This window comes from Brienomyrus brachyistius, chromosome 19, assembly GCF_023856365.1.
Source record: "Brienomyrus brachyistius isolate T26 chromosome 19, BBRACH_0.4, whole genome shotgun sequence".
NCBI lineage: Eukaryota > Metazoa > Chordata > Actinopteri > Osteoglossiformes > Mormyridae > Brienomyrus > Brienomyrus brachyistius.
Genome location: NC_064551.1, coordinates 11127096 through 11188043, shown reverse-complemented (window position 1 = coordinate 11188043; position 60948 = coordinate 11127096). Strand labels below are relative to the sequence as shown.

At 45.4% G+C, this 60948-nt stretch overlaps 5 protein-coding genes and 1 long non-coding RNA gene across 11 annotated transcripts; 3 read left to right on the top strand and 3 right to left on the bottom strand.

The window, feature by feature from the left end:
• Positions 1-2529: 2529 nt before the first annotated feature.
• Positions 2530-13986, top strand: pnocb (prepronociceptin b). The gene is made up of 3 exons (XM_048985626.1): positions 2530-2658; positions 11020-11173; positions 13193-13986. Exons 2-3 carry the CDS (start codon positions 11048-11050, stop codon positions 13760-13762), a joined length of 696 nt encoding a protein of 231 aa, XP_048841583.1. The 5' UTR covers positions 2530-2658; positions 11020-11047; the 3' UTR covers positions 13763-13986.
• A 1264-nt stretch (positions 13987-15250) lies between these two features.
• Positions 15251-24946, bottom strand: znf395b (zinc finger protein 395b). 3 transcript variants are annotated; one of them, XM_048985243.1, is made up of 10 exons: positions 24605-24946; positions 19729-19944; positions 19475-19587; positions 19250-19356; positions 18932-19167; positions 18612-18712; positions 18001-18250; positions 17743-17832; positions 17079-17197; positions 15251-16854 (listed from the first exon to the last, which is right to left on the bottom strand). In XM_048985243.1, the coding sequence occupies exons 2-10, from the start codon at positions 19885-19887 to the stop codon at positions 16743-16745; spliced, it is 1287 nt and encodes a 428-aa protein (XP_048841200.1). In that variant the 5' UTR covers positions 19888-19944; positions 24605-24946; the 3' UTR covers positions 15251-16742. The 3 variants fall into 3 exon arrangements, with proteins under 3 accessions (XP_048841200.1, XP_048841202.1, XP_048841201.1); XM_048985245.1 differs by having other exon boundaries at positions 18001-18247; XM_048985244.1 differs by having other exon boundaries at positions 19729-19941.
• Positions 24947-25030: 84 nt separating this feature from the next.
• On the top strand, positions 25031-35621 carry LOC125714546 (uncharacterized). Its single transcript, XR_007383773.1, has 3 exons — positions 25031-25122; positions 30719-30983; positions 34717-35621. It is a non-coding gene; the product is annotated as an uncharacterized LOC125714546 (long non-coding RNA).
• Positions 25694-30963, bottom strand: LOC125714545 (uncharacterized). The gene is made up of 5 exons (XM_048985250.1): positions 30833-30963; positions 29731-29782; positions 28666-28735; positions 28100-28189; positions 25694-27320 (listed from the first exon to the last, which is right to left on the bottom strand). The coding sequence occupies exons 1-5, from the start codon at positions 30940-30942 to the stop codon at positions 26635-26637; spliced, it is 1008 nt and encodes a 335-aa protein (XP_048841207.1). The 5' UTR covers positions 30943-30963; the 3' UTR covers positions 25694-26634.
• A 2371-nt stretch (positions 35622-37992) lies between the features above and the next one.
• Positions 37993-41593, bottom strand: paqr8 (progestin and adipoQ receptor family member VIII). Of its 4 annotated transcripts, none has more exons than XM_048985246.1 (3): positions 40983-41592; positions 40628-40760; positions 37993-39270 (listed from the first exon to the last, which is right to left on the bottom strand). In XM_048985246.1, exons 2-3 carry the CDS (start codon positions 40747-40749, stop codon positions 38184-38186), a joined length of 1209 nt encoding a protein of 402 aa, XP_048841203.1. In that variant the 5' UTR covers positions 40750-40760; positions 40983-41592; the 3' UTR covers positions 37993-38183. The 4 variants fall into 4 exon arrangements, with proteins under 4 accessions (XP_048841203.1, XP_048841204.1, XP_048841206.1 ...); XM_048985247.1 differs by having other exon boundaries at positions 41379-41592; XM_048985249.1 differs by lacking the exon at positions 40628-40760 and having other exon boundaries at positions 41379-41593.
• Positions 41594-41647: 54 nt separating this feature from the next.
• Positions 41648-51837, top strand: mcm3 (minichromosome maintenance complex component 3). The gene is made up of 17 exons (XM_048985242.1): positions 41648-41959; positions 42315-42427; positions 42749-42957; positions 43301-43431; positions 43853-44091; positions 44220-44328; positions 45883-46036; positions 46117-46248; positions 46799-47007; positions 47091-47265; positions 47384-47510; positions 47638-47788; positions 49934-50074; positions 50293-50396; positions 50538-50623; positions 50710-50782; positions 51105-51837. Exons 1-17 carry the CDS (start codon positions 41885-41887, stop codon positions 51301-51303), a joined length of 2427 nt encoding a protein of 808 aa, XP_048841199.1. The 5' UTR covers positions 41648-41884; the 3' UTR covers positions 51304-51837.
• The last annotated feature ends 9111 nt before the right edge of the window (positions 51838-60948 follow it).

Genomic DNA, 60948 nt, shown 5'->3' with positions numbered 1-60948 from the left:
ACACCTGGCTGCGGCAGGTGATAAGAACCTCTTAAACATAGCTGATCTATCACCATCTTTGTCAGTTACCTACGGAAAGATGCCCATGTAAAACTGGTGAGCGTCTCAGCCGCTGGTCCCGTTTTTATTTTCTGAGGGTATATCTAAAAAAGCAGTTTGAGTTTATGCTCGGCAACTTTCTGTAATACAAAAAGGGAAGTTTGCACTTTATTATAGTTTAAGAAAGCGTTATTGTGCCTCACTGCACGTGTATTTAGACTTTATGGTCCCTAACCCTCACTGTGGTGGTAGGCTATTTCCTTCAAAAGTTATGAAGAACTGGCTCGCCCCCTTTTGCTTGAACAATTCTTTTTATGGTAGTGAGCACTTGCTATACATTTTGTTTATATGAATCTTTCTTTAACACTGAAAGAAACATCAAACTTTCTGCAACTGAGCAACGTTCAACACCTTTCCCTCGTCAAATAGCTGCTACGCAGAAACTGTAACATAATACGCATGTAGTTTAATACAGCCCATTGTAGGTTTGGGGTCCATTTACTATCATGTTTACTATAATGTTTACTATAATGTTTATAGTACGCGTAATGAGCAATATATGATCTGGTTTGAAGCTACACATTGGGTGGGGTCCATTTGTAGAGATAGGTCGACTAAAAATTTAACTCCTTTTGCTCTTTAATGCTGGCAATCTAGTGTAAGTAATTCCTAGAGGACATTAAGGTTAAATGCATTTGCCCTCCCTAACAGAAAAACTGGCCCCAGTCTGGCCTCCCAGTTGAAATGTGCTTCACCAGCGCAGCTTGTCACGCAGCTTGGTGTTTGTAATCTTGAATTTGGAGACTGTTCCCATTGACGTATTATATGGGTGTGACGGTCCATGGCTCAGTACATTAGCACACTGCACTCAAGTTTTAAGTTTTAATCGTCACATACACAATCAGACACTGTACTTCTGTGCAGTGAAATGCTTTCCCAGTTAGGCGGGTGTAAGAGGGCTGCCTGAATTGTGCTTGTCAGGAAATATGCACCAGAAAGAAAACAAAATGGTATACAAAGAAAAAAAAAATAATAAAATGACTGCAAAATAGGGGGTGGCATGGTGGTGCAGTGGTTAGCGCTGTCGCCTCACACCTCTGGAACCTGGGTTCGAGTCTCCACCTGGGTCACATGTGTGCAGAGTTTGCATGTTCTCCCCATGTCATCGTGGGGTTTCCTCCAGGTACTCCGGTTTCCCCCCACAGTCCAAAAACATGCTGAGGCCAATTGGAGTTGCTAAAATTGCCCATAGGAGTGTATGTGTGAGTGAATGGTGTGTGTGAGTGTGCCCTGTGATGGGCTGGCCCCCCATCCTGGGTTGTTCCCTGCCTCGTGCCCATTGCGTCCGGGATAGGCTCCGGACCCCCCGCGACCCAGTAGGATAGGCGGTTTGGAAAATGGATGGATGGATGGATGACTGCAAAAAAGACAGTGAATGGTTGTTGGTTCAAATCCTATACTTGGCAGAGTGATGTCACCATTGGGCCCTTGAGTGAGGCCCATTAACCCCAGTTACTCCAGATATTGGCTGACTCTGCCTTCTCAATTGTTTGTTGTTTTGCGTAAAAGCATATGTTAAACAAATAAATTTCCAGTTCATTGCTCACTCACATATCACAGCAATGATTGCTGACCTGTTTCATATCTGACTAACACTGTTAACTGTAACCAAATACCACTCAGCTGTGGCTATAATTGTGATTTACTTCAATGTCAAATTCCTTCGTCATGTGGGGTTTCTATGATCTTTCCATAATCTCGTACATAATAACATGTCCTATCATCCACCTTGCACCTGTTCAAAATGTCCAAAGTCGCGATGTTCATTGCAGCTTTTCATTTATCCTCACATGAACACAGACCATATACTGTACATCCATGTATACTTTAGCTTATAAATTATATAAATATATTCTTAATTTCAAAGCAGACAATTTGATAGTTTGTTCATACTCTGCCTTGATTTGTCACTCCCACCTCTGCCTGATCTCTCTACCCCCCCTCCCCCCAAAGGATTAAATGGGGAGTCCTTTCTTTTAAGGGTCTAACTGGTTTCAATGATATGATGTCAGACTTGATTGAGTCCTTGTGATTTAAATATAACACTAAGATATGAAGCTCCAAACAGCTAATGCATGTTGCGTCCCTGTCTCTGCCGATGCCCCCACCTGTGTTGGGGTGACGGATGTGCGCGCGTGTTGGAGCTGTAGGGACCTTATTCTTATGTACAGTGGCACATAAATATCCGCATGATGTAGATGTTCAGCCTCATTAGCTCCTTCCAGGAAGGTGCATAGGCTCACACGTCACCGACGGTCACATCCGTGGCTGTGCGTAAGACGCCTGCCCTCCCCTTTTTTCCCACTTACTCTCCCTCCTTGTTCACTCTCTCCCTCTGAGAGTTGTAGTAACGTGGCTAGGCGAGGGGGGAGTTGGCTGGGGGTAAGGGGGCTGGGCTAAGTCAGTGGGGGGGGGGGGGGTGTCACTATAAGAAGACACTGCCGTATGACTGCAAGCACTTAGTTTTTGTTTCCAAGGCGGAGGACAGGACCGTGCTGTCACCAAGCCAGCTGAATCCTCAGAAGCTTTGGAGAACACGCCTCCCATCTCTGCTCACAGGTAGGGCTACATGGCACCTCCTCTCTCCTCATCTGGAGGAGAGCAGCCTTCACTCTTTATGATGTCTGCTCGTCTCTGGGTGCATTTGACGTATCAAGGTTTGGTGCGAGCCCCAGTGAGGCAGCGGTGTGTTTGGCTTGTGTTCATTCTGGTTGATTCAACGTAATTCATTTTACAGCTTTCCTTCCAACCTGTGGCCATTTTTAAGAGGTTTAAATTTCATGTAAACATTTGCTTTGCCTGTCATTTTGTTTTATTATGCTTTGTTGATGAGCTTTTCCTTTTTTTGTGCACATTTATTTTGAAGGGTTAGTTAATTATATTATGGGTCAGTTTATTGTTTTAATTATTGTGAACTTAAAAAGAGAAATCTGGTCTGAAGACGGCATTGGGAGAGTTAGCAAATTCGTCATATTTAGAGGTATTAGTGTGAAGAGCAGATTAAAGGTGCCTTTAACCTTTCTAACTAAAACGTCACAGGAAAAGCTTGTTTTCCTTATTTCACTATCTGTTGCTGCAAAGTCCCCACTGAACACCTGCTTGGTGTCACCTGAGGGAGTTACCACACCGACAGTCTCTGTGGGCGCCTTTAAGCTGCGAGGATGCACCAGACCGCGAGGCGCTGACGTGGTCCCCACATCTCCCACGGAGCTGCCTCGTGGCGAAGCGCGGCGGGCTGGCGCACGCTGGGTCTGGCGTTTCACATAGCCCATTAGCATCAGGTGGCTGCCAGTCCCTTTTGTGGCATGGCTTAACGGGGGAGTGGAGGAAGACGCCACTTCGATTATGCTAAAGCTAATTAAGGCCACGACCCCCCGGGTCTGTTTAATGACAGGCACTTCTTCAGCCCCCTGTCAGCTGCTCTCATTCATTATGAACCTTTATTTCAGATCTTTTTTTAGTTTTTTAGTTTTATCTGGTGGTTAGGGGAAATCTCTGGGGCAAATTTTCATATTGACTTAAAAGTAAGGAACACAAAAGACAATGAAAGGAATGTTTGAAGAAGACAGAGAAAGAGTAAATGTGGGTATCACACATGAGACACGGTATGCATTCTGGATGAAAAACCTCAAAGCAAGATTCAGGGCTGTGCTTCTGATTCCTTACTCCACATCAAGTGAGCATGCTCTCGCTCCCTCCACGCTCTGATGCTCCCTCCACGCTCTGATGCTCCCTCCATGCTCTCATGCTCCCTCCATGATCTCATGCTTCCTCCACGCTCTCATGCTCCCTCCACGCTCTCATGCTCCCTCCACGCTCTCATGCTCCCTCCATGATCTCATGCTTCCTCCACGCTCTCATGCTCCCTCCACGCTCTCATGCTCCCTCCACGCTCTCATGCTCCCTCCATGATCTCATGCTTCCTCCACGCTCTCATGCTCCCTCCACGATCTCATGCTTCCTCCACGCTCTCATGCTCCCTCCACGCTCTCATGCTCCCTCCATGATCTCATGCTTCCTCCACGCTGTCATGTTCCCTCCACGCTCTCATGCTCCCTCCACGCTCTCATGCTCCCTCCACGCTCTCATGCTCCCTCCACGCTCTCATGCTCCCTCCATGATCTCATGCTTCCTCCACGCTCTCATGCTCCCTCCATGCTCCCTCCATGATCTCATGCTCCCTCCACGCTCTCATGCTCCCTCCATGATCTCATGCTTCCTCCACGCTGTCATGTTCCCTCCATGCTCTCATGCTCCCTCCACGCTCTCATGCTCCCTCCATGATCTCATGCTTCCTCCACGCTGTCATGTTCCCTCCATGCTCTCATGCTCCCTCCATGCTCTCATGTTCCCTCCACGCTCTCATGCTCCCTCCACGCTCTCATGCTCCCTCCACGCTCTCATGTTTCCTCCACGCTCTCATGCTCCCTCCACACTCTCATGTTTCCTCCACGCTCTCATGCTCCCTCCACGCTCTCATGCTCCCTCCACGCTCTCATGCTCCCTCCATGCTTTCATGTTCCCTCCAAATGTTCTCTCCACGCTCTCATGCTCCCTCCACGCTCTCATGCTCCCTCCACGCTCTCATGTTCCCTCCAAATGTTCTCTCCACGCTCTCATGCTCCCTCCATGCTTTCATGTTCCCTCCACTCTTTCCTGTACCCTCCCTGTCTCAACTGGTTTCCTCCAGCTGCTCTCCTTTTCTGCTGCAGTTCCAAATATGGAGTGGAATATGAATTTATGTCCCAGCAGCCTGTGATTGTGAGTGCTCTACGATACACTGTCATCCTGTCCAGGTGCTGCCCTGCCTGGCTTTCCCCTCTCTTGTATCTTGGATTATGCTCCAGGTTCACTGGGAATCAGTACTTGATAAGTGGTCAAGGAAGGTGGTTAGATGTTATTTATATATTGCTTTTTCCATTCACTCATTACATCAGAAGCTGAGGTGATGCTCTGATTTCCATCTGCTGGTTCATTTATGGTGTAGAATGTAATTTGTCATTTAATTGAAGTCATTACTGCAATTGGAAGCCTTGGTAGGAGTTTGATAACCTGAAGAACGTAAAACACAGGGGGTGGGGGAGAGGAACTGGTGTTTGAATGCAAAAGGACTAAAACAGCAGACTGGCACCTGATCTTCAGTAAGCCCAGCAAACATCCAGAGGGACCACACACCTGTAAATCAGCACAGGTGACCTACTGGTCAGGAGAAATCAGAACCAGGCTGTGGTGACACGATGGACAGCCTTAGACTCTGCTGGCGAATCTTTGGTGAAGCGCGTCTATACTGAGCAGACCTGATAGCTACCTGGGTCACTGGAAAAGCATGTATGTGCTGAGTGTGAGCTTGGTATTTTTATTGATTATGCAGTCTCATTAACCATAATTTTATCTAGCTACAAAGTGGCTTTTCATTTAATTAAATTTAATTCAAATGAGGTGTATCAAAAGCATCGTTGACCAATGGTGAATGTTATGCAGAAACTCGTGATCTAGAGCTAAGATGTTACAGGCTCAATGGATGATGTCATGTGACTGAATAATTACCTCTGTAATGGCAACTCGTGTGGCTCCAGTTTGCTGCACTGCTGGTATGAAATAATCACCACTGTCTACACAGTAACGGTAAAGGAAGGAGCCCAGGATACAGCTCTTATGCTGAAATCGGGTAGGAATAACCTTTGATACAGAGGTGATTGATGCAAAGCATGTCAGCTGTGTACCAGCTTACCTCATGTGGAGAAGATTCAGTGCCGCAGAGCACAGAGTACAGCTGTCAAGTCTCAAGCTGTAGCCCTGAAGCCCATGTGTTTTAACGCCTGTAGGCATCTCTCAGATGCACGGTTGATGACATGCTGTATAGTAAATATGACAGGAGAATCATCGGCAAGTTTCACCGTCACCCATTGACAAGGCGAGCCCCCCCCACCGTTTTTTGGTAACTCACCATTTCAACCAACCAGGTTTTTAATCACCCATCTCACCGTTTTCACTCCAGGTTGGCATGTATAGGAGAGGTTCAAACGGTCAAGCCGTGTAACGCTCTCCTCTCTCTATTTTTCCACCCATCTTCAGTAATTGCTTATTCAGTACTGGATTACGCCTGGAAACACGCAGCGCACAAGGCAAGGGACATCCAAGAAGGGTCAATTTAGACAAACTGATTTCATCATTTTATCATTATCAGTGGACCTACCTGCAGTCCACAAACAGTAATATTTAATATATCAATATTCTAGGCATAGACTGATCACTTCATTTTTATGCATCAAACCCAAGGTGCTCACATTGGTGACAGGCTCCATGCCAAGCTGGCCAACTTCCCACCCCATCCAGGAGATCTGCAGCTCGAATAGGTCTCCCCAGAGGGGGGAGGGGGCTCTTTAGCGGCTGTCTGCACGGCGCAACTTCACGGCTCCTGCTCACGGTCTGCAGATTACAGAGCGCTGATGAGCCTGTCATCTCCTTTAAAAAGCCCAGCTTCAGCAGAACAACCTCCCAGACCTTGTTAACTCCTACATTTTTATCTAATTGCCTCAATACATGAAAACACCTGAGCCTAGGATTTTTTTTAAATTACCCATTAAAGCAGAAGTAGGAGCCAAGCCAAATCCACTGAACTGAGCCCCTGGTATAATTACACCTTCATAATTTGGTTATTTAAGGCTCTTAATTACTTAACCAAACTTCTAATTACTTTATCACTGCTGTGTAATTTAGTGTTTTTTCCACCACACTGGATGATACATGCAGTGTCTGAAATAATCCCCTGATCTTGACCCAGCTGCACCGAGGAACCTGGCACTGAACTGAGCCCCAACATTTGTAACTTAATAACCTCTATAGCTAAAACCTTAAAGCATAATTAAGGCGCTGAACCATGGCCTATGATACTAGATAAAGCAGATATTCTTCTTAACGAGCACAATCATGTTCTTTTAGGTCAACATTCAGAAGGATCTCAATAAATCAAGAAGATTCAAGTCAAAGCAAAATAAAAAATAAATTGATGCAGCTACTTCCAGGTAATTTTGAGGTCAGAGACAAGGACTTTGATGCCTCTGCACTGTTGTATATAGCCATCTTTACCACGTCCAGTGAGAGTAAAACATTTAGATCACATTCTCACATTACATGCAGCCATCTTCCCCAATCTAGTGAGTGTGAAGCATGGAAACACAGGAGAGAGCTGGGAAATCACAGGGCGAGCACATGGCACATGTGACACATACTGTGGGCAATTCACATACATCAGTTTGCCTAAATGCATGTCTTTGGGGTGCAAAATTAAACCACAGTACCTGCAGGAGAACATTCGAACTCCACACACACACACACACACACAGCCAGGAGCAGGCTCTCTCTGGAGATGCCAGGCTACAGGACTACTGAGTCAAAATCAGGGAAGTCATCTGGCGTGACGCTTTCAGACACTCACGTCATGCGTGAAATCTTACATCAAATCTGTATTATTCCATCCATCCATCCATCCATCCAGTTTTCCAAACCGCTTGTTCTACTGGGTCGCGAGGGGTCCAGAGCCTATCCCGGAAGTAATGGGCATGAGGCAGGGAACAACCCAGGATGGGGCCCCAGCCCATCGCAGGGCACACTCACACACGCACACCTATGGGCAATTTAGCAACTCTAATTAGCCTCGGCATGTTTTTGGACTGTGGGGGGAAACCAGAGTACCCGGAGGAAACCCCACGACGACATGGGGAGAACATGCAACCTCCGCACACATGTGACCCAGGCGGAGACTCGAACCCGGGTCCCAGTGGTGTGAGGCAACAGTGCTAACCACTGTACCACCATGCCGCCCGCATTATTCCATAAAAAACCTAAATTAGCTACATCAAAAGCACTAGGCAGTTTGCAAACCCTACAGATTACTTACAAGGTAATTAAACTGTTACATACATGTACGTGCGCGTGCAGACTTGCCTTGAATTGAAAATCTCGCTCCAGCCAGCTGACCGAAGTTAACCCTGAAATACTCATGTCAGTCAAAAATTGCAGAGTTAACAGGCTCACTTTGCCACAGCACGTATTTGAGAGACTTTTAAAGTTCTGCTTTGAAAGCCAGAGCCCTGATATATCACAGGTTCACACAGCAAACTGAGGAGTCACCTGCGACTAGTTCTGACTTGTCCTGCCTCCCTTTGAGAATATCATTTGGAGAGACCATCGTGACGTAATGGAGGTAGAGTAGGTGCACGTCCGCTGCTGCCTCTTTGGGGGCTGGTTAAGCTGCCAATGCCCCCCACACCCCACCCACCAAGATATGAGAAAACAAAATGGCAAGAATACGTGAACAGACAGCTCAATAGTGGTATTGCTGCCGTTAGATCTCCTCGGGGCTGAATGTTTCTCCCTGACTACTGTACATTTTAATTTCCTATTTTGGAACGCCGAGAATTTTTCACACTCCACTGGGTTATTCTCTGACGTCTGCTTCTTCATATTCTATGTACTAATTACAATTTTGTAGGAACAGCAGTAGCCCTAGTATTTTCAATCAATACTTTTTTTGTCATTACAAGTTAATTGCTTTGATTGCCGCATTTTATGGTTGCAATTGTGAAGTTAAAATTAAGAAACTTTCATTGAGCTGATTGATTAATTAATGTTAATATATCACTTCATATCTGACTCAAGCATTCGTGTCATTTCTGTGAACAAGGGTAATGTTTAAAGCATTAAATAGAGGGCTAATTTTAATCTGGGGACTCAATCACGCAGTGGGCAGCTGAGTCATGGTTTAGTGATGATCGCTAATCGTTGATACTGCACTGGAGGGATGGAGAATGGGAGGCTCCTGCCCAAAGTTCATACATGATCAACTTAAACGACTGGTCCTGAAAGACAAAGATTACCGGAATTTAAATCAAGACATACCCATGGATATGGGAATGGTTGGCAAATAGGACATAATTTTTTAATTTATGAAGTGCAACTTCTATTTCTCCTGGGCCAAGGGGTGCAACGTTACGGCCGTTACGTTTTATAGTATGTCAAGCTGATGTGTACCTGGATGCAATGCGTACATTTCTCAGATGCAATGAAATTGGACGGTAAAGCAGATATCTTAACAGGCAATCGATTTCGAAAATGGCAGAATATAAGATGGTGATGTGAAGGTAATTAGTGAAAGCAGAAATTACCATGAGGAGACTCATTGTCTCAGCAGAAGAATTTAATATGTCCCCCATTCCTCTTATAGCACCACAAAATAATGCTCTGCTATGTCTGTAAATACATATAACTGAATTCATATTTGTACTAGGTGTTTGTATTAATCCTTGGGCCGATGCTCCGTCTGAAAAAGATGTTGCGGCGGACAGCATCTAAAGGCTTTTCTTGCCTGAGAGATTTCCTCTGCAATCATGCGATGGAAAAGCTCAATTATTGGGGGAAATGACCTAGTGTATGATAACTTTTTAATATTGTCTTTAAATATTAGTACCAGTAAGGAACAATCTTATAGAATACCAGAGCAATGAAAACAATAAAATAAAGATTGTGACTGCTTTAGAATGAGCTGTCTAGTTAGTGCGAAGTCTGCTATTCCCTCAATGTGGCACTTGGACAAAACAAAACCCCTATATTAATTAAATACACTCAGGACTGGGACTGACTGAACAGCATTGCTCTGCTTCTTCCACTTGTCACATCCTTATGTGTTTTAGCCAAATGGGCACGATTAGACACATGCCGTCGAGCAGCAGAGCAGGAGCACAGACACCCACTGCGGCGGAAAATGAGCAGCTCGTCAGTGGAAAATTTCATATCGGCGTATGACCCCCCCCCCCCTCAATAAGGCGAATGATTATATTTGCAGATCAAGAAATCACATTATCATCCTTAACCAGGGTGCTTTCTAAGCTCTCGTGTCAGGTTATGTTTCGTAAAAATGCCACGAGTACTGCTATCAGCTCCTGCCCGTTTATAACCTGCTAGAAATGTACATTCATCAAGCAGTCGTGAGTAATGTGACCTCATGTACTTCTGCTTGTCTTATGTGGGATTTTTTATTAGCCAAAATAAGCAAATGACAGAGTCAATAATGATTCTTTAGCTCATTAAAAACAAAAAAAAAGAACTCAACAGCAGCAGCAAATGAACACCGCGGGACTCAGACTATATTAGAGGAATCCTTGGGTACTTTTCAAAAGATGATGGATTCCATCCTGGCTGAATGAAGGCAGATCAGCAGATTAGCTATCCGCTGCCTTTTGCCCCCCCCATTCCCATCCCCTTTCTTGTTTCTCTGGCTCTTATCTGCTCCGTGATGAACTCGCTTTCGATGTGACTCAGCGCTCGACGAGCTCCGAACCCTGCCCCCCCCGTTTTCAATTCCTCCCCATTATACCACAGGCCCTAATTCTCACATCAATTTGGCAGACGATGAGCCTCGCTAATGAAGTTTGAAATCAGGCTCCTTTATACAAAACAGATGTCACGCTGCAAATTGTGTAAGTCATGATCTGGGGGGGGGGGGACGGGACGTTGGGGGTGTAGAAGACACCCCAGCGTTACTTAATGGATGGCTAATACGTGGTGAACATGAACTTTTATGAGAGATATGTTGAGCTTGTGACAGGCAGTGACAAGGGCATCCTTTAGTGTGACTGTTTTCCAGGTAGGACCCCATGGTGTGCTGACGCCCATGGGGCAGACCACTGAAACTCCACGAAAGCCTTTAATGTTGCTATACACTTACAACCAAAATACGGTTCGTTTGAAGATTGAACTATCCAATGTTTATTTGTCACCTGCCTTGTCACAGGTATTAAGTAGCCTGAGTAACATCATTCTTTACACCATGAAAAACATGAAAAGTGAAAGTGACTGTACATGCAAACCAGTTGCTGTGCTTTTTGCTTTCCATTCACCGTCTCCATCCCTCAAACACAGATCCCAAGGAGGTACCCCTCTCTGCACCATGGAGACCCCCCTGTTGACTCTGCTGCAGCTTCTCTGCCTCACTGTGCCGGGACACTGCGACTGCCAGAGGGACTGCCTCTCTTGCAGGGTGCCCCTCCCTGAAAAGCAAGTCTTCAGCACCCTGGTGAGGCTCCCGGTCACTCTGCAGTTTCCTCACGAAGGACCCTTCCTCCCAGCCATCCGCACATCAGCCTTTCACCACGTCGCCAGCATCTCTCAGCCACCACACCTTCAGCGTGTGCTACACACCCTCTCTGCTAGTTTTTTCTTTGTCGAGGACCGGCGTGTCAGAGGGTTGTCGTAGAAAAATGACAAGAATACAAGCCCGACACGTTTAAGTTTTTCGTTCCTTTATTCTTGGCCAAAGGTGCTCAGACACTTGAGACAGCCATGCTGAAAGCACACTGTCAGCATAGAAACTCCCGTATCTTACACACTGGTTGCTTGTTTCATCTGTGTCCTTTCCACTTTCTAGACTTCAAGGATTTGATTCGTTATCTTACAGGAGTGTCTTGACTTAAACTATTTAATACATAAAGTATTCACTCTGTAACAAGAATACATGCATGCGTAATACATTCTTAAGTTTCTAGCCTAGCCATTGTACACCCATTTTCTTCCTCATAAGGCGTTCCCTTCCAATAGACCAGGGGTCTCCAACTCCGGTCCTCGAGATCTAGTATCCAGAAGGTTTTCTGTCCCACTTGGCTTCCCATGAGCCACACCTGTTCCTGGTATTGACCTGAGAGCAGCTGTGGCTCATCAGAAGTCAGGTATGATAGAAAACCTACTGGACGGTAGCTCTCCAGGACAGGAGTTGGAGACCACTACTATAGGCTAACTACTTGCATAATTTATATATTATTTTCTGCCTAGCCACCATAGTTTCATCCTTTGCTCATTAAGCAAAGAAGGTAATGGTAACACAGTTCCAGTGATGCTCTCTTTGACACCATTCCATACTTTCCCAGGCTTGGGCGTCCAGTTCTGCTACCCTGCCAGGGTTAATCAGTTGACCATAGGATGAACCTGCCGCCCACACTCCTTACCCCATCAAGCATTGACATATACTCATAGTGCAAGGATTGATTACTTCTGCCAAGCTGAAGAGGATATGATTTTCCTTTCCACAGAGTACACCAAACTGCCATCAACTGCCAGATTTACAGATTGTTACCCAATGCTTGCATTCTTTGTTCAAGATCTGAGCACAAAAAGACTTGTGCTGTAAAAGCCTTTCATATGCATAAGTGTTCCCCTTCCCTTAAAGCACTTTTACACAACATCCCCTTCCTCCATTCCTGAGAGCAGGCCTTACTCCCATAGATTCAGATTCTGACACGAATAGGGATTTCCCACAGCCAACCATAATAACCTCTGAGAGATCCTGTTAAAATTCCAATCAGTGACACATCAGTAACAATCACCTCTGGCAAAATCTCTTAAAACTAGAGATGCAGGATTCGGATGCAGGAACGTGGCGAGCACATCATCTTCCTGATTGAGTGGCGTCGTTCCTGTTTAATAATATAATAATTTAAGAATATAAGCTGGTCTCTTCTGTCTGCTTAGGTATCTGTGGATGCTGACATAGCATGACCTCAGTGCTCGACGCGGCTGTATAGCGATACAGTTGCTGTTGCCAGCACCGGTAATCGACATGATAAAGCTGCACACGATTGAGTCTAAATGCCCCCCCCAAAATGTGGTCAGCCGTGTCAAGATAGGACCTGCAGGCAGGAGCTCGGTCCCCCTTTCCCCAGAACTTGACAGCCGCACTCTCATCTGGCCCTTAGTCATTTCCAGAAATAAATGCCTCTTACCTCCTTTCATTTGTTAATTTGGGAAACGAGCTGAAGACACGCTGTATACTGAGGAGCGGGCTGCTGTCCTTTATGTACTTTTTGAACAGATTCACAGTTACACAAAGACAGATGCTGCTCACCAAGGCTCCACACACATGTTACCCAGGCGGAGACTTGAACCCGGGTCCCAGAGGTGTGAGGCAACAGTGCTAACCACTGCACCATAGAGAGATAATAACAACTGTAATGAAATAAAAGTTGAAATGCTTTTCCCAGGCTGTTCCTCAGGGTCTGGCTCACCTTCCTAACATCGTTCCACCATGTTGTGATCCCTGCAGGCTTGTCTGGTTGAGTGCAAGGAGAGGGCCTCCCTGGGACTTACCTGGGACTTGTGTCATAGGTACAGGGAGTTCTTGCAGCTCCGCTCCTTGCCTGTAGAGGTCACTGTGTTAAAGAAGGGGATGAACGAGGCACCCACCCTGACACCGACGGACCGGGAGAGTGAAGGCCAGGAGTTCTCTGAAGCCCTGGAGCGGTTCCACCACGCAGCACGGGCCCTGGGCCTTGACGAAACTTCCTGGGAGGCCGCTCAGATCTTGGACCCCCGCTTTCCCCGGCAGCTCAGGACCGAGGAGGAAGAGGGGGAGGGCGGGGCGGCAGATGACGATGAAGGGGACCGTGAGGATGATGGGAAGTCACAAGAGGTGGCCATCAGCCTGTCGAAGCGATTTGGCGGCTTCCTGAAGGGGAAGTACGGATACAGGAAGTTGATGGGCCCTGGCAGGAGCCTGCAGAAGCGATACGGTGGCTTCATAGGCATCCGCAAGTCGGCCCGCAAGTGGCACAACCAGAAACGCTTCAGCGAGCTCCTCAAGCAGTACCTGGGCATGAGGACCCGGCCAGAGTGAGACTTAGCTCCTGTCCCATAATACCTTTCCTCACACCCCTCACCTGCCTCAATGGTCACAACCGTAGCCCCCCTAACTACACCTACAGTATGTGAGGATTAAGCTAACAATGTGGAGGGAAAAAAAGCGTACATGTTGTAATTGTTTGTTTATTTTTTGTAAATGTACTTTTTCCCCACTGTGTGATCACTGGCAATATACAAATAAACGCAGATAAATTAAAATATGATACGAGAAAAGAGCCCTTAGTGAAATAGCATTTAAGTCATAGAGAACTGGGAAAACCATCACTTTATACGTTTACAGTTAACGAGTCTGGAACAAACCATTGTAACTAAATTGATTGAATTTATAAATTGAATGTACGTTTAACATTTGTAGATTGGTTTGAAAAATCCTGCACGTAGAAATGCCTCGCATGATTTAACTCCATTTTTATACTGAAGTCAGAATACATGTAACTTTATTTTATTATTAAGGAGGTAAAACAACAATCTTAGCAAATAGGAAACCTTTTCTGTTGACAATGCTGCCCTCTAGTGTTCATGCTGAAGACTTTTTCAGCTAACAACTGAGGGAGCTCGTTAATGCATCAATTGTAGATGCACTCGTTTCAATGTGGCAGTTACAAGCTGAGCAAATGATAAAATGCTTGGATTATGTATATTAGAAATTATAGTGTTTACGTGTATATATATGCTAACTCATGTGAGGAGGATTGTTTAAACCATACAACCAAGTTTGGGGAAAAAATAAGGGCTTTAGAAGTCACACAAATATATTGGATATCTGACTATAAATATCAAGCAATGGTCTGTCAACTATTTGTCCTGGTCCATTTTTTGCTAATCATCAGTGTTAATATATTTTTATAAGAGCATGCTGCCAGTTACATGGGGAGTACATGGGTAGAGTATTGGTGAATCCCATTTCTATTCTTTGTTTTTAAACACAAACGCTTTAAAATTTATTTATTGTTAAACATGTATATTTAAAAAAAAAAAAAAAACGTTGAACATAAAGTATCAATAAATTAGTTTAAGATTTCTTTTGTGGCTTGTCATGTAGAAATTGCATCTGTGTCCTTAAGTGATTTGTTTGCTGCAAGGTATCAGCCAATGTGATGAGCTCAATGCTTTAGATGTGCATAACATCCTCTGCCATCCATGCAAATAGAAGCCGGTTCACCATCCTTAGGCATCTTGAAATGGGTGTTTTTAGGGTCTCTCTTGTTTATGCCGTAGGGTAGATGCGGTGGGACAACTAATACAGAAACTATAGATTCATCATGTCATTTTCCAGCAGAAAAATCCTTAACTCTGTCAGATGTGCTCATGTGTTGCATTCTGACCTGCATGAAGTCCACAAGTGGCAAAAGCCTAACGTCAATCTGTAAATTACGTTTCCGGCAAATTGAAAACACATCAAGCGTGTCTCCTATGGCCCGGGGCTCCGTGATGCACTTTGTAAGCTGTAGCTACAAAGATGTTTATTTCTGTATTTTTATTTTGGCAGGTATGTGGGACAGATCCACCAAGGAGACAAAGACTGACAGAATAATGTAGTTGTGATGTCACCATGGACACAAACAATGTTACAAGGTCTGATTTCACCCAGGTTGCAACACCTCAGTCAATGATGATAAAGAAACACATGTAATTCACTAAAAAGCAAAACTATATTTCTCAGTCATTACAACCAAGTGAAACGAGTCCCAGGTGCCTTTAAGAAATAAAGAGTATTACTGAAACTGTACTTCTGGGGCACTTGTTAGAACAGGACAAAAATGAACGAAAAAAAAGACATACATCAAACATAAAGGACAGCAAGAGACACACTGTGGACTTGCGACAGGATAGAAGTTACACTGGATTTAACATCACAAAACAGGCATTGGATTACATTGCAACATGTACAAAACTAAATCAATTTACCATGTGCAGTGCCAGGCATTAAATGATAAACTGCTGTTTATCTGTTGCCTTAGGGCAAGGGTAGGATTTAATCTTGGTCTGTATGTCACACTGTAGTTTTTCTGTAATGCCACTGCACTGCGTTGGGTAGGAGACAGAAACGCGGGACATCTGACCGTGTGGCTGCAACAGAAGCCACAAAATTGCATGGGCACACCGAAATAAAAGTGTGAAGTGTGGCCACTGGCTTGGCTGCCAGCAGTGCAGCCTGCACAGAAAGGAGGGAGTTCGACGTAAAAATTAAGTCATTTTCAAAAATTAAGTCATTTCTTTTTTTTTTTTTTTTTTTTTAAATAAAAAACCCAGACTGGTCATCTTGTGTTTTCTCTGACCAAGTTCTGCAGACCTTTTGTGCAATGCAAAGCAATTATGAGGACCCATTGTCCTCAAACTGCACGTTCCTTGGCTGAAAACCACCACGCCAGGGGTTTGAAGATTATAAATGGCTTACCATGGCGTAAACAACTGTAGTGTAAACTCAAAATGACTTCTGGGAAAAGAAGAGAGTTCCAGCAGCGAGAAAGCAAAACAAGGCCGGGAAGTGTGGCTGTGTTGTGTATGTGCTGATTTTCTCCAAGTGGAATCTAGATCAAAATCAACAAAAACCAACTAAAAGGGGAATTTTCTCATGGCGAGTGAGTGAGATGATGTCCAAAATGCTCTTGGCTGCTCCTTCACACACTCAAAAAGCTTCTGTTCATTCATTCACATATGGGCATGCAGGAAAAGGGGTTGCCAGGGTGACAGGTGCCAAAAAAAAGCCCATTCCGATTGGCTGGTGCAGCCTGGTAGGCGGAGTAGAGCTGAATATAAAAAAGGAAACGTCCTTGGCCTGTTGGGAGGTGTGTGTTCAGGTGAGACTGCTTGGCGACAGCACCGATGGAGAAGTCTGGCGGGACGACACTGACCTCAGAGCACCTCATTAAGACAGAAGGAAAAACCAAGTAAGGTAGGAAAGGAGCCACCCAGAGCCTTAAAGGGGCGGCGTCTCTGCGCCTCCGTGAGAGTCAGTCCAGGAAGCGCTGACAGGCTTTTTTCCAGCGACAGGCCGTACACCACTGATCCCGCCGCTCTATGCCGTACATCTTCCGGCACTTCTTGGCCTCTCCCCGCACCCTTCTGCAAGTCAAAGGACAGTTAGTCGACCGAGGGAGTAGCGGAAGAGAATTAAAACAATAGCGAGAGAGAGCCCTGGATCAGCAGAGCAAGAAATGCTGGTACAGGGGTTGTGTGTGTGAGACCAGGCCTCACACCAAGACACATGCACAGGAATCCTAAACATGTAGCCTTGCAGGTGCCCTGAGCCCACAGCGTGACATCAGCAACATGCACACGGCACAAACCTAGAGGTTCCATGTCCACGAAGGGGGAATGCGCTGGTGTGATGCGGCCCAGAGGGGGCGCTGTGCTGCGGCACCCACAGCTCCCCGACACTAACGGAGCGGCAGCGGAACGGGGCGGCCTGTGTTGGGGGGGCACAGTGGTTCAGTAGGTAAAGGACATTTGGGTTATGGCTTACTGTCATAACAGATTTTAATATGCACTTACACACCAAAAACATATAATAAAAGTTCTCTAAAACAAAGTATTTGTATTTTAAAAGCACAAAATAATAAAAAGTCCCTTGTCTTTCACTCCAAGTGCAGATTGAGACCATGCAAAATAAACTGACCCACAGTCTAAAAGCAAAACACAAAAAATAACAAGCAGAACTTATGAAACCAACCATTTCACCCTTTACTCAACACTAGATGGCAGTACTGCGCACTAGACGACATATGGTCTGCCAAATGGCAACACATAATACTTCCTCTCTGAAGCAGTATAAAGAAGTTAAGAGCTGCTTGTTAATCCTGTGACTAACCACAGGGCAAGATCATCCTTCCAAACATGTGTTCGTGTAAATACATGAGACACTGCTTTAACATTGCAGGCTGGTCTTAACAAATATCTGTCAGCGGAGGCATCCATACAATACAGTGTGGTGCTGAGGTTTAAAGAGTTCACCTTTCTGCTCTGGGTGGTGGAGAGGGAGGGGACCCAGGAGCAGGGAGAGGTGCTGCTTGGACTGGCAGTCTCCTGCACGGGAGCACACGCCTGGTGGGGAGGATCATGGGATAGCGGGCTCAGCCACGTTAACCACAGAGCTGCTAGCCAGGAACATGCAGAAATATAAGGAAACTGAGCCTCTGAAAGCTCTGAGCTTCTCCTGCATCTCTCAAGCAGAAGGCGGGAGGTTAAGCACCGCAACATGCAAACATCTACCTGGTACCGCTGTTGGGAGTGGATCTGCCAGAAGCAGCCTGGAGCTGACTGGCTGAGTGGACCGGGCAGCGCCGCAGGAAGCTCTGGGACGACCGGAAGTGTGGGGCTGGCTGGTGATGAGCAGGACGGCCAGGACGCACAGGCGGCGCTCACACCGGCCGGCGGGGCCAGCGGGGCCGACGGGTCGGGCTGGGCCCGGATCTCCGTGTAGTAGAAGTCCTCCTCTCTCCTGGAGCGTTCAGAATCGCTGCTGCGAGAGGGCATGATGAACACAGCACAGTAAGAATGAGAGACGCGTGTGCTCTCTCTCACTGGCTGGCTTAGATCACTTCTCATGTGCTTATTTTGTTGCTTCCTATGGGATTAAACATGAAGGAAACCCCACTCGCTGTGTGTTATTTCTCCTCCCACTAAAACAAACAGCAATGAACACAAAAAACGGTTCAACCCCTTGCTGCCACACATAGAGATCAGTTATCGCAGTCCTTACGTCACTAAAGTTTGGTGTGGTATGTGAGAAATCGTGGTATGTGATAAGCTATATATACCCAGCCATTACTGATCTCTCATTCCCCCCAAAGACACAACGGATTCCCCAGAAGGCCGCTCACCCCAGGTGCACCACGCGAACATGCCGCTTCGCCCCGACCACAGAGGACAGGACTTTGCAGCAGCTTGGCCACAGACATCGGTAGGCTGCCTTCAAGGAGTTCTGACAGTGGCCAGGAGAGGGCACCATAGAGCATTATTTTATATAAGGAAGCTTAAATTCCACAATTCAACCACATATCCCAGTCAGTGGTGTTGGCCTGGCAGACAAGTGGTTAATTCATATTATTGTTATTATTGCCATTGTTCACACGGTCTATCACCAATCACCACACCCCTCTTTCATCACCCCCACTTCCTGTGAACCTCAGTTCCCCCTCACCTTGCGTTTCCTGGGTGCTGGCTCGCCAAACAGCTCCTGCTCCAGGTCCAGCTCGTCCTCGGGGGGAGGGGCAGCGCCGGTGGCCATGTCGGCCGGACACGGCGACGGAGCAGGGCTGCCGTGGCCGCGGCCCAGGCTCCAGTAGCCACTGCTGCCACTGTCAGACAGCTCACCTCCAGCACTCTCAGGCTCGCAGAGCGCCCCCTGGTGGACAGAGGAGCTGTGGCAGCATTCTCCTGATGGGGAGACATGGAGCGTGTGACATAGGCCGCCCCGATGACTTTGCACGGCTGGGTCACATCAGCACCACATTCTCACCAGGTTCCGGGTTCCTCTGGGGGGGGCTCTGGACTATGGGGCCACAGGACAGGCTGGTGAGGACCATGGCCGCCATCATTTTGTCCATGTCCACAGAGATTGGGCTCCTATAACCATTTGGGGGGGGAGAAAGATTAATCCCAATTAGTGCCCCCCCAACCAGGAAGTCTGTCTGTTCTACCACCCCTCAGGGAAGCAGGCAGAGCTTCACCACATGGTCCTCACCTCCTGCAGACGTCGATGCTGGAAGACACCGGCCATGTTGGGGGCAGAGTCTGTGGAAGTGGGGCAGACATATTCCAGTAGGCCTCCATCCCAACAGGGGCCACCTGGCCAGGCTGCGGGACAGAGAGAGACGCACTGTGCTTAGAGACACTGTGCTCCAGGCAGGGAGACGTGTAGCAGAGAGTGCAAGTGAGATTGGTAAGCAGGACCTTTTATCAGATCCAGCATCAACACAGCCTGATGTACACACTCACCAGCTGATCCAGGGGCATCCTGACCAAGTCCGAGCCCTGGAACCTGAGCCCAGCCGCTTCCGTCCCACAGCGCCCTTCCTCGGCCAAGGGACAGGGGGTGCACACGAGCGCCCCAAAGGGCGAGCGCTTCCCCAGCCGGGTCTTTGGCACTGCCGACATTTTTCCCAGGTGGGCACCGGGGCACCGCACAACTCTGGGAGTAACGGAAGGCCGCTGCTACAGGGAAGAGACAGAGGGTCACTGTCACAGCCTCCCTGGGACATCAGCGTTATGGAGGCCATGGCCCTGAGGTGGGCACAGCAGGAGGGCACATGGAGCGCTGGCCTGGGCGTGGGCACAGCAGGAGGGCACATGGAGCGCTGGCCTGGGCACAGCAGGAGGAAGCAGGAAGTGCTGCCCTGAGGTGGGCACAGCAGGAGGGCGCAGGGAGCGCTGGCCTGGGCGTGGGCACAGCAGGAGGGCACAGAGAGCGCTGGCCTGGGCATGGGCACAGCAGGAGGGCGCAGGGAGCGCTGGCCTGGGCATGGGCACAGCAGGAGGAAGCAGGAAGTGCTGCCCTGAGGTGGGCACAGCAGGAGGGCGCAGGGAGCGCTGGCCTGGGCATGGGCAGATGCTGGTGTAAACAGTGCATCTATAAACTTCGTTAAGACAACAAATTTGCCAGCATCTGACAGAACACATCCTTCTGTTTGAGACAAGACAAACATTTCCATGAAAAAAGCAGGGAACCTGGAGTATTTCCCAGTAAGCAGAGGGCATGGGGTGGGGCACAGGCTGGACACACACACACACACACACACACACACACACACACACACACACACACACACACACACACACACACACACACACACACACACAGCAATTTAACGACACCAATTCACCTAACTGCATGTTTTTGGACTGTGGGAAGACTCAGGAGTGCCAAATGAAACCCACGGAAACACGTGAAAAACATACAAACTCCACACGCATGCAGCCAAGGAAAGCGATCAAATATGTAACCATGCAGGTATGAAGCTATCCTGCTACCTCTGCTCATATCATACTAATGCAAATAAGCCACACGTGTCTAAGTAACTGCACAATTTCTGATTAAATAGACTACAGAATACACATACAGCTAAACTGCTTATAGCACAAATAGACAAATTTAACTTCTAAATCATCTCTGAATCTGAGGGCACATGATGAAGCCATAGGCTGTGACAGCTGATGTTACAATAACAAACTAACTAAACTAACTAACTAAAACGACGACTGTCATATCGCTGCCAAGTTTAATGCCAAGCAATTATGGTCATTCTGGTCCAGAAAGGCTCGGGGGTACAGCGTGGGTAGGGTGCCAGCCAATCCAGGTTTGCACCCCCTACAGAGTGGCTGAGGAACTGCACTGTGCCACTCAGCCCCCCAAACCTGAGGGAGAGGTTTGCCCAACGCCCCAGCAGGTGGGCTTGGCTAATGGAAGCAGTTGCGCACATGATCCGGAGTTCGGAGCCAGGTTCTGTCGATTTCAGTTCTTCTAAAATCACAGCATTTGTTAGAATTTCTGCATAAATCCAACCTGTGATAAAACTCTTCGGCCTGCAATCATGATTACTTTGTGGAAGATTCAGATTCCTTATTGTAATGTGGAATAATTGTACATTGCTATGGTGAAAACTATCACTTTGAGTTACGTGGTAATAAAAAGTCCATGTCTACGATTAGTATCAGGAATTGTTCATATGATGCACCTTCTTGTCCTCTTATTCAGTACAGGGCTGTGGATTCTTGTTAAAACCTGCTAGTAAATTTGCGTTCCAAGCTGGACGCTGACTAGTTCTGACAGAGATTCACTTTGGTGGTGCAATATTCTTGAGAAAGTTTGTTCTCGTAAATGATGGTTAAAGCAGCAGTTGCTGCTCTCCTACAAAGCAACGTGCTAAGTAGATAATATGGGTAGAATGCAGTAAATGAGACACATGGAAAATGTGATGATAAACTCAACAAGTGACAGGAATGTCTCTCTGACTAGTCATAATACCCATAAGCAACGTTATTTTATTATTATTTATTTTTTTTGGGGGGGTGGGGGGTGGGGGATGATGCATATAGCATTCTCTTCTGAAAAATGCAAGTCATTTCTGACCACTAATCGGTATGATTCAGTTCCTTTTCTGAGGAATGTGCACTCGAATGCAAAGTCAGCATATCACAATATTTTAAATATTGACGTGCGATGGAATGATGGCTCAAGCATATCCACCCATTTTGCTGATCCAGCACCGGGTCGCGGTGATCCTGAAGTCGATCCCAGGAAGCCCAGGAACCCCAGAGACACCCTGGATGGGATGCCGCTCCAGTCCATCACAGGGGGGGGGGGGGGGACACACAGACAACTGGGGAAACCAGAGTATGCAGTGGGAAGGTGCTCAAAGGCTGCATGGTTTTGAGAAATCAAAAAAATCAGGAAGGGGAAGGATGCAAGGTTTCCATAGCGATGTCAGAAGCACAGGAGCATGAACTGGGAGAAAGGCAGAAGCCTTTGGGTACCAACAAGGGAGAAAAAGGGAGACCAGAATACAGGGCTTCTCCTGAACACAACTGCATTCGGTCCTTTATAAAAAGTTAGAACTTCCTGTCAATTTCTCCTCGTCTGCTTTTCCAGTAAGAGATGAGTCACTAACTCAACTGCAGACTGACTGCAACAGTAGTTTTCAGTGCAAAAAACAGGATTAATTTCACATGGGAAAGTGAGGGAAAATGACACCCTTTGACATGCACTCTGCCTGGGCCTTGCGCAGGAAGCTGTCCCTGTTTCGTAAGGAAATCAAACGAAAATCGAAACGACCTGTCAGAGAAACTCATCACTGCACAAAGTCCTCAGGCGATCCGCTCGCCGCCGGAAAGTGAAACCAATCCTCGGGTTTTCCCCAAAAACCAAAACTGCTATTGCTCATATCCCAAAATGGAATGGCAAACCTCAGAATGACCGTGCCGATCTTAAATATATATATTTTCTGTAAGTGTTCTATGCATGCAAATATCTATGCATCCGTGGAGGGGGGTGGGGCTGCTTGGGAAAGGGGAGGAAGGCAATGGGCTCAATTTGATTAGTTCCACCTGCCTATCCGTTAAGCAGAAAGTGATAATTTTGTGTTTTCCTTCTCCTCTCTCTCAGCAGCCTACTCCAGGTAAGCACCCACTCCAAAGACCATAAATTGTCCCATGCACTCGAATCCCCTGCTCAACTCCCCCCCCCCCCCCCCCCAAAAAAAAAAAAAACCCCACCAGTCCTTTGTTTATTTTTTGGGTTTCATGTTCACACGTGTGCTATTCTGGCCGCAATTCTTCCCAGTTCCCGTCCATCTCTGGAATGTGTTCCCTGCCGCCAAGTCTCTGGGTCACATGATTCAGTTCAGCATCCCAGCCCACGGACCCCCCCCCCCCCGTCCCGCTGAAAACCGATTCATTAAAGCATGAAAAGAGAAATCATTTCACTAGCTAATTATAACAAGAAAGTGGCTGAAGTCAGCAAAGCAGGCAAGCATCAAACCATAATCCTCAAAGCTCAAGAACAACACCAATCATACAACCAACTATTCGTCCATCCTCAATCACTGCTTATCCAATTACAGCTGTGGCGTTCCACAGCCCCCTACGCCGACAGGCACAGGAAGCCAATGCCCAGCACAGCTCATGATTACTAGGACAGTGAAAGGACAGGAGGCTCAGTAACTATAGTAATCATCGCTCAACAAACAGCGGATCGCTACCTATGTGCTACAGGCTGGCAATTTTCTGTAACAGGCAGTAGCAAATAGTGGACGCTTAATACAAATTAATACAACTGTATTGACAGGTGGCATCACTTGCACAAACATCATTTTTAAACAATACACATTTTTCAATCATTGTTTCTAAAAAAAAAAGTGCAGTGGACAATTTTTTTGAGACCCCACAACTGTGTGATTAATTCCATTTTTATAATGACCTCTTAGATTTATTATGCATTTTGCCCTTTAATGAGTAACTTGTGTTCACTTTATCACCCATGTGTGATTTATTATGAATAAATCGTAATCTCACAGAAAGGTTTACAAACCCCCGGCCACAACCCATCAAATAAATATCTCTTGTGCAGGAAAAACATCCGGGAACTATATTGCAATTAATGCCAGTAACTGGACACAGTAAAATACTTACAGAAACACTACGTTCTCCGTGGAATACAGTAAATTACTGTAAGAATGCAATACTGAGAATAGTATAAAAATATCTATAATTGGAACCAGACCCCCTAAAGTACGGAATAGCCCTAAAAGTGAAGTATAATGCTCCCTGGGTTACTGCACTACTCTCTCAATCCATAGCCTTCTTTTAACAGAGCCGTGACTTTTTCCCTTACTCTCGCCAAGGTGGGCTGGATTGGACTTCACCGCGAAGCCGGTGAATAGCATTGCATTACGAGCATTAAGAGCATTATATTACCAAAACAGCATCACAGCTTCACACGAGATCCTGCCAGTACCGGCCAAGCACTGACATGAAGTGATTTTATTCAATCATTGGCATGCGAGGTGGACAACAGAAGTTTAGGGTACCCGATGACGTTTGTTACAGAAATATTACATCGCGAGCCGTTTTATTTAGTTAATAAGAAACAAGCTGGGTTTTGCTTATTCCTTGTCATGATTTATGAGTTTAAGGCTTTCTGTCCGCCCTAGTTCTGGTTAGGAATTTTTATAAACATTAGATGACCCGTTGATCGTACAATTACATAACCATTCCTCACCATGCAACAGCAAATCACTTTTGTCATAATAGCAACCAACAGATGTGCAAATAAACATGCATTATACAAAATTATGTTAGTTTAAATGGAAAACTGTACCTTCGTCAGCCTTTCACACACCCCCTTATAGGCTTGATTCTAACCGGCTGAAACTTGAAAAAGCTTCTTTTAACGCGAATGCAGTGGTTCTCGCAAAATGCATCATGGAGCATACAGCGATGTGGATCGGAGGTTGACACTCGACTTCCACTGGGTGTTGATGCACGGGGAAGAGTACAATAACATAATTATCACGTGGTATTATATTTTAAATACATCTCACGTGCTCTTGCGATGTCCATCAAAACAGATTATTCTATCGCTGTTTTACGGGCACATTTTAAAGATCACCACAGCGCTCTCATTTTTCCGGGTTTTCACATTGTCTTTTTCAGCTGGCCCTGACTCCTAGTAGTAAACAACTATGTGGGAGGGTCGCGAGCGTCCATTGGTTTAAACGCAGCCCGTGTGGCTCACGCCCCAAATTTCCAACGTGTATATGCACGAGTCTAAGAAAAAGAGGTACGGGTCGGGGGTGCGAGGGTGATGATACACGGCGGGAACTGCAATACCATACGGTATAGTAGAGTTAAAGAACCATACAGTAAATACCGCATGATGAACTGTGTCGAGGCAAGCGGTGCGCTTTAAATTCTTAGACATTCGGAGATATAATCAGATAATTGTAGTTTATATATATATATATATAAAGAGTTGAAATCCATGTGCCTTTTCAGTGCCGTCGATACATTGTGTGTATAGGCGAGCAATATTTGATTAAAGCAGAAAAAATGGTGGATTTACACAGGTAATCGCCGATCGGCGCCCCCCCCCCCCCCCTCAGCGTGCTGATTTCCGTGACGTTCGCAGCTACGTGCATTTTGTCACGTTCTGCCAGTACGCGCGCGGTGGAATGTGTCCTGAGGCTCGCCGAGCGTCAAGTCCGCCATTAACCTTCCACGCGCGTACCCATCGTTTAGAAAAAGAAGGACGATCAGTAAAACCAAAGCGCTCCGTGCTGGGCAGGGTTTACCTACATCCACATCACCGAGACACGTTTTTGAATGATTTGTTACTCATCTTCCTGGGAAATCAACGAACGAAAAAAATATGGCAATATAGAGAATCACTCGTTAATAATCGAACTCCTCTTTTTCTTCATAGCTTTATAATAGTTTAGGAACCGTATCTAAACACATACAATGCTCAGAAACTTTTTCTGTATTACAGAATGTTTTCTTCTTTTAGGCACATCTTCAAACTAAAAATGATAGCCAATTATTTTAAGTTTAGCAATGAAAATGACAGTATACAAGAGTTTATATGTGGAGTGTTAAGAATGTACACTACATTTTTAGTAATGCATTTCATGCTAATAATATTGTAAAAATAAGCTATTCAGGACATGACATTGATACAGCTGACATGCTGATAAACAAAACCCTAAAGAAATTTCCTTTGCAATATTGACCTACGTTTAAAATTAAGGTAGTTAATAACAATGTAATTCATCATTTGAATCATACTGCATAGGTTGTAAATCAAGTACAGGACAACATTTAACATGAAATAGAGCCCTGTTGCATTTATAACAGAAATAAATATATAATTATCTCTCTTTTTCACATAAGGGTGGATCAGTGAATAACACTGTTACCACATGCAACCAGTCAGTGGCTTGAATCCTGCTGTATCTGTGGACCTTGCATGTTCTGGTGATGCGTGGGTTTCCTTGGTACAGCCAAACATAGGGACATTGTGTTCACTAAACTGCCTGTAATGTGTAATGGACTGGTGTGTCACCCTGCCTTGTGCTGTCTGGGATATGATCCAGGCCCCGTCTAGGACCCTCTGACCCCATCTAGGATATGCAGTTGGAGATGGGATTGATGTCCTGCACCTACATTAGTACATTTTGCAACATCAAAATCAATCTGTGCTACGTTATAGTTAAAAAAAGAAATAAAAGTTCCAAACTTACACCTAAACTATAATGCTGTGATTTGAGCAGACTCAAAAGAACAGCTAATTTTTAATCGTGCAAAGTAAACATTGTGCAGCAGAAAAATAAGTTGCTTATTTGGTTGTTTTTAGTTTCCTGTATCTTTTATGGACTGGTAATCTTCTAGAGTAAGATTCCTCTCTGGCAGGGGGGGTGTAGGATCTTCCTCTCCATCATCCATGATGTCTGGTGGTGGAGGTGGTGGAAAGGGGGGTGGTGCTATACTTTTGTTCTTTTTGCTCACCCGTGCATAGAGCATGTTTGGGTGGTCACCAAGGGCAAAGGCGGAGCTCTCCATCAGAGTGGGCAGAGTCAGGACGTGGGCGCTGTTCTCGCGCTCTGAATTCTGGCCGGCATTGCGGTTGTCAGGCAGCTCCAGCTCCTCTATCGTGTTGTATGTCGGGTCTTCCTGCTCCTCCACTATCAGGGTCTTGATGGAGTTTGAAGGCACATGAGGGAATTTTTTGTCTTCTGCCAGCTCCTCATAGATGTGCTGATTTTGACTGTTTGAGTCCCTAGGGGTGTATCTGAAATGGCTCGGCTGAGATATTCCATTGGGGCAGTGTGATTGGCTGGGGACCAACACAGCGGGGTCAGACTGCAGAGCCAACTCCGTCTCCCCAGCTGGGGTTACCACTAGTGCTTGGGCCTGTTGGATCTTGGCAGCTTGGTCAACTGGAATACTTTGCACCAAGATGCCCCCTGTTGTTATATCTGTGGATTTGTCTCCAGAATTAGGGCTTTTCACATCCAGAATGCTACTCTGTGTTTCATCTACAAAAACAAGAAACACAAGGTGGAACAAAGAAAGGCCGTCAAACAGCTGCATGTGATAGACATGGCAAATTAATAAACAGGATGAAACCAGAACATTAAAGGATTTCATTAAACTTGCGCACATTCCTATTCATGCCTTGCAAGTAACAAATCTAAGTGTATTTAGAATTGAGGAGTTTGTTATTTGCCTGAAATTAATAGTTATGTGATTCTCTTGACCACAGAGTCAAATGACACGTCAGCTGTAACCAGCACAAGGTGATGGGTATTACACCATGTGACATACACACAGGGCCTGTAGGCTCAAATACATGGGACTGCAGTAAAGGAAACTTTGTGTCCAGAAGATGGCAGTGTTTTCTTAAATACTTTTTATTTTATGTGTCCAAGTTTAGATTTCGGTGGTTCCATGGACGTCATTCACTCGGGGTCCGATCACTTGGGGCTATAGCCTGAGTATTTTAAACCTAGCGCTGAGTATTTTAGCCCCAATGCCAATAATCCTCCTTCAAAAACAAAAAAGTCAGGCACCAGGTGAACTTGATTTAGCCCCTGATCTTATCAATAGCTAGAAACATGCCTGGGTGGTTCCATGCTACTTAAAATGATTTACCAAAAATAATTGCTCACATCCTAACAGAACGCTGCAAAGATGTATTTGATTAAGACGATCAGTGAGCACAATAAAATTGCTTAATGGGACAGAAGGTATACCCATCACCCTCCCTAAAGAGAATGATGACCCATGCTCCCGTCTTTGAGTGGGTGAGTCTTGCCTTGAAGATCCAGTATTCTGCTGTGGCTCCTCCATGGTGGAAAACCTCCAATTTCTGTAGAGATGCCATTGTTTTTTGTGGGTTGGATAACTGGATGAACAAAGAATATCACGAGAAATAAGATGCAGGCAAACGCAAGGCTAGGTTTCTGCACTGACCGCATGCTCTGAAGATAATAAACGCTCAGTGAGGCTCAGCAAGCTTCCACCGCCCATCGAGAAGAAGTTATGAATTTTGTAGATGCTTTTATCCAAAGTAATGTAAGACTGAGAAAGCAGGATCAGACAGTTTCGAAGCAACTGGAGGTTAAAGATCTTGCTCAAGAGGCAAATGGAGAAATCCCTCTGCTGACCATTAGATTTGAACTGACACCTTCTGAGCAGAAGCACAAAGTCCAAAACCCCAGAGCCACATATTACCCCTTATTCACTGCAACCAGAATACATAATTATGCTCTATCCACTATAAGAGCATACAGTACAGTGACAGAATGGTCCCTATTTTGTATAAATATGGCAGTTTTCCTAATACAAAGAAGGTTAGTCCCTTATGTGACATCAGCATACCTATTTCGTCCATTGTTAAAGTGACGTTACTAGGGTTCTCTCTGCCTTCCATGTGTTCATCTGGCATAATCTGTAGGACCCAGACAAAATAACATGGGGCATCCAGAGATGTGCAGACACACACACCAAGACACAGAAACTGAATTTCACTGAAATTAAAATGGCAGTATTGTCATTTAGATGCGAGAAATTCATACTGATGCTGAATACTACACAGCAGTGGTACTTCGATTTAGACAGGATGGTTTATAGGGACCGCAGTCATTTGGATGGGATACCTCAGCCTACTAGGGTGGGGGTTCCAATCTGTGTGTGTGGAGTTTGCATGTGGTTCTGTGTCATGTATGTTTCCTTCCACAGTCCAAATATATACTTTTAGGTAACTGGCTATTTGCCGTAGGCTCCAGACCCCTTCCAACCCCAAGAGGGTAAATATTAAGATTTATAGTCTCTGAAATTGTTGATGTAGATGTCAGCGCAGATACTACAAACAATTTGGTCTCCTCATTAACAAATATGTGACTGATACACCACCAATTCTATCGCCAGTCTACTGAAACAGCACACTGAGTAAATAATGGCGTCTGCAGTGTCTGCATTTCATTGCTAATATGGGTGTATAGTGGCTCAGTGAGTAACACTGTGACCTCATGCCTCTAGGGTTGGGGGTTGAGTCTCCCCAACTGAATTTTCTTGTGATCTATAAGTATCTGATTAAGTGTCTCTAAATGGCCCTGCAGTGGATCAGAGGTGGAAGTATCAGGTCCATAAAGTAAAAGTCCAGACCATGTTTTTGCTTCGACCAACCAGTTGAGTATAAATAGTCATAGTCACAGAGTACTCAAAATTTTGGTTGGGATTTTTACTTATTGGACCTGAAATTTCCACTTCTTCAATGGACCTGCAGCCTATCCAGCATATTCTCCTGTCCTGCAGCCAGTATTTCCATACTTAAGCTCACCATAACCCTGTGCTGGATAAGTATATATGGATAATGTGTGGATGTTTGTGCTCATTAAGAAACACATTCATGTCATGATCGAGCCATTTATTCACCACTTGTACCTGAAGTGCGGAGCTGCTTTTCTCCGTGTTGCGCTGGCGATTAGCTGACCGTCTAGAAAAGACGAAGGAGGGAACCAAAAATTTTGATGACATTCTGGGAGTTACAATGACTACCTACGCGTCACTAAGAACATCCCAGTCGCGGCAGAATGATTAAAATTGTGCTTTTTACGAGTGAAAAGTTTTATTCGTACATCTTTATCACAATAAAACAAAATAAATTATTATTGGATATTCATAGTATATATACAGTACTGTTCAAAAGTTTGGGGTCACTTATAAATTTCTTTGTTTTCAATGAAAACATACATGAATTGAATTTGAATGTGAAATATAGCTAAATAGATAGGAAATTGTCATTTACAATGTTAGAAATATCCCCTGATCCCCTTGCTATCTATCCATCCATCCATCTATCTTCCAAACTGCTTATCCTACTGGGTCTGGGGGGGTCTGGAGCCTATCCCGGAATGGGCACAAGGCAGGGAACAACCCAGGATGGGGGGCCAGCCCATCGCAGGGCACACTCACACACCATTCACTCACACATGCACACCTATGGGCAATTTAGCAACTCCAATTAGCCTCAGCATGTTTTTGGACTGTGGGGGGAAACTGGAGTACCCAGAGGAAACCCCATGACGACATGGAGAGAACATGCAAACTCCACACACATGTGACCCAGGCGGAGACTCGAACCCGGGTCCCAGAGGTGTGAGGCAACAGTGCTAACCACTGCACCATCCCCCCCTGTTTCGTAGCGTAGTTCAAGCCTTAATAAAGCTCTCGAGGCAAGTGGGGTCCTAACTGCTATTTTGCAGCTGTACTTAATACAAAGGCTACAATGTATATTTTCAGGTACAAGTTTGACAATATTTGATAACGAGTTCTGCGGGTTTCATTGAGGAAGCTTTAATAACACAAAGGATTCATCTAATCGCATGCTTGACTATACTGGTTTTCCTGTTCTGGCTACACCTCATTCCAGAGTCGTGGGGAAGCTGGATAACTGCCCAGACTGGTTTAAGAACGCCTTGAGAAGGAGGCTGCGTGTTTGTGGCTAAACATGCCCACATCACTGATGCCCTCTATGGTTACTGACCTGCGGCAGTGGGCGCACAGCGAAAGCAGCGTGACTGTGAGGAAGAGGACGATGAGCGTGGAGAGCGGAGAGGCTTCTGGGAGGAGGGACCCCATCATGACAAGGCCCATGCTCCCTGTCTCCAGCCGTGTCACAGCAGCAGACCCACCCTGTAGGTGACACGAGAAAGACAGACTATTTATTCCCTAAGGAAAATGAGAGGGGCCCTGTTATACACACTGTGAAGTAAAAACTGCAGCTAATTAGCTGTACATTCATAACTTTAAACCATCTGCCATCTTCATATCCAGGTGAAAATTTAGGATGCTGAATATTCCCAGTAGGAGTCTTACTGCTGGAATCTTAAAAATGCTTTGGTACGCGTATAGTATAATACTATAATATGTAATGCAGCATAATATCATATAAGAGTATCATTAGCTAAGCCAGCGTTTCCAACTAAGTCCTTAGGAATCCTGATGCAGTCCACATTTTTGCTCCCTCACAGCACTCACCCAGTCAAGAACAGCAAATACCTATGTTTGGAGCTGGGAGGGAGCAAAAACATGGACTGCTGGGGGACCCCAAGGAATGGGTTGAGAAGCACCGAGCTAAGTAACTAAAGTTACATACACACACACCAACACCTGCATGCCAGTGTGTGATTATACTATAGTTCACTTGAGGACGTGGTGCAGATTGTCAGGCATCCTATGTCTAGGAGAAGGGCTGCAGAGCACAAATGTGAAGGAGACAGATCGAGCAGACAGGCAGATGGACAGCCTGGGGCTCACTGTGCCCTCAGGGTGGTGAGCAACATGACCTGCCCCAGATGAGAAGCTGGCTTGCGGAAGGCATGAAGCATAAGGTTGGGGTGAAGCCTCTGTCCCATGTTTATTGCCCAGGAGGGGGGGAGCGAGCTAAGACGTCCAGCATTAGGGGAAGGTCGGCTGCTGACATGACGGTTTGAGGATAACTGTCGATCCCATTGAGAGCTTATCAATGAGGTCTGCTTAGAAGATCAGACGCGGCACAACTGGAGTACCTACAACAGCAGCCTGCAATTTAACTAGACTGGATTCCTTATGTTAACTAATTCAGTGAGTACACTGCATAGGAGGAACGACCAAAGGTCCTAAACAGCCTCACAAAACCCCACACCCCATGCAGCTCAACACAAGGCAGAAATAACATCTCAAACAGAAAGTTCCTGCTTATAAACCAGCAACGGGTAAATCTAAATCTCTCCCTCCCCGTCTACGCGGCCGCCGTCATTCCAGCTCGGCTGTGACTCGTGACACTATACAGTAACTCTCAGCCGCGAGTCAGAATGCTAACAGCTTCCATGGTGCCACGTGCGTTTCAGATGTTTTTCAGTGTGGGGAGGTGGAACGCAGCCACGGTTCAACAGGAACCTTAGGAGACGACAGTAGAGATCTTTTGAAAACAGGAGAAGAAAAAATGTACATGATAAAAGGCATGACTGATGTTTTGTTTAAAGGAGGATAGTTGGTGGAGAAAATAGGATCCAGGGTGAGGAGTTTATGTCAAACACACTGCTGGGGGCACCAGAGGATATAACTCATCTTCGTTTTTGGTTCACATGGTTGGGTTATGTCATTTTACAATGTAAAATATGAAATATTTTGTGAACTGGCCTTGTGCCCTATGCTGTCTGGGGTGGAATAGAATTGAATAGCGAAGTCTTATTAATGTCCGGGAGGAAATTCTCTGTCTGCCATCATACAGGTGAGAGGACGGACTAAGGTTTGAATCCTGCCCCTATTCTCTCTCCATTTTAGCACCCCACTTACCTCCCATAGTACAAAAACATGCAGCTCGAGCAATTAGAGCCTGTATCACAAAGATGGATTTATGGGCCAGCGAGGTAACTTGTCGGACTTAAGGTAGTCTGGGTTAAATGTGAATGAAGGAAGATATAGTCCATTTAAACTGGGGTACCTTACATCCGACAAGTTATCTAGCTAACTTGGCGTCTCTATGGAGCTCACGGTGTAAGGGTGTGCTGCCCTGTACTGCCTGGGTTACTCTCCTTGGCTTGGATTAGTCACCCTAGTAATTCTGGGTTACAGGTTAGGCAGCCTCTGCTTGTCGGCTTAAGCCATTACACATGTCAGCCATGAGGGAACTTGAATTAGGTGTCAGTAAGCATAAGGCTGTGAATTTAACAGCACCATCAAAGTCTTGCAGCATAGATGAAGTGAAAGGAATCTGACTGTCTAATCCTCATCTGGACCCTAGGAACTACTCCTCTACTTACGAATGAGTTACGTTTCGATTGGCTGTTCGTAACTTGAAATGTTTATAAATCGTTATTCAACATGATTTTAAAGGTATACGCAAATACAAAGAGCTAGGATGCTGGGAGTACGCACGCTACACTGCTGCGCGGCGGGAGTAGTGGTCAGAAGTCGTACTAGGCGGAATTGGCGCAGAAAAAAAAATTTGATGTTGCGGACAGGAAACGGGAGCCCAAGTAACACTTGTAGTCCTCTTCGTTCGTATATCGTAAAGTTCTGAAAGTTCGTAAGCTTGTAAGTAGAGGAGCGTCTGTACATATTAAGCTGTATAATACAAGTACAACGTAACATAATACAAATAATTTAGCAATGTTCTTTCTGCATATACATAACATATGTATTGTATGTATGTAGCTGTATTATATTTAAAATGTCTTGTCTGCTATACTATGTACTTTCTTTGCTTTCTACAATAAACCTGATAAATTTGATGTTAGATGACAGGTCAGAGTTAAAAGCACTTGGCCTGTACTTACCGTGTACACTGGAAGGGAGTGGTCCCCGGTGGGGTGTCAGCGCGCTCCCCTGCCCGTGAAGCTCCCTGAATCACCTGTCCCGGCTGCCTGCTCGATGTCAGTCAGTCTCTTCCTAATCCTCCGAGGAGGAGACGTGTCCTCGATCAGTTCCTCATTCTCCCTGTCACGCTCACACATATCTGTCATGCTTCTGACGCCCCCCTCGTGCTACAGCCTGTAACCTGACAGGTCTGGATGGCTTTTCAAAACACTGTGAATAGATTTTGCTAAAGGAGTAAAACATGGTGCAATAGTTTGTCGGAGTGACTGTACACACCCTGCAGGGCTAAAAAAAAACAGCAAACTTTTCCCACATCGTTGCACCCACCCTGACAGCGCTTAGATTCCCTCATGTTAGCTTGAGGGTCTCGCCACCCCTTCTTGTTTCCTGAGCCGACGCACCAGGTTCGAAATGGGCGTTTCAGGATGCTGGGAATAACAGCACTGCCATCAAGTACATTCGCCGCCTTTCACCACATTGTTAAAATCCCCTCATGAATTTATTTAATGATTATTTCCACCATTTTCCTCACCACCAAGCAAGCATGCTGTTATAACTATGACTAAAGGAATGAAAAAACACAAAAATAAATAAAAACGTCCTATAATGACTAACCCCTAGGCCAGGGGTCTCCAACTCCGGTCCTGCGGAGCTACCGTCCAGTAGGTTTTCTATCATACCTGGTTTCTGATGAGCCACACCTGCTCTCAGGTAAATACCAGGAACAGGTGTGGTTCATCAAAAGCCAGGTAAGATAGAAAACATACTGGACAGTAGCTCTCCATGACTGAGTTGGAGACCCCTGCCCTAGGCCATATTTTGAGAGCTGGAAGAATATAACAACATGTTTTAATTTAAACAAAGATATTGTTATATTATTTTTTATCCTTTATGACTTTTTCCTGCACCATCTATTGAAATAATTTAATCATTCATTTAAAACATTGTCTGCATATATTTTTCAAGATCTTTACTAAATTATATTAATATAGTCAATAAAACAGCTGATAACACAATGGCTATGTTAAAAATGAATCACACACTCACACCCTTGTCTTTCTCCTATAGGTGCTTGCATTAAGTTCTAGTCCTTGGAACCAATAACACAATGACACTCATCTCTGTTAAGTTGCTTGTCAAGACCTACATCCCATCTTGTCCACTTCAGTCAGCCAAAACCTCCTGGATATCTCTCCACCACAGGAGAAACCTCACCCTATACTGTACGTTTCTGATGTGTGGCTTCCTGATGATGGAATAAATTGCCAAACCTCACCAGAATCCCTCACCACCTTCAAGAATCACATTAAAACTGATCTGTTCTGCCTAATACCCCTCCATGTTCTCTTTGGTAGCCACCTAAAGTTCCCCGATTGTTCTTTGCCTTTTGTGGCTTTTTTTCCGATTGAATGACCTGTGAGTTTCTTGCTATATTTGAAAGATGTTGTGTTATACTTGTTACTGCACATTCATTAGATGTCAGAGCAGCTCCGCTCTGTGTGTCATGATTTGAAGGACTCGGGGCCAGGTGTGTTGGCGAAACAGAAAGAGGTTTTATTGAATTAACTGAACAGGGATAGTAAACAAACAGGATCTCAGGGGATCAGAAACAAGGGAAGTAGAACAAGGAAGGGCACAGGCCCTTGTTGATGAGAGACATCGTATGAGAATGTACAGTACAGTAACTCAACCACTCTTTCTGGCAGTGCTGGGCAGAAAAGCATTCCTGAAGACACAGCACATCAGCTGGAAATGGATGGGCTACCACAACAGATCACTCCTTGTCAGCCCCACTAAATCACACTGACCTGTATCATACTGTATCACAGTTTCCTCCAGAGTACTGTAGTACAAATAGACAGAAGTCGTCAAACGCCGCCCTCTAGAGGTCAGCGGTTATATTACAGAATTAAACACAAATAATAAACCTGGCAAATAGCTGTTGAGTTGAATAAGATGTGATTGAGCAGAGAAACCTGCAAACTGTGTTGCAGACTCACCCTCCAGGATCGGAATTGAGGAACCCTTTATATACCAATTCACTACCAAATCAATCAATCCATCCATCATCCATCCACCAACTTCGGCAGCACACAGTCCACTATGAAATGTTCTGATTTATTTTATTTCTTGACAAACAATGTCTTAATATGACATGTACAGAGAAAATTAACCATCTAATGTCTATGAAATAGATATTCCAAATCAATGTCTTAAAATTATGGTAGCTAAAAACAGACATAATAAACAAATCAAAGGCACAATTTATGTTTCACCTTTCATGTTTTTGCATCCCAGAGAGAAATCAGAATGCGATGGGAGAACTCCAGAAACACACACAAGTCTCGAACCCACAACCCTAGAGGTGCGACCCTACACCAGTAACCAGTTAATTACATAGACTATATACTGTATATCATTCTGAGTTATTCATCAGAATTGTATTGTTTTAGTAATGTGTGTGCAAGAAGCATACATGCATTTGAACACACACACACACACACACACAAAATTTTCACTTGGTTTTACATGTGAAATCACACACTCACATTACTTTTGGCATAATTTTGTGAGATATTTTCATTTTCAACTAACAGAGTTCATGTTCATTTGTCGAAAATGAAAATGTTTCTCAATCTTGTACGGAGCCGAAAATAAGTCACTCTGTGTAATAGCATAAGCATGTTCAGATGCTAACAGCACGATCATTCACTGTTAAAAGGAAGCCTGCATATGAATGGTATGCCTGTGCTTTGGGAATGTCTGAATAAGAGGCCACAGTGACCTGAGGTCTTTCTTAAAGGAATACCTAAAAAAAGTCTATCGTTAGCACCTGTGCTAACTATGCTTTTGTCAGTCATACAGTTTGCCTTTATTATCCTAACTTTTATGCACATCCTTTGACAGAATGGATTTTTTTTCTACTTTCAGTCAGAATAGTGTGAAATCTTGTGCTAACCCCCTTCAGGTTCCCCCCCTCCAAAGGAAGTTATTATGGGCATGATTCACAAGAATACTGCTGTTCATTAGCCCTTGCATGCAAATCATGGGCTGAGGATAACCAAGATAAGAATGTTTCATTGACTGTACACAAAACAATGAATTAGCATCGTCAAATCCATTCCAGCCTGTGCTACGTAGCTTTGGGCTAATGCGAATATGCTCATACCTGGGTTGAGGTAAAGGCACGAAAAGCATACTCTCAAAGCAATAATAATAATAATAATAATAATAATAATAATAAAATAAATATCCTACCCCAAGAAACCAACTCAAATACTCTTTTAATCACTTACTAATTTGGCAATATTTTACAATCTCAGTAACACAAATACAGAGTTAACAACTTTTTGAAAATAATTATATATTTTAATAGTTATAGTATTAGTAATAATTAAATAGTTATATTTAAACACACGACAGGCACAACAGCACACAACTGACACACATAAATGCAGCATGAAGGACCATTTCTTCATATCTCAGCACCAGTACAGGGCCAGTCCATCGCATTTAAACATTGGAAGATTTAATACATAGACTAAAATACATTGTGTTGCCTTTATTCAGACTGTTTGGTGAGAAATTCATTTAAAAACAAATATACAATTTAAAAGATATATATTTTTAAAAAAACTGCACCAGTACAACTGCTGTACCAGTCTCAAACAGAGACTCTACAGATTAAAACCGGAGCATATTGCAGTGTATTCCCCGCTGCGTGCTGATTCGATTCAGAGAGTAAAGAATGAAGTGGTTCGATGATGCCTAGAATGAACGGAATGTGCAGAGTCAGGGTGGAACAGTTAGGTGACTAGAACAGTAAACGGAGCTTATCGCGGCAGAAAGTGCGTCACGAGCTGGTGCAGATCTGAACAGGATGCGAGGCGTTCTTAAAGACTGAAACTGTCACAAGGGTGAGCTCCAGCCATCTCTGCTAGACGCACCTTGACGTCACTAAGTGCACTTATGTGTAACACTGGCGCTCTGCACAGTCTCCATTCAATATCTGCCTTACGTGTCCTAGTGGTCATTGTGAGAAGGCATGGAGTCTAATTAAGAAGCCACCTTCAGAAAGGTTTATGGACTGTGAGCTTTGCTAACTTAGCATTTGGCATGTTCTTCCGGCTAATCCACTGAGGGTAGCCCGGGATCAAAAGATCCCGGTAATGAGATTCCCAGACAGACCCCTGTGGCCTTGGCTTTGTGTCTATGAGAAGCCTGCATGTGACATCACTGCTACACCGGTTCCTTGAAGCCTGTTCGTGGCTGTCTTGGGTGTCACTGTGCATTGTGGTTTTGGGGCTGGTGAGCTACCTGGAATGAAAATGTCGGCAAATCAAATTCATAATATAATAATAATAATAATAATAATAATAATAATAAAATAATAATAATAATAAAACAACAATAACAGAGATTGGGGTAAACATACTGATCTGTGATTTAAGCCCTAGTCTTATAAATTAAGCCCATAAATTACTATAAACACATTGGAAACTAAATCTGTGCATGTCCTCCTTTGCAGGGCGATGTCACTCCTGTTTCCACTGCAAGCGTCGCTGCACCACGGCGCACATGAGCACTGCGGTCACCGCACTGCACAGCATCAGCACGCCGAAGGAGGCGGCGGCCAAAAGCAGGTAGCCCTGGCCGTGCACCTGCACCACCGACTCCCGGCGGGCAGCAAAGTCCTCCAGCAGCGCCTCCTGCTGGCAGAGCGTGCACAGCACCAGGAAGACGTGGAAGATCTGGTGGCCGTGGCCCACGATATCGCAGCGGCCCGGGAAGAGGCGCTCGGGCAGGGAGCAGGAGTAGAAGAAGGCGGCCAGGATGAAGAAGACGACCTGGAGAGCATGGAAAGGCAGCGCCGGGTCGTTCCAGGAACCCGTGGCCAGGCGGTGAATCACTGGACTGATGACCAACAGGTACTCCATGCCAGCAGGGATCAGCTGGATGATCTTCCTCTGCAAGGGGTACGGGCGGCGGTAACGGAGCTTGGCGTAACAGCAACTGCTGCAAGACAGCCAAGCAAGGAAGGCAGTGGCGGGCAGGAAGACCTCCCCCACGATGCTCTGGTGCCAGGCCGGCTCTGCGCTGTAAAAATAGTGTGCCAGGGCACAGCCATACTGGTGCAAGCCGACGCCCACGTAGTCCAGGAAGAAGAGTGCGTAGTGCGCCAGCTCGGAGCGTGACTGCAGCAGGTGGGCGGCGGTGCTGAACAGCAGGTAGGAGATGGCTGACAGCACGAAGAGGAGCAGCGGCAGCGAGACGGGATCCGGGGCCACCGCCCCCACGCCCCAGGTGCCGGCGGAGACCCAGCAGCGCAGCAGCAGCGGCAGAATGGCCAGAAGGTGCGTCCACACGTTCAGCGACTCGTTGTGCCACTGGAAGAGGCTGAGGAGGTAGCAGTGCCAGTCCTGGCCCGCGGGCCGGTAGCCTGACAGGATGTACGGCTCACGGAAGAGTGCAGGCACATCGGACGCCTGCACGGTGCCCCTCAGGGAGGGGAGGGAGGGCAGGGCATCCAGAACGCGGGGCAGTCGGCCAAGCTGCTGCACGCTCAGTGACAGGGTGCTGATCCGCTCCACGATTGCGCTAGACATACTGCCCCCCCCCCACCTGAACAGGGAAAAATACAGTTTTGAGGAGGACTTTCACAGGTGTGCATTACATTTAGCTGCCTTTCTTTGCACCTTGTGTACTGCCTTTCATCCGAGCTCTACAGTCCTTGCTTCTGTATGTACTAGAATTTCCTCCTGGGATAAATAAAGTTCGTCTGGTCTAGTGTAGTCTAATCTAATGTAGTTAATGCTCAGGTAATAGACAAGCCAGGAAATGGCTGACTTGAAATCAAAGGGCTAGAAAAAAATTTAATAAAACAAGAAACTGACTCTTAAAACCTGTGTTTCTATATGACATGGATACCTGAATCCAGATACCCAGTTAAAAGGAGCAAATGGAAGAAATTAGATCTTGTAGCACATAGAAACAAAGTGTACTGGATAATCACCGGTCACATATTACAGCGTGAAGTGAATGGCTTTGTTTTCTGCCAGACCTGCACCTCATTCCCAGCTGCCCTATCTCAGGTTTTAGCCCAAGCCTTTGTTAGAGGAAAATATACAACACAGGCAAGTAATTACAGTGACAAACTTGCAAAATATGAGACTCCCTAACCATTCGGGTGGCCTTAAGCAAACACGTTCCTCGGGTGAATCACACCCTGCAAGTCAAACCAGTCTTACGTCAGGTATCGCAAACCAGATAAATCAGTAGCTTGAACAAAGGGAACAAAATTTCTGTAGCGTTAAAACTTAAAAAATGCCAACTATGCCTCATACTCTAAATATGTCAAAGACCAATAAACTACCCATTAATTATAAAAGAACAGAAACAACTGTTAATGTCCTTGTGCGGTTTTCAAATATACAGAGACCGCTGTTTTAGTTTGCAACTAAACCGCGTGTAACTGGCACCCATTGCCTGATATGCCCTCCTGCCTCCCTCGGCTACCTGGTCCAGGATAAACGTTCGGGAAATAAAAGGATTACATTTGTTACAGCTGAATCAGATTTCGTCAGTTATTTTAATTGCGCTGTTCTGGTGCAGTTTCTTATAAATATGGCATAAGTATGTATAATTGATAAAGGTATTACTGATACAATTATTTCACAGTGCCGGACAGTCCCTAGGATGAAATTAAAAATAGTACATTTACCGATGGAATGTGTGTATGCAGATCAACTGAGGACGTTTTATTCCAAGATAGGAAAAAGAGACAGCACATGTAACACGTACACGCCGCACAATCCACTTTTAGTAATGGTATTAGTATAGTAGTAGTATTTCTACTATAGATAGTATAGTATTTCATATATAATTACGCGTTCAAATAATAGCATAACCACGACTTAAGTTCAGAGAGCGCGTATTTGCCTTCGATTTGCCATGTCCAGCAGTCTCGGAGATGTTTTACCTGTATCTTCTCGTACCTCTACCTGGTGCCTTGGAGTGTGAAGTGGGTCGCACCTCACCTGTCGGAAGGACTGCGCACCCCACCCATGCCGGTGTTCGGCTCTGTCCTAATTCGCCTCCCATTTCCCACACGTCTGATTCAGCGACGGATTACGCATGGAACCGAAATAAAGTGAATTTTAGTTATTTGGTTGCCGTTTCTTTTGTACGTCGAGTATGGCTATTAAACTATGTTCATAATACTGATTATTTAGCTAATTCTCATTCTGATTAATCCGCTTATTCTAACCATTACTCCTGGCTTTGTATTACTAGTAACATATTGTAAGAATAACTTCATCGTCTCATACACTTGCCTGAACACCACAATGAAGAATTATAGGACCAACTTTCGTTTTATATTTATCCATATTTATTGGATACTGTATCTGAGGTCTCTTGAAAACCGACATTGTTCCGAACCTTACAGACCAAATTCAGAGGTTTACCGGTCTGCCTCCCAAAATCGGGCCGCGACATGTTTTTATTGGATTATTACACCCGACCAGGAGCGTAGAAACCGGGGAGACCGTGTACCGCCCTATAGTTAATTTCCACTTCGTCTAATCCCGCTATTCAGTGCCGGCGAACACCATCCCACACCCCTACGGAATCTTTTACTGCCGGCAAACCCCTATGCTTGACACGCTTGCGGATAGTTGACATTACTTCGGTTTTTTTTCTCCAGGTTGTCTTTAGGTTAAAACAAATACCTCAAATAGCAACCATGTTAGGTTTCAGACCCTTTACCTACACCAAGTAATTTGGCGTGGGTAATTAAATTCGCCGCTTAACGTCCATTGTTTCCCTGGGTAAAGCATGTTTATCAAAGCATGTGATGAACGCCGCCTATTGGACTTTTTTTTTGCTGTTACGTTGTACATTAAATACTCCCAAAGCAGTACTACGACCAGGAAACCATTTTCTGAGCTTTTCGCGCGAACTTTGCTGGAGGTGGAGAATGGGCAGCACGAGCTTTTAAAGCCTGGGTGACTGTGCTCGAGGATTGGTCAATATCTTCAAGCGCGCCGAAAATGCAAATATGGCGAACTTGTGTGGACCAATCATGAGCCGGAACGATGCGTCCCGGTTTTCTTTGTGGCGCGAAAGCTTTACTTTCTTTTGGTTGAGGGGGCAGGTAGTTTGCTGTGAGCTAAGGAAATAAACTAAAAACTTTATTTTTAAAAAATTCTTTCTTAAGTAAAATCTCGATTGCAAAATGGCCGCCGAAGTCGTGGATAATGAAGAGATGAGAGAGGCGCAACGAGAATATTTGGATTTTCTTGATGATGATGTAAGTCATTAGTTTAAGTGCCATTGAGTTTTGTAGCGGAGCAATATTCAATTAAATATCAACGTTTGTTTTATCAAATGCTGTTTATTAGAAACATGCTTTGAAATGTGATTGTAGTTAAGAATCTGTTTTATATTTATATCGTTCTAATGAATGGCAAGAACTAACTTGCTTTGCAATGAGAAACAGCTCGTTTATTTGGACGCTCAGCATGCACGGTTTGGGAGGCCTAAAATGGCTACTCGGCTTTTCTTTTGGCTTTTTTTAGTGAAATGTTAGCATGAGTGACCCACCTGATCACGAATACAACAGAACTTACCCCTTCTTTACCCCTTCTTCTATTTAACGTTTGCAGCAAGACCAGGGTGTTTATCACACCAAAGTGCGCGACATGGTTAGTGACAATAAGTTCCGGCTTATTGTCAACATCAACGACCTGCGGCGGCGCAACGAGACTCGTGCTGCACGGTGGGTTCAGTTTCCGGTACTAAAGAACTGTCTAGTTTGTGTACAGATTAAAATGAAATGTGATGCTTTACATATTCACGTGATACAATTTTGTAGTGGTTAAGAAGATTCAGCAACATTCTGCTGATCTCAGAGCTGTAATGTCTAACGTTCTTTGATAAGTTGTTAATTTAGTCAGTTTACGTGTGTTTAGTACGCGAGTAAAACTGATCAACGTTTGTTCTTAGCACATTTTAAATGTGATAGGGAAAGTGCCAGCTTTGTGTGTAGTGGGCCTTCTGACCCAGCACTGGTTCTGATCGAGCCGTCCCCCTTTCTCAGGCTCATGAATAATTCCTTTGAGGAGCTCCTGGCCTTCCAGCGTGCTTTGAAGGACCTGGTGGCCTCTGTGGATGCCACCTATGCGAAGCAGTACGAGGAGTTCTTCGTGGGCCTGGAGGGCAGCTTTGGCAGCAAGCACGTGACCCCTCGCACGATGACGGCCCGTCTCCTGGGCAGCGTGGTCTGCGTGGAGGGCATTATCACCAAATGTGAGGCTCCTCTGCTGTGTTGTTGGGTTAGGGGGGTCGAGCTACTTTAGCCCAAACTTTTGCTTGTCTCTGGATTTAAAGGGGAAAGCTGAGCAGCCCTGATACATTTTAACCAGAGTTGTTTGTTGTGAATTGTGATCCCTGGGGCCTGTATCCCAAAGCTGGATTTCTTGCTGAGCCGGATAACTTGTCAAATTTAAGGTTTGAAGGGACTTCATCTTCGTTCACATACATTTAGCCCAGACTACATAAAATCTGCAAGTTATTCGATTGAGAAATCCTGTTTCATAATGCAGCCCCCTGAGCTCCATGTAGGCGTGTTACACATGTGCGTGTTTTGCAGGTTCATTGGTGCGGCCCAAGGTCGTGCGCAGCGTCCACTACTGCCCCGCCACGAAGAAGACGATGGAGCGCAAGTACACGGACATGACATCCCTGGATGCTTATCCGTCGAGCGCCATTTACCCCACGAAGGTCTGAGCTGTGCTGTCTGGTCCCTCCCCGTTATCCTCGGTGCGATAGTGTATCCTGAATCACCAGGGCAGGATCATGTCTTTTGTGATCAGTTTTTCACTGAATGTGGGTTATGGTTGTGTTCAGAAGGTCGTTTGTTCAAATCCCAGTTGCCGGCAAAGTAATTTTACTGTTGAGGCCTTGAGCGAGGTCCCCAACACCAGATCTTTCGAGGAACTAACTGACCCTGCATTGTCACCTAGGATTAAAGCATCTCAGTCTGTAATGTGGTTTATTAGAAAGTGATTAGGAAAGGAGGGATTTGAGCACCTTATTGATTTTTCAGGATGTAGTAAATTCTGTTGTTGCATGAGGGGTTTGGGATTATGTGATGATATTAGGGGTTCCCATGTTGACGAATGTCTGCTTGATGTGCTTTCAGGATGAGGAGAACAACCCCCTGGAGACAGAGTTTGGCCTCTCCATTTATAAAGACCACCAGACGATCACCGTACAGGAGATGCCTGAGAAGGCACCTGCCGGCCAGCTGCCACGCTCTGTGGACATAATCTTGGACAACGACCTGGTGGACACCGCTAAGCCTGGAGATCGCGTCCAAGTCATTGGGACCTACCGCTGTTTGCCTGGGAAAAAGGGTGGCTTCACCTCTGGCACTTTCAGGTAAAACTTCTGCATGGGGTGATAGTTGGGTATTACGCACGTCATCGTGTCCATATAGTCTTCACTGAGCACAAGGTTACTTGGAATTTGGGGGGAGGTAAATTCTTTGACTGTGCTTTTTCCTCCAGGACCATCCTGATTGCCTGCCACGTGAAGCTGTTGAGCAAAGAGGTGTCTGCATACTTCTCCGCCGATGATGTGGCCAAGATCAAAAAGTTCAGCCGGTCGCACTCCAAGGTGAGAGGGTGGGGGGGGGCTATTGCAGTGACTTGACCGAGCGCAGAGCTGAGGGGCTTCTTAGTGTCTCAGTAGAGGCGTCTGTCTTTTAGAGAGGGTGCCTGGCCTGAGTTTGCTCACTAAGGATCCAGCCCTGTACGTTCAGTATAGGTTGACCAGCATCAGTATTGTCCAGGCTGTCCACTTCATGTAAGCACACTTGTTTTAGATCTGAGGCATGATGGGACTGCTGTATGTGGTATGTTGGGTGGGTTGTTGGCCAGCCCTTATGTAGGACCTTCTTCCCTGTAGTTGTTTTCCAAACTGCATACTGTAACCAGTGTGTACTGCATACTGTAACCAGTGTGTACTGCATACTGTAACCAGTGTGTACTGCATGCTGCGTATTGCTAGTCGTATCCTGTACACTTGTGTTTTTTTTTGTAAGTGATTTGTAGCATGCTCAGTTTTAACATGCCCTCCCTCTGAGCCTTTTAAATTGACCATCTCCCGCAGACGATGAATCATTTAAGAGTGTTTTTCCACCAGTCTGCTGCAATATCTGCCCATGGAAAACTGTCAAACTCTACAAAAAAGGTCATTAAAATAATCAAAAATAAATGGATAACTTACCTAAAGCGCCACATCTGTTAAGCCCGCAGTGTATTGAAAGGACAGGTACATTAATAGGATTGAATACAATTACAAAGGCGGGAGGTAAAATTGCAAAACAGAAATTGCAAACAGAAATTGCAAAAGAATGTAATACTTCAATAAATACACTACAAATCGTAACTAGGGTATACATTAGTACATAGACTTGGATAAATTAATCAAAATGATGGTAGCATTTAGTCCCTCCTCTTGCAGGCAGTGATTAGAGGGAAGTATTTGATGTAAAGGGCTGCTAACGTTAGCTAGCTCACTGGCACGTGTAGGGCCGCTAGCGTTAGCTAGCTCACTGGCACGTGTAGGGCCGCTAGCGTTAGCTAGCTCACTGGCACGTGTAGGGCCGCTAGCGTTAGCTAGCTCACTGGCACGTGTAGGGCCGCTAGCGTTAGCTAGCTCACTGGCACGTGTAGGGCCGCTAGCGTTAGCTAGCTCACTGGCACGTGTAGGGCCGCTAACTTGTTTGATCCTATTAGTCTGACGCTGGTTTGTTGTACTTTGTCCTTACTCTGGAAAATGAAGATAATACAAAAGAAAACTGCATAAAGGTTTTAATATATTATTTTTATTTTTATACTGAGCTTTCCCTGGTGCCTGTGAGGTTGCCCATTACCACCACCCCACCCCCAAGTTAAACAGTCAAAGCCAGGCTGTGATGGTCTCACCTTGCATTGTGGGATGCAGTGGGTGAAGTAGACAGATCTTGCACATACTGATCTTTGGTGTACTGAGAGTTTCACATTTTTCCACATACTGCATATTGCATGCTACTTTTTGACCTAAATTAGTATGTACTATTAGAATAGCATGCATTTCCACAAACAGCCTGTGTCTGTGGTGTGTAGCCCACCTGCCTCATTACGATGTCTTAGTGGTCCTCTGACTCCCACTGGCCCTCCCTTTCAGGACTTGTTTGAGCAGCTCGCCCGCTCGCTGGCTCCCAGCATCCACGGACATGAGTACATCAAGAAGGCCATCCTGTGCATGCTGCTGGGCGGTGTGGAGAAGGTTCTGGAGAACGGCTCCCGCATCCGCGGGGACATCAACGTACTGCTCATAGGTACGCCGGCGTCTGGCCGCGAGCACGGGGGCCTCAGCCCGGCGCTGGCCGCAGCGCTGACACGCCTCGTCTTCCTGCAGGTGACCCCTCGGTGGCCAAATCGCAACTGCTGCGCTACGTGTTGCACACGGCCCCCCGTGCCATCCCCACTACAGGCCGCGGCTCCTCCGGTGTGGGCCTAACGGCCGCCGTCACCACTGACCAGGAGACGGGTATGTGGGCTGGGGGGGGGAGCGGGGGGGTCGCATTTCATCTGCATGGATCTGTAAACTCTGCCAATAGGAAAAGCAGCACTCCGTAGGTAGGAGTATTCAACCTTTTCCTTACTAGGATAGTATGGCGTTAAACTGTTAAAGCTCGTGCATTAAGTGTTAAATCTTTTATTGCTGCAGTTCTGAAAATACCCTCCATTTAAGTTAGCTGCGGCTTGTCAGCCCTGGAGCAGATCGCTAGCGAACCGTGTTTAATGAATCATCATCTGCTCCCTGCTGTAGAGGTGAGCGGTTGATGATTCTGCTATTAAATAGCGAATTTTAGATTTTATTGTGGTTGGTGATTTTAATGAGTCACTTTGTGTGTTAATGACGGGCTACAGTAAGGGGGCGACGTGGAGGCGCTGATGAATGGCTTGTAGTGCTACACACAAAGAACGTCCTTCGCTCAATGGTCCAGTCCAAGGTTAATGGCTCTGAATGAATCTGAAAGCACTGTGTGTGACTGGGGGGGTGGAGCCAAGCATGACCAGTGTGGCCCCTCCCTCAGGTGAGCGTCGCCTAGAGGCGGGTGCCATGGTGCTGGCCGATCGCGGGGTGGTGTGTATCGACGAGTTTGACAAGATGTCCGACATGGACCGCACGGCCATCCACGAGGTGATGGAGCAGGGCCGTGTCACCATCGCCAAAGCTGGCATCCATGCCCGGCTCAATGCCCGCTGCAGCGTGCTGGCCGCCGCCAACCCCGTCTATGGCAGGGTACGTTCTGCCTGGGTCCTAAGCTGTGGGTCTAGCTTTGCGGCAACAGTAAACTCAAGTGAGACTCTCTCCTCCTCTTCCAGTATGACCAGTACAAGACACCGATGGAAAACATCGGGCTCCAGGACTCGCTGCTCTCCCGTTTTGACCTGCTCTTCATCGTGCTGGATCAGATGGACCCGGAGCAGGACCGCGAAATTTCGGACCATGTGCTCCGCATGCACCGATACCGGAACCCCGGCGAGCAGGATGGCGCAGGTGAGCATTGGCTGCCGGCCCGACCAGAACCCGTTTGCCTTGTTCCACCGATACGGGTTGCGTTTGAGGCCCACGTGTGGCGTGAGTCGGCTTGTGACTCGAGTGGCGTCTCCGGCAGCTATGTCCCTGGGTGGGACAGTGGACATTCTGACCACCGAGGACCCCGACGCCGGTGAGGATGAGCAGGAGGAGCTGCAGGTGTACGAGAAGCACAATGCCCTGCTCCACGGCAGCAGGAAGCGCAGGTAATGCGATCGCTGCGATCCGTGTTTTTCGCACGATGCTTGTCCGGATAGCTTTGATAGTTGCCTCAGGGATGCCGTGGGTCGTCTCGTGCTGTCTGATCCTACGCCGTGCTTTGGTATCTTTTAGGGATAAGATTGTCAGCAAGGAGTTCATGAGGAAGTACCTCCACGTGGCCAAGCTGATCGCCCCGGTGCTGACGCAGGAGGCAGCCGACCACATCGCGGAGGAGTACTCACGGCTGCGTGGCCAGGAGCAGCTGGGCTCGGACGTGGCGCGGGTGAGCAGCCGCCTTCCCACTGCACTTTGGATCCTCGTCTTGGAGCAAAACGCTCTTTTGCGGAGCAGTGATCAAAAGTTAAAGGGCTTTTTCATTGGTCATGCAAAGTGACATAATGATGCATTTTATTTAAAGCTGCCTTTCAAGGCACTTAAGGACAGCTTACAAAGACAATATACATTGTTGCAGTACATCAATACAAAAAATTAGCATTGAATAAAACAAACAAAACAAAAAAATATTTAAAAAATGGATAAGAATAATTTGAAATCAGCAGAATCGTAACGAATATGAAAGTTTAATAAGATGTGTGTTAAGTTTTGAATGCAGAAATCCTGTCTGTTATGGATACCAGGAGGGAGACGATTCCATAGACTAGCGGCAACATGACAAAGCTGTAAATCGTATAGTGGCCAGGCGAGCACAGGGCACAACCGGAGAGGCAGAGTGGGAAGGTCTGAGAGTGCGGGAAGGAGTGTGAATATGTAAGAGATCAGCAAGATACGAAGGAGCAAGTTTGTGAAGGGTTCTGAAGGCGAACAGTAGGATTTTGTAATCGGTACGATATTTAATGGGAAGCCAATGAAGTTGCCGAAGGACAGGACTGATGTGGGCCGTGATAGGAGGCCTGGTCATACGAACGGCCGCCTTCTGTACTAACTGGCGGAGCCTGAGAGGTAAAGCAGATTTATTGGTTACTGTAATTCCATTCTGTGATGTGACCAGGGTGATGTGGCAGGTGTAAGGGGTTAATATTGTGGAGGTGAAAATATGCAGACCGGGTAGAACAGAATATAAATACTGTGACAGAGATGCATGAATGTATACCCTGGAGGGAAATATATTGGCAAATAGTAAGAAAAAGAGACAGAAGTCAGTGATTTACTTGCACAAAATAGATCTAACAATTAACAAAGGAATTTAAGTGTAAAAAGTATAAGTACAAATATACAAACAAGCTTTGTGCCAACAGGACTGTATAGAAATGAGTGACTGCAGATGTGAAACGGATATGATCAGATCATATTGATGTGAAATGTGCGTACAGATTGACTGCCGTTAAATAGGTGAATGAAGAGGGAAAACGTCTTTTTGAGGATATTAAGATGTAGACAGTTAACCACTTGATTGCAACAGTGGTTTGGCATGAAAGCAGACTGCAATAAATATATTTAGGTTCAGTAACAGACCCCTTCTTAGGCTGGGCGGAGGGGGCTGGGTATTCAGCAGTCAAATAGTGTTTTTAACCCTCTGGGGTCCAGGGGTAGGAAACACACTTTCACTGACTGGGGCATGGTAAGACATTTCATTCAGTATCATAAACTTAATTCATGGCAAATTAAATTATTATATATTTGTTTTGGCATCAACCTCATTTTAATCTTGGCGTACTTTTGTAAATTTGTCAGATTTATGTGAAGTTTATCTAATTTGATGTCAAAGTACAGACATTGCAAAATGCAGTTTGTACATAGTAAGCAATGGTGGCAGTTTGTTTTGATCCCAGATATCTGATCACCAAGGTCTTGGCTACATGAAGATGACTAAATGGTGTAGGTGCAACATTCGGTTTGATTTATAAATAAGAGAAACCGAACTCATGTCACTATTTCTGGCTCCTTTCATTGAATATGTAGCAACTTTCATGTGTATGAATGAGCCATTCACACCTGGCCACACCCACACCTACACCCCACCCCCCCCCCCCGGCACTGATGGGGATGTATCTGGATCGCGTTTCACTTCTGCGTTCATCAAATTACCATGCGAATGCGATTTGAATGCGTAGAAATGCGGCTATTTAGAATGCGAATAGCGATCTTCAGGTGGGGGCGGCACTACATGCCCCCCATGCAGGTAAAACAAAGAAAGGTGACATTATTTACTTTTTTGCCGATTTTTTTTTTTTAACCTAATTTTACAAACTTTAATACTTCCGACAATTGACGTTTTGAAAAGACGACGGATTACGGATTTAGCGTTTTTTTTTTTCATGGTTCTACATGAAGATTTCAGCGAGATATAAACTGAAATAGACGCGAAAAGTGCGCTGCATCGCTGCCGACACACTTGACCCCAGAGGGTTAAGCCTTACTGTTCATAAACAAGGCTGGATCATGGACCTTAACGCATCCCCATCCGCAGACTTCGCCGGTGACGGCCCGGACCCTGGAGACGCTGATCCGCCTGTCCACGGCGCACGCCAAGGCTCGCATGAGCAAGGCCGTAGAGCTGCAGGATGCACAAGTTGCGGTGGAGCTGGTGCAGTTTGCATACTTCAAAAAGGTTGGTGGCTCATTCACGCCAATTCCCTGAAACACCTTTTGAGGCTTTGTGTAGTGTTAAAGGCTCCAGTCATTACCTGACTGCTTTGCAGTGTCGGTTGATTCGGGGAGTGAGAGGATACCAGTCGGATGGCCGAACTCCGTCCGTTCTCTGCTGATGCTGGTCTGTGAAAGGCCAGTAGACCGAACATCCAGCCAGTGTTAATTCTCCTCCCTCAGGTTCTCGAGAAAGAGAAGAAACGATCCAGGCAGACGGATAGGGACACCGCTTCAGAGGATGAGGACGACGAAGGGGACGTTCCATCTCCTCCAAGGAGGAAGAGGTGGCTGTTACTCTGTCCTGCCCTTGCCTGTTCTGCACATCAGTCTTACTTAGTCTTTAGACTGTTGTCGACTCAATACTGTTTCCCTTCTGTTAAGGGCTATGCTTGTTTGCTGATGCAGTTCTCATTCCCTGTCTGTAGGGGTCGCCGTTCGGATCGTCGCCCTTCTCAGGGAAGTGAACCCTACGACCCTTATGACTTTGACGGAGAGCAGGAAACTCCAAAAGGTGGGACCACCAGCATCTGATCCCTCCATGTCGCCCTCTGGTGGCCAGTGTATGACTGACTTCCCTGTTTCTGTCCATGTTCCAAGTGCCGACCCCAGGGGCCAGAGATGCACCAGCGGGGACCCCAGAGAATGGTGAAGCGGGGCTGTCTGCAGACAGGTCAGTAAGGGGTGGGGGAGATATTCCTTGAATTGTAGCTCCTATCAGGCATAGAAGTGCACATATGGTTCATCTGATGTGTAAAATCTGCAAAAAAGGAACATTTGGGAATTGTATCATGCCAAGTATGTAATCGCATGCAGCGTGTTTGTCTCTGGCAGCATTTTGAGGATGCATTAATTTATCTGAAATGTACTGTTAGGGTTCGCAGTTAAGATGCTCACAGTTAATCTGTAGGTTCAGTGTAAGGCTCTGCGTGGGTGGGGGGTGGGTGTGTGTATGCGCCCTGCCATCAGTAACAGGTGCCTCTCTCCCTACCCAGGCTGAAAGCATTTAAGGGGGCCCTGCTGGAGGCCTTCCGCTCGGCCCATGCTCAGTCCGTCAGCCTGGCAGCCCTGAAAGAGGTCATCAACAAGGATAACCAGACCCCCTTCACTGCCGCGGAGGTGGACGACGCCCTCGGCCGCATGCAGGACGACAACCAGGTCATGGTGTCCAGTGACATCGTCTTCCTCATCTGAGAGGATGGGAGCGGAGAAGGAACGGGGCTTCCTTCAAATCCGCAGGGACCTGAGCCGCACGGATTTGCCTGACGCAGGCACTGTGTGCTGGCAAAGCTGGTCACTGTGTGTCACCTGACCGCATGTTTTACTTTGCAAATGCTCATGTCATGCAGTTTTAGGAAAGGGCGACTCATTGCCTGTTAAGGAGCCTGCAGTGTTTGTTGTGGTTTTTAAGCGTTTTAAGGTGTAAATATAAAGGCCTTTGTACATATTTTACAGGAAGCTGGAGTTTTAATCCTGCTGTTGTCGTTTTAGTAATCTGAACAAATGACTGATTTATATCAAAAGAAACTGGTAAATCCCCCTCCTCCCCCATCTGTTTTGTTTTATTCTCACCCCAAGTGGTGGTAAGTCTGGAAATCACCGGGTTCTCCATTTGTGGACAGTAGGGGGTGCCATTTCGTCTAATGCTGAACAGTGGATTTCTTTGAAAATGCTTAAACGCCAACGGTAAAATACAGAATTGTCTGCCAAATAAATTGTCTGGTTTAACTGGTTGTTTGAGAATCCAGCTGAATTGTGGGAACCCTCCTCATGGTAAAGGAAAAACAGTGAAGGCAGGTAATGTTTTTATTTCCCTCGGTATCGCAGTTCTGTTGTGGCATCTCCCCAGAAGGCATATGTGAGACTGTAGTCACACCATCCATCCATCCATTTTCCAAACCGCTTATCCTACTGGATCGCGGGGGGTCCGGAGCCTATCCCGGAAGCAATGGGCACGAGGCTGGGAACAACCCAGGATGGGGGGCTAGCCCATCGCAGGGCACACTCACACACCATTCACTCTCACATGCATTCCTACGGGCAATTTAGCAAGTCCAATTAGCCTCAGCATGTTTTTGGACTGTGGGGGGAAACCGGAGTACCCGCGGGAAACCCCACGACGACATGGGGAGAACATGCAAACTCCACACACATGCGACCCAGGCGGAGACTCGAACCCGGGTCTCAGAGGTGTGAGGCAACAGTGCCAATCACTGCACCATGTAGTCACACCATTGATCCATATTTTATCAGTGTCTGCAAAAAATGTTACTTCATGTATCCCTTTATTTAAAAAAATTAAAATCTCAATATTAGATCCTTTTGCTGAATCACAACCCAATATGAGCCTTTTTTGCCCTTGAGTAAGAATTTTCAAATTTCATGCAGGCAGCCACGCCTTGTTCTAGTGGCGCCCCCACCTGTTGTGCCCAGTAGCTACTCCTGCACCTTCATTTTATATTGTGCTCAGCTGCGTCATTGTGTGACCAGTTTACTGCGTGAAAAAAATGGTTCCCATTTAATGGTAATTAGGTCTCTGATTTCACCTTCCCTGCTGATTTCCCAAAATGCACTTGGGCCATAAATAGCACTGCACCTGAAGTTTACACGCACTCTGTATGCTTTGAGTTCTTTCCAAATGTTTTTCTACAGAAGTATAGAATAGAGTGAGCCTGGCTTACAGATCTGATTTGGTGCATTTCTTATTATTATTTGTGCCCCCCCCAGATTTCCATCGTAAACTAAAATTGTGTTAAATTTCTAGCAAAACGCCCACTGTATTGATGACCCCAACAAGGACTGATGTAACGAGGAAAACATTTAAGGCTGGAGTCTCTGTCCCACGCCCCCAACTCATCACTGAGGGTATTTAGGGTTTCTTGGATATAAAACTGTACGAGTGATTAATGCTCCGGAAGAGCTGCTGGAGGCTCCAGTTTCCGTGTTAAATTTTGAGCGGTAGGTGGGTCTGGCATTGCTGGGTAATGCTGTCATGACTAAGCTAGTCTGGTGGCTCCATTTCCCACCTGGCCACTGTCTGCTAATTACCGGAAGCGTGGTATGGCGTGTAAATATTTATATGGTTATCATGATAAATCTGAAATTTTGTTAACTGGAGTGTAATCAGGAAATGAGTATGAGCCGCTGGAGTTTGTGTCTCCAACCGCAGGCCCCCCCCGAGCCCTCGGAGGTAGCTGACTCCGCAGTCCTAACCGCCTCCGGCTTGGTTTCGCTTGAGACGCGTGGGGGGCATGCTACGTGGCGGGGTCGCTGCTGATTGGGCGTGACCTTTGCTGCCCTCGCTTTCAGTTCTGGTCTGGCTGTTTTTGGTCGCTTGTAGTTTGATGCACAGTGACGTCTTTGTTTCTCTTTGCCCCCTGCTTTACTCGTACCCGGGTTTGCAATTCTGCCACATTCCTGTAGCCCAGAGGCTGCAAGCATGTCAGTGCCCCCCCCCCCCACCCTTGCTGCAGGTCACATGACGTGGGCATCCCAGGAAGGGAGGAATCCCACTCTTGAGAGTGAAGCTGATTTATTCTGCTGCAAGGGGGGCTCCTGATGACAAGCAATATCAACAGGGATCTGTTGTAAACAGGTAACCTGGACTGATGGATCCAATTGTTGACGTTCTAGTTCATTAATTGATGCTACAATATTAAGAGTAAAGGAGTTCATGAATATAATGCATTTTTTTCTGAGGGTTGTATATGTCTCCATGGAGATTGCCAAGGATGATTCATCATAGATGTCAGCGCTGTCATCAACCAATCGCAAATACTTCTGTTCTTTGGTTATTCTGTGTTTGTTGCATTTCCATTTTTAGACTTTTCTGCCTTTTTAATTGTCCCTGGTGTGAGTAGCCAGCACAGGCCCTAGACCCGCCAGGAAGAAAGGAAGGAAGTGATATGCACTTCTCTCCGCCCATGACCTGCTGGGGTGGCAGTGAAAAGGGCATCTTGATTCCCCGCTCAGAGAAAAAGAAAGGGCATTCGGTTTTGTACCAGGGCTGAAAGGCCAAACCCTTGCTGTTTAACAGCCTTGAAAACCTCTCATCTCTGAGTTCTGGTATGTTTGAACTAGGGTTGCAGTCTGTTTTTATTAACAACCAACCGCCGGTATTGTGCACGAAGGCGACAGACCATTCTTGTGTCTCCTTGATGATCTAGCTGGAGCTTGAACTGATTTCACTCATGCTTTCTCTCTTCTGAAACAATCGAGTGCTGGTTGAAATTTGTGCAGAGAATCTACCGTGATGTTCCAGTGATGCATGGTTTACACCCTGTGCCCACAAAAACAGCTTTTCACTTCCTTATTTTCATTATGATGGACTTGTGTATCTGCTGTGTCAATTTGGGTTGCTTTTTAGTATGTTACACATGCATATAGCTGTACTGCTCCTCAGTTACCTTCATAGGCTTCTCTTTAAGAGGCTAACAGTACCAGCTTCTTACTGGGGGTATTGTTAAAGAAGGCCACAGAAGATCACAGGCTTCAATAAATAAGTCCTCCAGTAGATAAGAAGCCATAACATGCACGACGAGGAAATGCAGTGTTTAAAGGAGAGCAGCTTTCGACGGTTTTTTAGCCAAAACTGGGTTAAATGGAGGGACAGAGATTCACATCTTGCTGATCAGCACTCTTGATAGCTAAGTCTGTGCGTTTGACCACTGATGCATGAATCATTTATGTAGCTGCAAGGGTTAGCACGTCCCACACTGGATACCAGGGCGTTGCATCGCAGCAGTAAGACTGGCGCATGTCACAGAGCTCTCCTGAGTCTGGAACAATTTCAGAGATATATATATAAAATATACTGTATAATTCTTTGTGGAACAGCAGGTACTGGAAGAATTCTGTTGTTCTGGCAGTGAACCTCCCACTAAAATGTCTAACTCTTCCTGAGAGGATGTTGGGTCCGGGGTGGGACTGAAGGAATATGTAATTCAACAACAACAAATTAATTTTTGTATAGCGCAGTTTCACGACATTACATCGCCTCAGCGCTTTACTGCATCCTCACCCAAAACCCCCAGTGAGCAAGCCAAAGGCGACAGTGGCAAGGAAAAACTCCCAAGAAGGAAGAAACCTTGGGAGGAACCAGACTCAAAGGGGGAGCCCATCCTCCAGGGGCTGGCAGGGAGAGTCAAATGGGAGAGATGGTTAAGTGCCAAGTCACATAAGATGTGGAAGATGACACAGGCAGAACGGTGAGCTAGATGCAGGGACGTCATTGGTAGTGACGATGTCACATGTAGCAGGGTGTGCTGGACATCTTGATAGATTGAGGTCTCCAGGCAGCACCCCCCAGGAGGAGTACGGGAAATGGAAGATGACACAGGCAGAACGGCGAGCTGGATGCAGGGACGTCACTGATGGTGGCGACGTCACATGTAGCAGGGTGTGCTGGACATCTTGATAGATTGAGGTCTCCAGGCAGCACCCCGCAGGATGTACATTGTACAATTAGTTAAAGTAGAGGAGGCTATAGGCAGTGCTAATAGCTCGATGAGTGCAATATGAAGTGCAATGTGCAAGTTCCAGCAGATAAGGCTATGGCAGCATAAGTAGGAGGGAGAAGCAAGTGGGAACGCAGGCATGGGGAGTCCCTGAAACGTCAGCACTCAAATTCCACAAGGGATTGTGAAGCCTGAGTGACAGCACTGACAGTCCAGTTTATCCAAAGCCAATGGCACCGATCCACACCCAGCTCTACACCTCACACTATAGGTCTGACTGGGAGTGAGGAGTTAGCTAGAGCTAGAACTAGCGTCCCTATAAGCTAAACAGGTGTGTTTTTAGTCTAGACTTGAATATTGAGAGTGAGCCTGAAACCTGCTCATCCGGTGGAAGACCATTCCACAGCTGAGGAGTTCTATAGGAGAAAGCTCTGCAGCCTGCCGTAGCTTTTTCTACCTTAGGTACTAACAGGTGCCTCACATGGCTTGAGAGTGAAGTAAGCGTGGATGGTTGTATGTGGTCAGCAGGTCATTAAGGTATTCTGGTGCAAGGCCATTCAGTGCTTTATAGGTTAATAACAGTGTTTTATAGTCAATTCGAGACTTAACTGGCAGCCAATGAAAAGACCGGTGTAATATGATAAATTTTTTTTGTGTTTGTTAGAACTCTGGCTGCAGCATTCTGTACCAACTGAAGTTTATGCAAAGATCCAGACGAGCAACCCGATAGGAGGGCATTACAGTAATCCAGTCTGGAACTTACAAAGGCATGTATTAATTTTTCTGCACCATCAAGTGAGAGCATCTTACGAAGCTTGGCTATGTTTCATAGATGATAAAATGCAGTTATAGTAGTACTTCTAATGTGAGCATCAAAGCATAGATCTGAATGAACAAGAACACCAAGATTTCTAACCACCATGTTAGGTTGTGTAGGAAGGCTACCAGTGCTGAGGTGGTGGAACTTATTTCTTGCAGCCTTGGGACCAATTACCAGAACTTCTGTTTTTTCTGTGTTTAACATAAGCAAATTAAACCACAGCGGGGGAAGTAGCGGCGTCCCCCGAGGGTGAGTTGCTCCTGTACAAACGGGGATGTTCAGGAGGAGGCCAGGTAGCAGCCACTCAAGGAGTCAAAGACTTTTATTTGTCATTGTGCAAGCGGTTAATGCAAGTACAGTGATCCCCCGCTATATCGCGGTTCAACTATCGCGCCTCCGCTATATTGCGGATTTTCCCCCAACGCGTCACAGTTCTCTGCGTATTGCGTACCTTGCTTGTGGTCCGATTGCTTTCCTTTTCTTTTAAGCCCTACGATGGTTCCCAAGCGTCCTGCTTCTTCTAAGCCTTCTGGTAGTAGTGAGCCTAAGCGCTAGAGGAAGACCTTGACCATTCAGGAGAAGGTAAATCTCCTGGATATGCTTCGGGAAGGAAAGCGTTACGCGGATGTCGCTCGCCATTATGGCTTGAATGAGTCGACGGTACGATACATCAAGAAGGATGAAAAGAATATATGAGCGATATGTTTTTTATATATATATTCCATTATGTATTCAGAGAGAGAAAAGTGTGTGTGTGTGTGTGTGTGTAATATATATATATATATATATATATATATACACACACACATTACATATTTTATCATTTTACTCATATCCTTAGCCCGACATCCACATATCATATATGTGCTGTTTTAATATGTTTACATGTGTTTAAAGTGTGTGGGAGGGGGTATTTTAAGGCTTAAACTATATTAAAAAATGTTTCGGTCAATTTGGTCGTATGCTGGCCCTTAATTTTTGTATATAATAAAAATGTATCATGTTTCATTTATGTTTGGTGTCTTGCTAACCTTTTTAATCACCTTTTATACCGTCTTACACTCATGCGGGGCAACACTCGAGCTGCTAGACGTGGTGCAGTCATGACCACATATCCATGGTCTCCGAATACAGTCCAGCAGGTGCAAGTCACATATGCCTAAAATATTTTTTGGCCTTGACTTCAGAACATTACAATATCTATGGACTGTGTCTGTGCATTGCAGATTTATTACATAACCTGGTTTTGTTGGTTGGTTGGCTTAATGTTTTATGCAGTCCCTGTGTGTGAAGCTGTTTTCCTTATCCCATCTGTTTTGAGGTGCTTGTGCAGATTTTATGTATGGTGTCTTGTTAAAGTAACAAAATCGAGTGGATTGATTTGATTTTTATTGCTGTTGAGGGATGTGAATATGATGACAAAGGGCTGTCATTATCGATTATATTAACATCGTGCAATCTACTGATTAATATGACGATTCATTGAGCAATTATTTATATATAATTAATATATTCATTACATTTGGCGCAAGGCAGGAACCAAGCACTCATTGCAGGGTGCACAATCAGTCACACATATGGCCAGCTTAGGCACTCCAATTAAGTATAATTTGTTTGGATTGTATAATGACATAGACCGATCTGCTGAAAAGGCATCCTCACACAAGGGTGAACATGCAAACGCCACACACACAAAACGGCGGTGTGCGGCGACAGCACAAAGTGTGAATGAGTGAAGAGAACGCCAAACAATAACTGGTTGCGAAAAACCATTCGCATTCCACTGTATGCAAAAATTTGATATTTTATAGTGCCATTGAGCAAAAGCAAGTTTTTAACCCCCTACTCAAAACTAAAAAAAAAAAAATTCGTCAAACCCGAATGTAGTCTTTTAAGATGTATGTGCATTGCTGTCTTGCCGTAGTGATATTCATAAGCTCTACTTTGCATTATACTGGCAAACCGCCGCATTCTCTTCCACTTTTAATGTAAACTGCTTTCACACAAATAATGCCTTTGCATTCTATCTGGACCCTCATCCTGCATGTGCCGTCTACCTCCTGCCATATTGCCGAGTAATTGAGAATGATTTTTGTTTAATTGCTGCTTTAAAATAATCGAGTTTAATCGAGTAATCGTGACAGCTGTAGACAAAACAGGCCATTACATAGCAGAACACTCGCATTTGTAAAGCACCGGAAATGCTAATTAGCTTTATTGTATTGTGTAGCCTACAAACTTTTATTTTGCACCCCGCTGCAATTTCATTTCTGGCTACGCCACTCATACATACATACATAACAATCAACATGGTATTTAATAAATAGTACAGAAACCACGTACGTATATGATGGTACTCACTAACAAATATCAACAATAGTACTATGGCGTTGGTAAAAACAACTTTTCTTATTGGTCCAGAGATGTCACGTAGGTTTTGAGTATACCGAAGAGGTAGTTCCGGCAGCGAAATAATTTTGTATTACTGTGCACTAATTTCACGCGACATTCCAAATATATTTACCGTGGGTGACTTTTTACTCATAAATAAGCAATCATTCTTATCAGCATAAGTGTTAAGTATTAAGCTGCAAAAAACTACCACTAGCTAATGTCCCATTCAAACGTGACAGTTTAGGGACAAAGAGTGGGATGGGGGTTAGTGTTGTCACGATACAAAATGACTTCGACATGATACCAAGCTAAAATATTTCAACATTGTAACTGAAACAATGCCACACCAAAAAAAAAAAATATATATATATGTGTATATATATATATATATATATATATGTGTATATATATATATATATATGTGTATATATATATATATATGTGTATATATATATATATATGTGTGTATATATATATATAAAGAAAATGAATAGATAAAAAGATGACAGAACACGGAACTTAATTTTTTGATGAAATTTTTAGAATGATGATATTCTGTCAGTATCGGTCAAATAAAATATAGCCTATTGTTTCACAGGTGCAGAGCTACGCTGAGCATAACTAAAACAAAATTACAAAACATAACGTAACTAAAATTATGAAGTTACAACTGCTGTGCTATACAGCCACTGAACATGTTTTAATACATTTATAACACTGATAACTGGGTTATTGTAAATAATTAGACTAAGCTCATAGTGTTATTAAAGCTTTTGTGGTATCCAGTATTGTCCCCTTTACTTAAGTTTCTGTGATTTCTTTTACTGTTCTTTAAATTTGCAGGGTATCACTTTAATAACCAGCAATAGGCAGAGGTCTGCACTCTACTGAAGGCATTTTCTAGTAATAATATTTACACAAATGTACTGCACGCCACAATCACCTTAGCTAGAAATATTACCTAAAAAGTCAAATGAAATTGGCTATTATTGTTTTGAATTTTGCCACTCAAACATAAGTAGTAACAGTTCAATTGTCGCAAAAATAAATCAAATTTTTAACAATAAATCACACTTGTTTGACATACTTGAGAGACAGGCCTGATAATTGATATGTATCACTTTGCTACCCTGTCGCTCTTTAAATTATACAGATAAGTCGGTATGTCTGTTGGTAAGATGCTTTGCCATGTTCAACATGTTGGCTTCCTTGGTCTGCGTTGATTTAAAACATCTTTTACATACAAGCTTTGCTCTGCCTGTGGGTTAGTCCTGATTGTCGGCAATGTAAGTGAAATAATGCCGTATTTTGTATTGTACATCTGCTTTGTTACGAAGCTGTGGACGGTTGGCAACAGCACTTGTACTTGGCGCCATGGCTCTCCTGCAATGGTGTGATGTTCGCGAACAATTCATTCTCAGGGAACGAGTCCCTTGCAGGAACTAAACTCGCGTTCACTTCTCTGCAAAGATTCGTTCTTTTCATTATTCCGCTTGTCCTCAGAAATATGACGTGTATGTTGCTTCCCGCTTCAACTATGGCCAGTGAGACAACGTATGTGTCTACAGTGAACAAAAGACTGAGTTGGTGAGTGAGTTGATGAACGAGAGTTTCTCCATTCTTTAGGGTCTCCCTTTCTCGTTCTGAATGAGTGACCGAAGAAGTGAACGAATTTGTGAGTGAGTCAGTGAAGGAGAAACTCTGGCTACTGAATGAGAGCCGTACCATGGCATTGCTTTTCGCAGATCTGATTTTCTGTCCTTAATTGCATAAATAATCTGCTTTCCTCACACCATCAGGTCTCACCTCTGGGACTTACAGTATGTGGTCAGTTTTGTCTGAGTAAGGAAGCTTTGCAGAGACTTTCGTTTGGTTTACTGCATGTTTGCTCTCCGCCTGCAAGACCAGTTTCAGGAAGGAAATCAGCACTTCTGTGACCTAATTTAGAATTTTTGTAATGCCTGAACTGTGTTCCTAGTTTGGTTCAAACCATGAACTGGACTTTATTGGTCAGCCTTAGTTTGGAAAATGATCAAGCTACATTTAGCATGAGGGACTCCAGGCCGGTTTACATGGTCACAAAGAGTATGATCGTGATGCTGGATGCAAACCAAACAGCAGGCGTCATCAACTGCATGATTCAAGGAAATTCAAGGCCGATGATTCAGC

What these genes read in the sequence shown, in the direction of transcription:
- mcm3 (XM_048985242.1), top strand. Translation starts at nt 41,885, where the DNA reads ATGGCCGCCGAAGTCGTGGATAATGAAGAGATGAGAGAGGCGCAACGA. An exon ending in AACGAGACTCGTGCTGCACG is followed by an intron (nt 42,428 to 42,748) that starts GTGGGTTCAGTT and finishes CCCCTTTCTCAG; the next exon opens with GCTCATGAATAATTCCTTTG. An exon ending in TCTCCTCCAAGGAGGAAGAG is followed by an intron (nt 50,397 to 50,537) that starts GTGGCTGTTACT and finishes CCCTGTCTGTAG; the next exon opens with GGGTCGCCGTTCGGATCGTC.
- pnocb (XM_048985626.1), top strand. Translation starts at nt 11,048, where the DNA reads ATGGAGACCCCCCTGTTGACTCTGCTGCAGCTTCTCTGCCTCACTGTG. An exon ending in AGCAAGTCTTCAGCACCCTG is followed by an intron (nt 11,174 to 13,192) that starts GTGAGGCTCCCG and finishes TGATCCCTGCAG; the next exon opens with GCTTGTCTGGTTGAGTGCAA.
- znf395b (XM_048985243.1), bottom strand. Translation starts at nt 19,887, where the DNA reads ATGTCGGCAGTGCCAAAGACCCGGCTGGGGAAGCGCTCGCCCTTTGGG. An exon ending in AGCATCGACGTCTGCAGGAG is followed by an intron (nt 19,357 to 19,474) that starts GTGAGGACCATG and finishes AAATGGTTATAG; the next exon opens with GAGCCCAATCTCTGTGGACA. An exon ending in CCACCACCCAGAGCAGAAAG is followed by an intron (nt 17,198 to 17,742) that starts GTGAACTCTTTA and finishes CCCCCAACACAG; the next exon opens with GCCGCCCCGTTCCGCTGCCG.
- LOC125714545 (XM_048985250.1), bottom strand. Translation starts at nt 30,942, where the DNA reads ATGGGCCTTGTCATGATGGGGTCCCTCCTCCCAGAAGCCTCTCCGCTC. An exon ending in CTGTGCGCCCACTGCCGCAG is followed by an intron (nt 29,783 to 30,832) that starts GTCAGTAACCAT and finishes CGTCTTTTCTAG; the next exon opens with ACGGTCAGCTAATCGCCAGC. An exon ending in TTTAACAATGGACGAAATAG is followed by an intron (nt 28,190 to 28,665) that starts GTATGCTGATGT and finishes TTGTTCATCCAG; the next exon opens with TTATCCAACCCACAAAAAAC.
- paqr8 (XM_048985246.1), bottom strand. Translation starts at nt 40,749, where the DNA reads ATGGGAGGCGAATTAGGACAGAGCCGAACACCGGCATGGGTGGGGTGC. An exon ending in AGAGGTACGAGAAGATACAG is followed by an intron (nt 39,271 to 40,627) that starts GTAAAACATCTC and finishes TTCCCTGTTCAG; the next exon opens with GTGGGGGGGGGGCAGTATGT.